Below are 52400 nucleotides of genomic sequence, written 5' to 3'. Positions count from 1 at the left end.
TGTCTATTAAATAAGTTGTGCCCCACTAGTGAGATGTGAAATTAATTTGGTGAGTCTCAACTAGAACTTTGTAAGAAACAAAACAGAATTTTAATTTAATCGTAGAGTGTAGTGTCTCCCCAGGCCCTAATCCAGCATCTTCACTTATTAGCTATGTTCAATAAACTAATTTGCTTTTGACATGAAATGAGATGAGCCTAGATCCGTGGTGGGCAAACTGGGGCTCTCGAGCCACATGCAGCTCTTTGGCCCCTTGAGTGTGGCTCTTCCTAAGCCTTAGGAGCACCTAATTAAGTTAATAACAATGTACCTACCTATATAGTTTAAGTTTAAAAATTTGGCTCTCAAAAGAAATTTCAATCGTTGTACTGTTGATATTTGGCTCTGTTGACTAATGAGTTTGCCGACCACTGGCCTAGATCATCCAGGTGGGCTCCAGATGCAAGCACAAGGCTCTCTAAGACAGAGGCAGAGAGAACTGGACCCAGAAGACTGTTGACCCCTGAAGGAGAACACAAATTGAAGACGCTGTGCTGCCAGCTTTGGAAACCAAGAAGGAGCCCTGAGCCAAGGATGCAGCTCTAGACACTAGGAAAGGCAAGAACACCTCATCCCAGGGCCTTCGAACTTACAAAGGGAGCGAAACCCTGCAGACACCTGTTTTCAACCAAGTGACACTCACTTCAGGCACCTGGCCTCCGGTACTGAAAGAGAACATATTCCAGTCGTTTTAAGCCTCTATGTCAGGGGTCCTCAAACTTTTTAAACAGGGGGCCAGTTCACTGTCCCTCAGACCGTTGGAGGGCCGGACTATAGTTTAAAAAAAAACTATGAAGAAATTCCTATGCACACTGCACATATCTTATTTTGAAGTAAAAAAACAAAACGGGAACAAATACAATATTTGTATTTGCATGTGGCCCGCGGGCCGTAGTTAGAGGACCCCTGGTCTATGTGTTTGGTCATTTGTTAGAGGAGCAACAGGAAGAGACCATATTTCATTTGTGTACAAGCAAATCCTTACCTATACATATAAACTCTTGCTCCCCACGCCCCTTTTTAAAAAAAAAAAAAAAACACAATATAGGACCCTGCCCACCTCCAGCTCGCACCCGGCCCACCTCCAGCTCGCAGGCTCGCTCACTCAGCTCGCAGGCTCACTCTAGCCTAGCATGCTATGATTAAATACTTGTGGGTTGATTGATTACCCGTGGGGTGTGATTAAGTAATTAAGCTGAGGAGCCACTCGGAGCCGCCAGGTGTCCACCCTTGAGGTTTTCGCAGAACCAGCTGGGCCAGAGCCTCCGCTCCTGCCCAGGGATGAAGCTGGCACCCTGGGCTCCTCGCAGGCCCCCCACGGCCAGCCCCCACCCCTTCCACCAGGCCTCTGTGGCTTCCATGACAGGGGCACAGCGCCCGCCCTGCCTCGCCTGAGCTCAATCCCTTATGGCCGTGACGCCGTTGCCCCATTTTGCTTCCATTAAAAATGTCTGTGTATTTCCAACCCTCAGCCACCGGCTTCCGCTGGCGGAGGCAGCCTGCGCCCTGGGCGAGGTCACCCCAAGGAGACCAGGGGCCTGCGGCTGCGACCAAGGTGGTGGTGAGCACAGGGGCGGAGGTTGGGGCCGCACGAAGGCTCCAGGGTCTTCACGGCCTGGCAGGCCGCCCACGGACCCCGCTCAGAGGGGAGGGACGCCGGCCTGGCCGGGGAGGGGCCCGGGTGCCGAGACGGCGCCCCCTGGGATCGCCCTGGCTCAGCCTGACTCGCTCCCGCTGGCATCGGCCAAGCCCCTGGGCCACCGCTCAGCCACCAAACGGGAGCAGGAAGACGGCCTCAGCGGGTCTCCCCGTGCTGTGCGCCTCCTCCTCATCCAGAGGGAACCCCCGAGGCGGAGGGGAGGGGAGGGTGGTGCGCGATGCGGTCTCACTAGGCGCCTCCCAAAGCCGGTGCTGGGTGTTGGACGAGAGGTTCTGCTCGTTCTTCCAAGAACACACAGTCCAGTGGCTCTTCGTTCCCAACAACAGGAATGCAACTGAGACTAACAGACTCCATTTCTCCCCCCACAGATGAGCACACCGTCCGCAGGCCAGCGGCACTGGGCTGGGCCTGGGAGCAGGTGCTGCACCCTGAGGTGGGTGTGGAAGCAGCAGCATCGGGGAGGGATCTGTCTATCCCCACAGGTAGGGAGACACAGGGACCTGGGCCGCAGCCCCAGCTCGGCAACTGGGTCACACCGGCCACCTGCACAGCGACCTACATATATAGGGTGTCCCAAAATTCACGCAAGATTTGCAATTCTTGCGTGAATTTTGGGACACCCTATACCAGTGATGGCGAACCTATGACATGCGTGTCAGAGGTGACATGCGAACTCATTTTTTTGGTTGATTTTTCTTAGTTAAATGGCATTTAAATATATAAGATAAATATCAAAAATATAAGTCTTTGTTTTACTATGGTTGCAAATATCAAAAAATTTCTATATGTGACATGGCACCAGAGTTAAGTTAGGGTTTTTCAAAATGCTGACACGCCGAGCTCAAAAGGTTCGCCCTCACTGCCCTATACCATGGCTCCTGGGTCAGAGCCCGCAGGGCAGAGGGTGGGAGGGCCTGGGTTATTGCGCCCGGGCTGCTGGGACACCAGGCAGCTCTGAGCGAGAGCAAGAGCGAGAGGGAGCTGCGTGCTGCTGTGAAGGTCTTCAGAGCATGAGGCCAAGTGAGAAGCAAAATACAGACCTGCAGGGGTGGGGGGAGGAAGGTGTCAGCATGTGCTTTTATTTACATAAACAAACAAAAAATGATACAGCTGATGAGGGAACTGGGTGTGGCAGACATCTCTAAGATCATGCTGAGCTTTGAACTTCAGGCTATCACCCGGCCGGCTGGTGTGGCTCAGTGGATTGAGCATAGATCTGTGAACCAAGAGGTCCCCGGTTTGATTCCCAGTCAGAGCACATACCTGGGTTGTGGGCTCGATCCCCAGTAGGGGGCGTGTAGGAGGCAGCCGATCAATGAGTCTCTCTCATCATTGCTCTTTCTATCTCTCTCTCCTTCTCCCTTCCTCTCTGAAATCAATAATATATATATATATAATATATATGTGTGTAATATAATATATATATGTATATAATAAATAAAAATCAAACACAATGTGAAATTGTTACCACATTTAAGGGGTTTGCTTGGGGGGTTCTATTCAAAAAGGAGACACAGTTGTCAATAGGTAGTTTTATTTTCTTGTAGGAAGTAAAGGAGACGGAGGATTCACACCCAAAGCTGTGTCTCCCTGAAGGAGGCTTAGCCATTGCTTCTGTACACTATTTGTTCGCTTCCACAAACCTATCGTTAGCATCTTCTCTTATGTTGAACAGTGTATCTCGGAGAGCCTTCCACAAAGAGCTTCCTCACATTGCATTATGTGGATGTCATTTACTTAGCCAATCTCCTCCTGTGGACACAGGGCGCCTCCAACGTTTGCTCTTATCAATAATGCTACGAGGAGTGACTGGTGCATAAGTCATTTTGCACATATGTATGTGTGGGGACCCTGTCTAGAGTGCAAAGGATGTTCAAGGCCACTTCGAGGGTGGGAATCCTAATCAGGAGTGTTCGAGGCTAAGACGCTATCGTCAGGTGCAAGAAGCAAGGACACGCTATCTTACTGCATGCACACTGCGCCCGCACGCCCTGCTATAACCCACAAGACAGAGGTCACTATTCGGCAAGAAGCCTCTTTTGTCTAAGTTAGTATTAAAGCACTAGAGGCGAGATGCACGAAATGGGTGCAAGGGGCTTGGCCCCCCCCGCCTTCACGGCCACTGCCTCTGCCTCGGCCCCTGCCCCTGCGGCTTTGTCCAGAAGGTCGTCCAGAAGGATGTCCGGTCTAATTAGCATATTACACTTTTATTATTATAGACTAGAGGCCCATTGCACAAATTTGTGCATGGATGGGGTCCCTCGGCCTGGCTGGCGATTGAGGTCCATCTGGGGGGCCTGCCAGCCAAGGGGAGGGACCCCGGGAGGTTGACCAGCCAGCCCCCCAATCAGGGCCTATGAGGGGGGGGCTGGCTGGCAGGGGGGAGGGACCGTGGAATGTTGGCTGGCCAGTCAGGGGCCGGCCGGCAGGGGGGAAGGGCCACGGGAGATTAGCCGGCTGGGTGGAGGGGCCACGGGAGTTTGGCTGTGGGAAAGCACTGACCACCAGGAGGCAGCTTCTGAGTTAGATAGATGATAGATAGATAGATGATAGATAAATAGATAGATAGATAGATAGATAGATAGATAGATGATAGATAGATAGATAGATAGATAGATAGATAGATAGATGATAGATAGATAGATAGATGATAGATAGATAGATAGATGTTACTGACCAGCAGTCAGCTTGCTCAGAGGTGGCTGCTTAGTGAGGCTGTATCAGCCGTGGGCAAACTACGGCCCGAGGGCCGGATCCGGCCCGTTTGAAATGAATAAAACTAAAAAAAAAAAGACCATACCCTTTTATGTAATGATGTTTACTTTGAATTTATATTAGTTCACACAAACACTCCATCCATGCTTTTGTTCTGGCCCTCCGGTCCAGTTTAAGAACCCATTGTGGCCCTCGAGTCAAAAAGTTTGCCCACCCCTGCATGTAGCTCCTATGATGGCCCCGTAGGGCTCCCATGTTGGCGGCTAACTGCTACTTTGCAGGAAAGATGTATTGTTACCCAGACGGTACCGCTACTGGATGGGGCTTTCCTTTGAAGAACTGCTTTGTCTAATAGCTCCTATAGCAGCAACGGCTACATGGCCATTGGCTCCTACAATAAAGACTCTCTTATATACGCACAGCTTCTCAGGGCTTCTCCGTGGAATACCTGGCGTCCCAGGAGATCCAGGCCCCGGCACAGGGGCTCAGACCCGACAGTATGTATATCAGATTAACTCCTGGAAGTAGAATTGTTGGGTCAAAAGATATATCCATTCATAGTTCTGATAGTAATTGCCAAATTTCTTCCACATAGCTGGCACCAATTTATATTCCCTGTAGCAATGCAGGAGGGATCCTGTTTTCTCCTATGACTGATATATGCTGAAATAGTCAGTGGATAATAGCTCAGAGCAATTTTATTTTTTTTAATTTTTTTAAAATATATTTTTATTGCCGAAAACGGTTTGGCTCAGTGGATAGAGCGTCGGCCTGCGGACTGAAAGGTCCCAGGTTCGATTCCGGTCAAGGACATGTACCTAGGTTGCGGGCACATCCCCCGTGGGAGATGTGCAGGAGGCAGCTGATCGATGTTTCTCTCTCATCGATGTTTCTAACTCTCTATCTCTCTCCCTTCCCTGCCCTGACCGGAATCGAACCGGTGACATTTGATGCACAGGATGACGCTCAACCAACTAAGCCACTGAATTGCAAAGAGTAGCTGGGAGAAGGCACTGTCTTACATCAGAGCATGTCATTCCGATGGCACAGAATTCTGTCCGGTCTCCCAGGTCCTTGTTTAAAACTCCATCAACTGGAAAAAGAAAAAAAAGAATAAATGGAAAAAAAAAAACACAACTCCATCAACTATTTCCACAAACCTGGTCAATTCTCCTCCCTATTCAACTGGGCGGAACATGCAGGTCCTGGGAGACAGGGCCTGTCCTCCGCCACAACACGCCCCACACGCCCCCCCTCGTGCTGTGGCCCTCAGCAAGGTGACTGTGCGGGAAGTCAGGAGGGCGGGTCGTCTCCGAAACTGTCCTCCGGGCATTACCCACGGCTGACCTCTCGGGTTTCCTGTCTGACTTCCTCGCACAGGGGCTGAGAACAGGGCTCCGGAGTGAGATGACAGGTTTCAATTCCTGGCTCTGCTGGCTCGGTCCGCACCTCCAGAGGGTGGGGTCGGAAAGAAACCCAGGCACGTGACGCAGCAGCGCAGAGTGGGAACCCTGAGAGCACCCAGGGACCGGCACCCTTCCCACCACACCCGGCTGCACCCCTGCGCCACCTGCAGCTGTTAGAACAGCAGTGTCATCGGCTGGGGCCACCCGTGGCGATGCCCGTCCTGACACACCGCTGGCCCTCAGGGCAGCAGCCTTTGGGTTGCTGGGTGGCCATTGGCACCCACCCCCTGGGAGGAGCCGAGTGGAGCTGTCATCTCCAAGGCGGGCACAGAGGGCCCTGGGGTGGGGGGGGGGGGAAGGAGGAAGAGGATATCAGAGCTGCGAATTTCGTTTTCCTCATAGCTTCCTCCATTTCCTCTTACGACATACACAATACAGTTTGTCTTCAGGTAAAAATACCGATTTCCTCTTTTATCACATATACCCTGTATGTTGGGACTCAGGTAAGTTATTGTAACAGGCAGGCTTATGGATACTGGGGGTGGGCACAGGCTTCATTTTTACTGATGGGTGCATGACCAAAACCGTTGGTATAGCCCTGGCCAGTGTGCTCAGGGGTCAGAGCATCGCCCGAGGGTTCGGTTCCCGGTCGGGGGCCTGTACCTGGGTTGCAGATTCAATCCCTGACCCCGGTATGGGCATGTTCAGGAGACAACCAATCAATGTGTCTCTCTCACATCTCTCTCTTTCTCTCTTCCCCCTTTCACTCTCTCTAAAAAAATCAATGGAAAAATATCCTAAGATTAGGATTAACTACAACAACGAAAACAAAACAGGTTTATATCGATCACAGGGGTGGCAGAGATGGTGGTTGCTACAACTTGAAGAGGTAGTTTCCATTGATATTCCCACTTTACAGATGAGAGAACTGAGACACAAAGTATGTTCCCAGACTAGTATGTGGGGAAGCTGAGTGTCAAACCCAGGCCAGCTGACGTCGGAGCCTATATCCCCAACTACTGTAATACACACTGAGAAAGAGGAGGTTGAATATACACTGCATTTGTAAGACTTTTTCTTTCATTAAATATATATTTTTATTGATTTCAGAGAGGAAAGGAGAGGGGGAAAGAGATACAGACATCACAGATGAGAGAGGATCATTGATCAGCTGCCTCCTGCACACCCCCTACTGGGGATTGAGCCTGCAACCCCGGCATGTGCCCTTGCCCAGAATCCAACCAGGGACCCTTCAGTCCGCAGGCTGACACTCTATCCACTGAGCCAAACCGGCCAGGGCTGTAAGACTTTTTTTTAAAAAAATATGTTTTATTGATTTTTTACAGAGAGGAAGGGAGAGGGATAGAAAGTTAGAAACATCGATCAGCTGCCTCCTGCACATCCCCTACTGGGGATGTGCCCACAACCAAGGTACATGCCCTTGACTGGAATCAAACCTGGGACCCTTCAGTCCGAAGGCTGACGCTCTATCCACTGAGCAAAACCGGTTAGGGCTGTGAGACTTCTTTAGTGTTCTATGAGAAACAGGGGTGTGTTTTGAATCCCTGCCCTGTAAGATTTCTCTGAATAGCCCAGCTGGTGTGGCTCAGTGGTTGACCATTGACCTATGAATCATGAGGTCACGGTTCAATTCTTGGTCAGGGCACACGCCCAGGTTGTGGGCTTGATCTCCAGTGTGTGGTGTGTGGGAGGTAGCTGATCAATGATATTCTCTCATCACTGATGTTTCTCTCTTCCTCTCTGAAATCAATAAAAATATATAAATAAAAGTTGTTGAGCAAAAAAAAATGTAAAAAACAAAATGATTTCTCTTAAATGAATAAGGATTAAATTACATATGGTATTATCAGAGACCATTAAGTTGTTTTAGATACTGGAGAGAAAAAAAAAAAAGAAAAAAAAATTTGTAAATCTAAATACAGATATAAGCACTGCCTTTCGTGGCATAATAGCTACTGATGCTATAAATAAGCAATTATGTTTTTTTAAATTTATTGTTGGAAGTATTACATGTCCCCTTTTTTCCCTCACTGACCCCCTCCAACCTGCCCCTACTCCCTAGGAGAAACAGGGGTGTGTGGACACAGACAATAGGGTGCTGAAGGCCTGGGGGGTGGTTGCAACAACTTGAAGAGGTAGTTTCCATTGATATTCCCTCCACCCCCCAGGCCTTCAGCACCCTATTGTCTGCGTCCATGGGTTATGCACATATACATCCAAGGTCTTTGGTTGATTACCTCCCCCCCTCCCCCCTGCCTTCCCTCTGAGATTCCTCACCCAGTTCCATGCTTCCACGCCTCCGGATCATCAGTTTATTTTGTTACTTAGATTCCACATATGAATGCGATCATGTGATACTTGTCTTTCTCCCACTGATTTTTTTCACTTAGCACGATACTCTCCAGATCCCTCCATGCTGTTTCAAAGGGTAAGAGAGTCTTTTTTTTTTACTGCTGCATAGTATTCCATGGTATGAATGTACCACAGCTTTTTTATCCACTCATAAGCGATTAGTTTTGCTGTAAATTTTGATGGATGGAACACTTATACCTACCTAAATGTTAACTATTAACAAGCACATGGTTATCTCCTCAAAACCTGGATTGTAGGTAACGCATAGTATGTTACATAGGATTTATAATTCTATACTTTAATACCTTAAAAAATTTTAGTGGCCAAACTTGCAAATGTTTTCAAAGATATCCCCTGACACCCAAAAACAATTCCCATGTGATTTTTTAAAAATATATTTTATTGATTTTTTACATAGAGGAAGGGAGAGGGATAGAGAGTTAGAAACATCAATGAGAAACATCGATCAGCTGCCTCCTGCACACCCCCCACTGGGGATATGCCCACAACCAAGGCACATGCCCTTGACCGGAATCGAACCTGGGACCCTTCAGTCTGCAGGCCGACGCTCTATCCACTGAGCCAAACCTGTTAGGGCCGCATGTGATTTTTAACACCTGTTTGTATAACTATCACTAGAGACACGGTGCACGAATTCATGCATGGGTGGGCTGCCTTGGGGTGGCCTGTGGGGATCGGACCCCAGCTCGCGCCCCCAGGCTCACAGCCCCAGTCTCGAAGCTCTGGAGCCCTGCCTGGCACCCCACCTTGGCCTGGCGCGGCCTGCTTTCCTGCTCCACCATCCCGCCGCGGTCCCACTCTCGTCAGGGCCCATCGGGGCTGGCAGCGGCTCCACTGCCATCTGCTGCCAGCGCCGCGTTGCCAAGGCCCACCATGTTCCACGCCACCCCCTGGTGGTCAGTGCGCGTCATAGCGAGCGGTCGAACTCCGTCTCCCAAACTCCTGGTAGAAAGACTGCCCGAGGGGACAATTTGCATATTAGGCTTTTATTATATAGGATGATATCTAGCGGCACCTTTGGGTGCTTATTTCTAGCTCTTATTTGGGGAATCACGTGGCTCTGTGCTCCCCAGATCCTCTGTTGGGACTAATGACACAAAGTGCTGCCCTGCACACAAACCAGAAGTAGCGGGATGTTAGGAAAAACTGACCCATCGTTCGTCAGGCCCCAACCCGTCTGCGAGCACTGTCAGGACAGGACAGCAGGCGTCACCGGGCCAGGGAAGGGACTGCACGCTGCGGCCGAGGCGGGCGCGACACAGGCAGGTCTGGGAGGCCAGCCGCAGCAGAGGGGCGCCCAGCCAGGACTCCACGGGGGTGGTTGGCAGGAGACCAACTAAGGGTTAGACAGGCTTGGAGACAATGGGTGACATGCTGCCAGGCTGGGGGCCGTGCCTGGGGAGGGATCACTTTAATGAGCAGCGAGGTGTGCACAGGGGCAGAGGTCCCGGAAGGAGCGAGGGGGAGGGAAGAGTCCGAGAGGGAATTTCCCTAGAGCTGTTTGGGGCACCAGAGGCTCCGAGAGCACGCTGATTGGCCTACGCTAACTGGAACGTGCTGGCAAGGTCACGGTGGAACATATTTACGGTGACAGCTGTGAAAGCTGAAAACGAGGCATTTCTTACGCAGCTGAACAGTGCAAACACATGATTTTAATGGGCAGGAGTTAAATACACTCAGATGGCCTCTTCCAGCACCCACTGCTGAATGGGCAATTACTGTTTTCAGAAAATACATTTTAGTTCTAAAATGTGGTACTAAAATAGACACTTTAAAGGAATGTGTGTGAAAGGTTAAAAATAATATTCAACCAGTTAGTTTTTAGAGAAACAGACTAGGCAGACCCATGTGTCTACGTCGACAAAGAGAATGACTCTTCATACTTCAACTTTTGTGCAATCGTTAGATGATATATTAACTTTATTTTCTTTACATAAATTGAGGAAGAAACATATAATTCAATCCACATATATTACAAGGCCTTTGGGGAAGTGTGACTGGTTGCTCAGCAGGAAATGACCTGAAGTCCATGTCCCAGCGGAACTAGCGTGTCTGCAAAGCCTGCCTGGCCGCTCCCTGTGCAGAATCCGCTTCCGCTGAAGACGCAGTAAAGGGACGAAACCAGCTGTCTCGGAGGCTAACATTCCAGATGCTCCAGAAAATCGCACTCCACACACCCCTCCAGCTGTTTCAAGACCCTCGGGCTGTCCATGACAGGGCCCTCCCGGAGCGGAGGACCTCGGGTGTCCGCGGGCGGCTTGCTTTGGGCTTTAAAAGTACAGTTTAGCGTCCTGAAGAACGGCATCAGCTGCCTCAGGCTGGACACCGAGTGCTGGCGCAGAAGAGGGAATCCTCTCTGCATGGTGATCTCATCAGAGCTGCTGATTTCCTGGCAAAAACAAGCACAAAACAAAAAGACCATACAAACGACATGTCTCAGCGAAGGGCTAGAGAGCCAAGTGAAGTGCATGCGGGCGGCCAGGCCCAAGAGACGGTTCTTCATGCGCCTCATGTCAGCTCTAAGGACAGCGGCAGAACCGCAAAGGCTAGGTCTTCAAGCGACCTTTCCCACCAGATTTCACCCAAAGCCCACCCCACGGGAGGCCCCTGCCCTCCTCTGAGTAATAAACTGCGTCGACATGACTGTGTTAGCCAGGGAGCCTTGCCTCTTAGCAGCTGGGATGGGAGAGTGACATATAAATGAAAAACTAAAGATGGGATTTGTAACCATCTCCAAGTTTTAATACTCAGGTAAATTTTGAAAATGATTCCAAGTGACTGAAATCAGGTGGCGTACTGACATACTTCCCTTAGCCTTCTCCCGTCTTCCGTGAGTAGACATTTTGGAAAGGAAAACACCTACCCCATATTTTAACTTTAGAAGTTCTAGAATCCTCACGGTGTGGGGCGTGCATTCCTGCTGACCCTCCTCCAGCTCTGCTGGGAGGGCGGGGCCCTCTGTGTCCACTTCGGGAACAAACGCCCACCTGTACCTGCAGGGAGAATGCGAGGTCAGCACGCTGCTCAGAGCCTCTTCAGTGTTACTGCGCTAAAATCCTCGTACCGCACAGCTCACCTGGGCAAAGTGTGCAGCCCAATGGCTTCTAGTATATTGCAGAATTGTACATCCATCCCCATAAGCAATCTTAGACCATTTTCATTACCCGAAAAGAATTCCTGCTCAGCCCCCTCTCAGTCCCCTACACCCCTTCCATCTAGGCAACCACTCATCTAGTTTCTATCCCGCAGTTTCTTATTCTGGGCATTTCCTACCAATGGAATTACAGAACACGGGTCCGTGTGCCTGGCTTCTTTCCCTCACACGTGTTGTCGAGGCCCCTGCATGGTGGCGGGTGCCAGTGCTCCCTTCATATTTACCACGGAATGACCCCGCTGCGCGACAGACATCATGTGACTTCCCACTCAGCATCTGATGGGCAGCGGGGTCGTCTCCTTTCTTTGCCTGTTAGGAATAATGCTGCTCTGCATATTCATGTACATCAGCACCCACTTTTTAAAAAGTCTTTCTTTTTAAGAACAGTTTTAGGTTCACAGCAAAGCTGAACAGAAAGGACAGAGTTGCCAAGCACCCCCTGCCCCCCAGGCATGGCCTCCCCACTATCACATCCCGCACGCATCATCACTACCCTGGGTCATGGTTCACCACGGGCTCCCTCTCGCTGCTGCTAGGCATCCCGTGGGTCTAGAGCAGCGGTTCTCAACCTGTGGGTCGCGACCCCTTTGGGGGTCGAATGACCCTTTCACAGGGGTCGCCTAAGACCACCGGAAAACACATATTTTCCATGGTCTTAGGAACCGAGACGCCGCTCCTCTCTCCGTCTCCAGGCGGGCCCGCCCACATGCAGATACGCCCACATACAAGTACCCGGCGGATTAAAGGGTCGCGGCATTAGGAAGGTCGAGAACCACTGGTAGACTAATACACAGTGACACGTGCCGTTGTTATAGTGAAAGCAGTTTTAGGGGTAAAGTAGGCAGGTTTAGGGAGCTTCAGGAATGAAAAAGGTCCATGGGAAGGAATGAGACTTGAAGGCGCCAGGGTGTTATCTTATTGTACAGAGGACAGAGGAATGCCACAGGCAAACAGAAATACTTCTGGCCTAAGCAACGAAGACACCATAACCCCAGGACAGACAGGGTAACTGGCCTGAGCATTGAAGTGACCATAAGTCTGGCCAAAAGCAGCCCTGACTGAGGAGCGGGGAGGCTATAAGATTCGGCTTCTCTGCCAGCACAGCTGGGAGAGCTACAAGATCAACCAACAGTGACCCCAACCGACCAGGTAACCACACGAGGAAGTGCAGGTGTTCGCGTCGTGGAAGCTGAGCACAGGGCTAAGGTCCCACGATAGAAAAGGGCGTCTCCAGCCTGTTTAATGCCTCAAGACAGAGCGGCGGTCATCCTTCTCAGGGGCCCCTCTGTCCGTCCAGAGGAACAGAGTCTGAGGCTTAGAATTTACTTATTTATTTATAAATATATTTTTATTGATTTCAGAGAGGAAAGGAGAGGGAGAGAGAGATAGAAACATCAACGATGAGAGAGCATCATGGATCGTCTTCTGCCTCCTGCACACCCCCCACTGGAAATGGAGCCCACAACTGGGCATGTGCCCTTGACCAGAATCGAACCTGGGACCCTTCAATCCGCAGGCTGATGCTCTATCCACTGAGCCAAACCAGCTAGAGCTAGGCTTAGAATTCAGAATTAAGGTTTTGAGGAAGTATCTGCTTGCAATACAGTTTCTGTACTTTTCACCTATCACCTTTGGTCTGTGGCTTCATTCTTCTAAAGCAATCACTCTGCTCAATAAAACCACCCACTCAATAGCACGCTCAGCAGTTTCACTGCCTGAAGAAGCCCATGCTCTGCCTCCCTCCCTGACCCCGGGCACCTCTGATCTTTCTACTCTCTTCCTGGTTTTGCCTTTTAAGGGATGTTATGCAGTTGGGATCACACAGCATGTAACCTTTCCACATCCGCTTCTTTCATGTGGTAACAAGCATTTAAGGACACACGTTTAACCACAAACGTTCCCACATGATTACCCTCCTTAATGGAATGGAACGAGAGGAGTGGTGTCTGGCACAAAACTAAATGATGAGCAGCTGTGTGAAGCCCACAGGAAATGTGAGCCAAGAGGGGCAGTGTGAACTGGAGATGGTATGTCCCAATCTATATATACAAATCTCTATATATAAAAGGCTAATATGCTAAGTGTCCCTCCACCTGCCTGACCAGTCACTATGATGCGCACTGAACACCAGGGGGCAGATGCTCAACGCAGCAGCTGTCGTGACAGGCACAGAGAAATAGCACCACTGACCTGGCGCCCACAAAGCAACACTCGGCTTCCCCCAAGTGGGACACAGGCCCCGCCACCACCCCAGAGCGACAGCCCACCAAATCGCAGCCAACACTGCTGAGACCCCATGGTGCAAAATGTGGTCCACAGCCCAGCCCAGCACGAAATGGTTGCTGTGGGCGCCAGGTAATGACGTCATGTAGCAACACCTGGCTTCCTCTCCCTAGCAACTAGCCTCCTTGGAGTTTCTTCAGCCCAGGAACATGACTTGCTTTATAGTCAGGTGCAAACATTTTACACTTTAACCAAATGTCTGTGAAGCATTTTCCCGTGCCTCATCTCATTTGATCCTCACAGAAGTCCTGGAGTAGGTAAATAGGAGACTCAGTGGAATCCTATTTTCTTTTCATTAGCCGGAAAATAGAGATTTAGAAAGCTTAGAAACTTGACCCGACTGAAAAGAAGAAAGAAATGGTGGACCTTGAAAATGACTTCAGGTTTTTTCACTGCACAGAATATAGTCAAACACTGCTCTAGTTAAATATTTTACCCTTTGTTCTCCTTGTGTGATCTACAATAATAATCTGCTTCGTGTTGATATTTACTGCTGTGTTGCTGACAATTACCTGAAAGAGAAGTTGGGGTGATTCACTGGGCTGGGAAAAGTTTAGCTAAATCAGAAAGCAGGCCTAATTAAGCAAGTTTATTCTATGTCTATAAAAGGCTAAGTTGACTTGCGCATGTACAATACACATAAAGCTCTCGCTGGCGCCAATCGCACGCGTGTTTCCATCTGTCATTGTCGATCGTGAATTTGGTTGACACTTCTATTATAGAGAAAGGGCGAATAACGATATTAAAATATTTCTTCTAATTAATTTCCTTTCAATGTGCACGAATCCGTGCACCGGGCCACTAGTTATTTAATGAAAAACAAAGACAACAAACAAATCTACACAAATGCAGTGAGGACCACCAGTGCGTAACTCTTGTTTTATAAGCATTTAGTAGCAAAAAGCACTTAAACACACACACACACACACACACACACACACACACCCATAACACACTACTGTGAGCCAAATTCACAAAACCACTGTGTCAGTAATCTGAACCTCAGTGTGCCGAGTGGGCTCACTGGCCACCAGTAAGTGTACTGTGGCTTCTCACATGCTGTACAGGAAAGGCCCTCCTACTTCTAAGAGGACACGAGGTCTTACAGGACTTACGTCTGAAATAAGGGCATCTGGTCAGGTGGAAAAGAAAGTGCCGTGTCCAGGAATTTGCAAGCTGATAAATAGAAGATGAGTTCGCTCTGGGGCATTTCCCCCATTGAGGGTCCATTTCCGTCAGGAACTGAAACTTTTGTTTTGTTGATTTTATTGCTGTTTCTATAAATGTGCAGAAAAAGAAACTCGTTAGAAGCTCATTGGAATCTGCTGCAGTCCCTTTGCAGATGCAGCTATAACAGTGAAGTGCTGGGCCTCTCTGACTTTATCTATTCAAGCAGCTTTGTTCGCATGGCCTTCAGGCAAATAGCTTTTTGCATACAGACACGCGAATCATTAGAGGAATTCTGCTTGTGGCTTGAGTTTTACAAAAATGGCCCTTACCAGAAACTGCCTCTCCCAGGAGATAAGGGAAGTATGTATTGTTTATCAAAGATCTGCAGGAACTTCTGGTCTATAGACTAAGCACAACCTCTCCCCACCTATGCCTGCAGTTGTCAATCACTTCTGCCCCTCCCACCTGTCCACCCCTTGACATAAAAGAAGCCTGAACTCTGCACTTTCTTTCTTTTTTTTTAAAATATATTTTATTGATTTTTTACAGAGAGGAAGGGAGAGAGACAGAGAGCTAGAAACATCGACGAGAGAGAAACATCCATCAGCCACCTCCTGCACATCTCCTATTGGGGATGTGCCCGCACCCAGGTACATGCCCTCGACCGGAATCGAACCTGGGACCCCTCAGTCCGCAGGCCAACGCTCTATCCACTGAGCCAAACCGGTTTCGGCTCTGCACTTTCTTAAGATGAATTTGAAGTACAGTGGGGCCTTGATTTACGAGTTTAATTCGTTCCGTGACGGAGCTCGTAACTCAAATTACTCGCATGTCAAATTACTCTGACATTTGCTGCGCCAACTAGCGGTGGGGTATCTGAAGCTGGCTCATAACCCGAATTTTAGCTCGCAACTCAAAGCAAAAAATCGGCCACGAGACGGCTCGTATCTCGAAAAATCCGTTAGTCGGGACACTCATAAGTCAAGGCCCCACTGTACCATTAAGTCCCATCTTCTAGGTTGGTGCCTTCTTGATCAATAATCTTTCCTTACTCCAAACTCTGACGTTTTGACCTTTGGCCTTACGAACTTAGGACTGGTATCATAATGCCCATAAAAAGGGTTTTTCCTTTTAAGAAATGATCAAAATAGCTGGTCCCTTCATAAGAACTTCAAGAAAATGGTACTTAGCGTGATGTCAGGTAACCCTACATCACAGAGTGACGTCCACTAACCTTCACGCATGTGCACAGACCCTTCCTTACCTCAATGATTCCTCATCCTCTTTCAGATCGTCCTCGAGCTGTATGAATGCCTGAATCTTGAAAATAAAATGTGAATTCAAGTTACTATTCGAGAGAGATTAAACCTAGCTTAATGTCTAAAATTCATATGTCCATAAAAAGTAGCAAATAGAGCAACAAAACAAAACACAACAAAAACAATCAACAAAATGAAAAGATACCGCAGCTGTTAAAGAGAAAACCATAGGACCAAAATGGCATCACTTGTGCTGAAGCCTGTGACACCGAACTTAGATTTAATACCAGGAGTAGCTGGGGTTGCAACCTCTTCCAAAAACACAATCCTAATCAGCCAGTCTGGAATTTTCTGGTCAACACCAATGAGGTCATCTGTCACAAGGGCCCTCACATTTCCCAAAAGAGCAAGCAATCTGCTTGATAAAGCCCCTCCCACCCTGTGTCCTGGAATCCTTTCTCTTTCCTAAGAGCCTCCTTGCCCCGCCCTGCCGGTATCTTCTGCACTAAGTTTCTAAAGATCAGGTGGTCCAGCTCTTCCGGCTGCAGGAGGAAGGCACCCTTACAGAGATTCCCCTGCGGAGGGGAGCTTCTACTCGGTTTTCAGAGCTTCTCCCATGTCTGCTGTGTCTTAGTTAACAAGCCTAAAATAATACTGATGCCAAAAAGGTACATGTTGGGGTAACAAATTCTGTTCCCCTATAACAACATAATGCCTCCCATTAACACTGCTGTATGGTTTATATGAAAGCTGTTGAGAGAGGAAATTCTAAGAGTTCTCATCACAAGGAAAAACTTTCTCTCCTTCATGTATCTATATGAGGTAACAAAAGCAACTGAACTTGGGTGGCAATCATTTCTCAACACATATAAATCAGATTACTATGCTGCACACCTTCAACTTATGTACTGCTGTATGCCCCTTATGGCTCAATAAAACTGGAAAACCCAGCATGCTCTCCCTCCCGAGCATGCCCACACCTTTCTTCCCTCTCAGGATCCATGTCCCAGGTTCTAAGGGACCCCGTGAGACTGGCAACCAGGGGAGCAATGGGCAGTGGCAGCTCATCCTGGGCTCAACCCCAAACCTGTCTTCCAGGCCCCCTTTTCTCTGACTTTCCAGTGAGCCAGAGCAGCCCCGCCTCGGCCCTCCTGTTGCTTCTTCTATCCTAGGCCGCTCCTTGTTTTACTGTCCCAGCTTTAATAAACACACCCTCAAAAAAACCAAACAAACCCCAAAACTCTTATGCTGTTTGTACAGTAACGTGCTGCACAGGCTTGTGGCCTAGGAGCAGACCACACCGGACGGCCAGGTGTGCAGCAGGTGTGCCATCTAGGTGTGGAAGAGCCTCTATGTCCACACAACCACGAACTCGCCTAGCGACTCACTTCGCAGAACGATCCCCACTGTCAAGTAGCGCATGACTGTATATGAGAAAGCATTTGTGAAAGCTCCAACTTCGCTTGCAAGGGTAAGAATTTGTACTTACTAATTCAGAGACCATTATTGGCCACAGGGAAGTCAAATGCTGGGGAGATATTCTTAGCAGCAAAACTCTGAAAAAAAGAAACATCTGAGCAGCAACTAGGGGTGTCTGTCCAACTCTGAGATTGTCTGTCAGGCGTTCTAGGGAAAGAAGATTTTCAAGATGTCACACAAATATGCAGTTTGGAGTTTCTCAGCAGACAAAAAAGAGAAATGGAATTGTCAATGCTTCAACATTTCCCAACCACCCAGGTAAGAAGCGGGTGCTGGGGAGATGTCTGTGCCCTGGTCTACCCGGCCTCCTCATCCTTGGCCGTTGCTGAAGGAAGGGGTCCCGTGGCTCTCATTCCCCTGGCACAGTGGAGGAGAAAGGCATGAACTTTTGGCTCAAGCCAGAAAGCCACTGGCTGACCAATGACCACCTAAATTTTCTCCTAAGAGTATGAAATATGAGGCACAGAAACCAGAGACGGCCTTGGTGAGGGTAGGACCACAGACCATACAGGCTGGTTGGGAGGTGACACTGTATTTTGGTGGTGAGAAGTAGGAAGTGGAATGAGTGAATAAAATAGTATTCAATAAAGTGTATATTTGACACGCAGGGGAAAAAGTGTTGTGAGTTCAACTAGCCCCTAACAGTCCTTCCCACTTGTCTACTGAAATAATTGTTGTACAACGTGATTTTCCCGTAATTTAAGGTTTCTTAGGAACATAAACTGCCACAGCAAACAACTGAGCAGCAAACAGCTGAGCAGCAAACAGCTGAGCTACGGTCCTGCTGGTGCGATTCCTGCAGCACCGCAGTGACACCCTTCTCTGTATCTGATCTTGCTTGCTGGTGTTTTTTTGTCGCCTTTGCAAGCACAAAGGATCATGCACAGCTCAGACACCTGCCAAGCACGCTGGCATTTAAACGAGCGTTTCTGCTTCTGGTTCTGGACAAGATGGAATAAGTATATTACGTTCTATTTCTCTCTCTAACGGAAATTTTAAAAAACTACCCTTGAACAAAATACATAAACCAACCAGCGGAAAACTGAAAGGTGAGGGATAGGGGGCAGGACTGGCTAGGAACCTGGGGACTCAAGGAATGACCTGGAGGTGAGGTCCGTGGGGTTAAACTTTATTTTTTTAAGTTTCATTCCGGCCTGGGCAGATGCCAGTCTCTGAACACGGGCACCCTGATGTGGGCGCAGAGCTGATCCGTGCAGGACCCTGAGGAAGGGATGGGAAGTGTGCCGTGCACCTGGGGAGCCAACTCACACAGATTAAAGGGAACAGTGTCGCCTCCAGATCTTCCCGGTCCCCAACCAGGGCCTCTGTGGGGGTGGCTTCTTACCTTGTATCAGGGGAAGGTACAGGTGGTACTGGTCGAGTTCGCCACTGAAGACAGCAAAAGCCTGGCGCTTTAGCAGCATGGCTTTCTGCTCAAAACTTGGGAACAGTTTTAAGGAACTGCTCTGCATGCCTAGAATAAACACAGGACGTAAGTCCCATTTATGAGAAATGATAGGATATTCATACTAGTGCAATTCTTAGCTTCCCTGGTGAAAAACCATGATCTTGATTAAGTAAAGGCATGTGGTAATCACTTGCATATTTATTTGTAAAAATACTTATTTCTTTAGGAAAAACTGGTTTTTATTGATTTCAGAGAGAGGAAGGGAGCGGGAGATAGAAACATCGATGAGAAACAACACATGCCTGGGTTGATGGCATGTGCCCTGACTGGGAATTGAACCAGTGACCTCCTGGCACATGGGCATATGCTCAACCAATTGAGCCACCCTGGCTGGGCCAAATACTTAAGTCTTTAACGAGACTAGTGATAAGGGATTAGAACAGTGGTTCTCAACCTTCTGGCCCTTTAAATACAGTTCCTCATGTTGTGACGCCCAACCATAAAATTATTTTCGTTGCTACTTCATAACTGTAATGTTGCTACTTTTATAAATCGTAATGTAAATATCTGATATGAAGGATGGTCTTAGGCGACCCCTGTGAAAGGGTCGTTCAACCGCCAAAGGGGTCGCGACCCACAGAACCGCTGGATTAGAAGAAGATACTCTTCTAATAAATTACAGTAAACTTATAATGACTCTGTAATGTATTTCTCCACAATAAAGTTGCAAAAGAGCTTTGCTAAGGAATGTTGCCAACACCGGGAGCTGGGAAGGCTCCCTCGTCTAGTCCTGACGTACTGCACTCATCACACCGCAGTTGGCGGCTCAGGTGGTGCCATGAAGGTGCAAGTGGGGCTCTGAACTACGTGGGCAGAGCTGATGACAGTGGCGTTGGTCCCTCAAAGTGTGACTTACGTGCAAGTAACAGAGAACTCACTCATTAAATCTTTAAACATTGTTTTCTCATGAGTCAGAAGATGGTCAACAATGGACTTCCAACTGGATATTTAAAAAAAGCAAGATTAGTTAAATATGCAAAAGATGACAGTCTGATTAAAAGCATCAAGAAAAGACCATGCCCCTTTAAGATCTATTAAAAACCACATTCTGAAAAGTTAGTGAAAGGAGTAGTTTTTATATGAGGGAGAGCTAAGCAAGAGCTTTTCATTTATAAGCGTGACAGGGAATAGCTAACGGGATGAGTAACACAGGAGTGGCGAGTAACTCCCAGTTCCCACAACAGAAAACATACACTGTCAGGTACTCTGGCTTTTCCCAGGTTGCCCTTAAATACGTTCACACTTGTGTTGATGGGAAGAACGGGAAGCAGTGAAGACAAATACGTGTCTTCCAGGGGGCCCCCCAAAGGGCAACAGGGTTATAGGGTGCAAGCCACTGCTCTGGTGGTGGCAGGGCAAACTCCCAGGCCACACAAAGAAAGCTGACCAATCTCCGCCCTCCTCCTCCGTTAATAAAGACACGCTCAGCCACGCCAGGCGGACACCACTGAGTGGTTTTGTGACCTCCGAGAAAAAGGCGCGGGAAGTTCACCTCGCAGCTGGATCTCCACGGACCTCAGCTGTCCGCGCAGGGCCGGGCACTGCAAGGTCAGTGAGGACTCGTCAGTGTGAGTGGGGAAGGGCAAGGACGGGCAGTGCCCAATAGTCCGTGATTACAAGACAAAGCAGCCCGGGACCAAGAACCGCTGGGACCCCATAGTAAGCCTTCAGAGTAGTACTGTCTCTTCACTGAAATTCTTTTAATAAAAAAAGCACCTTCGTATTTTTAAAAAACTTAATTCCTGCCCCAGGAATACCCAGTGAGACGGGTTTGTGACAGATGTCCCAGTATTGGGGCTGATGCTAACTCTGCTGCTGTCTCAGGTGTGGAATGATTTATGAGACGACTTCCCAGGGGGGGACTGAGGACATGGGATAGGACAGCTTCCTTACTGCGCACAAGACGTGTCCATCTGGAAGAACGCGGGGTCCAGGAACAAGTCCAGCACTTCCTTCTTCCAGGCCCGCTTCGTGTAGGCGTAGCCGCTCAGAGAGCTCAGCAGCTGGGCGCCCGCCCGGAAGCTGGGCATGTTGTAGGCACTAAATGGGGGCGGCAGGGGAGGGGTCAAGGTCAGAGGCTGCCCAGGAAAGCCACCGGCTGCATTTCCCATAACCTGCTGTCCTGCACAGATGGAGGGTACAGCGCAGGCACGTCACCTGTGGTTGCGCAGGTACGGGAACACGTAGTAGAGCAGGCGGGAGACCAGCGGCACGGCTTTCTCCTTCTCGTCGCTGCGGTAGACCATGTCCAGGAGAGACGCCAGAACCTGGAGCGGGGGTGCGAGACCAGAGAAATCTTCTGAACCAAGGGAGGGAAAGAAGGTAGTCCTCAAGGTGTGAACAGCCTAACACAGTGATGGCGAACCTATGACATGCGTGTCAGAGGTGACACGTGAACTCATTTTTTTGGTTGATTTTTCTTTGTTAAATGGCATTTAAATATATAAAATAAATATCAAAACTATAAGTCTTTGTTTTACTATGGTTGCAAATATCAAAAAATTTCTATATGTGACACGGCACCAGAGTTAAGTTAGGGTTTTTCAAAATGCTGACATGCTGAGCTCAAAAGGTTTGCCATCACTGGCCTAACAGGAACCTCCCGGTGCAGCTGGAGGCCGAGACCAACGAGCCCACACACCCTGGCACCTGAGAAGACATCTTCCCAAAGGTCAGGACGCAATCACTTCCGTAGGGATGACGGTCAGGCGTGTGCTTACCTCCGCCAGCAGAGAGAGGGCCTGCACGCTGTACACCGAGGGGGCGGACGCGGACACCATGGCCGAAGCAGCGGCAGCAGCATCTGCTAACAAAGGAGCATCTGTGTGTAACCATGATGGACGGGCCGCCACTGAGCCCTCATGAATGGGAGTCATGAGCCCCCAGCTTTCACACTGATTATGTACAGGGATGTAACGTAGGTATTCTTCTCTGTCAACACGCTCCATTTCAGCACCGAACCATCTGTATATTTGATCAAATACATTCGCACCGACTGTCTTCCTCCCCATGTCCAGTCTTGGCATCATTCTTGGAACTTCAACCTTCCTTTGGATGATCTACTGAACACCCTGGCCTCTGAGCCCTTGACATTTTCTCTTCCAAAATCTTTTACTCTGCTCAGCCAGCCACTGTCACTTTTACTCTGCTCAGCCAGCCATCATACCCTTGGCCTCACAATTTCCAAAAACTCCATTTCCAGCATCTTGATAGGACCATTTTGTTTGTTTGTTTGTTTTTGTTAATCCTCACCTGAGGATATTTTTCCCATTGATTTTTTTTAGAGTGGGAGAGAGAGAAACATCGATGTGAGACACATAGACTGACTGCCTCTTGTACGTGCCCTGACTGGGCCAGGGATCGAACCTACAACCCAGGTACATGCCCTTGATTGGAAATCGAACCCACAGCCCTTTGGTGGGAGAGCCGACGCACTCACCACTAAGCCACAAAGGCCAGATCGAACCATGTCTTTTTATCTTTCCTGCTCACATACTCCTGGAACCCTGCTCTGGCAAATCCTGAATCCGTGTACAGGCCTCCAACCCCTGAGTCTACCACCCTAACTGCACAGCAGCTCCTCCAGGTCTTCACTGCTCTACCTCCCCCACTACGCCCCATGGTCTAGCGTCGACCTCGCAAACATCCTTAACTCTCTTGCTTCTCTCCCTCCTAAGTTCCCACCTGGAGAAACGCAATGCTGGCCAGGTAGCCTAGGTAGTTCTGTGTAGCTAAATGCTCTGAAACGATCCTGCTTTATTTCATGGGCATGAAACTCAAGAGACCCGATGCTACCAGGTAATCCCGCCACATACTCTGCGGCACATGCTGCTTTCCACTCTGTGACACAATTCTTCCACATGCTCCCCCCACAGCCCTCACCACCCTCCCTCCTCAGCTGACAACCTCCCTTCATACATCAGTGAAAAAAAAACACCTATGTTGAGTCAATCTTTGATTATCATCTTCCGCGCCCCCACACGAGTGCAGGCCCCACCCACTTTGTTTGCTGTGGTGCCAGTGTCCAGGACACAGCACGTGGCACATACCAGACACATGCCTACACATGAGGACCTGCACGCCCACGGCACGCACAAAATCTTCCAGAGGAGAAAATCACGCCACTTCGAAGCCCCAGTCTGTTTCCTGAGTTACAGGGCTGATGTGTAAACTGGGTTTGCATCCAAGCACTCCGATTTCTGGTACTCTATACTTTGCAAATTAAGTCTTACTGAGAAGCTCAAGGTTCACCTCGAGCTTTAGAAAACTGATTTCTAAAATACATAAATAAAAAAAATCTGGCAATTACTACAGCACTGTCTTGAGGTTAAAGTTCATTATTGCACCAAAGCCAGGCCCAATCCCGCCACTGGACACAGCTGAGTGGTGGAGACGCAGATCCATCTCTAACCTTACACGCGGCAGAAACCTGAGGACAAATCAGCCAGGGGATGCACGGGCTCTTTTCCTAGAGAAGAGCCACCAGCACCGCCGCGAAGGCATGATTGCTGGTTTACATCAGCCAGTGATGGGATCCTAGGTACAGTATCTCGTGCAAACCACTAAATAGCTGTCAGACGAATATAGGCGGTGGCATCACTGTGTCCAGCACACGCCCTCCCTCCTCCTGGGAGCAGAACCTGCTTTCGGGCGGGAGCCCAGTTCTCGAGGCGCCGTGCACCAACCCCCGCCCCCCGACCCCGCTCTGTCAACCTCACAGGACTTGACTAACCTCATCTGGGCACCGTGCCCGCCGTGCCTAAAACAGGTATCAAACCCGGCTTTTCACTTGAGGCAAACAGTTTTGTGTTGTTTTTGGATTTCTGATAAGTGTACTTGTCTAGTGACCTTTAGGGCCTTGGCAATTGACAAGCTGCACTACTGCATTTAATTCAGACTCTTCTAGAATGTCTGGCTGACCGGTGGGCCTGCAGCAGACGATGAGTCTCCCGACCATTTTCCTAGGCGGCTTTAAGTAGTAATAGGCTGGGTGTGCCTAGTCTATGTGACCTCCCTTTTCAAGTCTTCACATGCAGGCAATGATGAAACATGAGGGCCCTGAGAGGCAAGGGTGTGTAAGCCAGAAATGAAATACACAATGTCAACTGCCTGACAACAGTTTGCTGGTTTACTGTTTCCACAGTCCCTCCCCGCCACCCACCCCCCAACCCCCACAAAGATTTCTATCACTGAGTCTTGGGAAGACCCTTCCTGGACCCCACGCAGGCGCAGTGGGGGGTTGACAGTCATCGGGACACTGTTAGCGCATCTGCTGTTCGTTACACATCCGACTTGTGCTGTGAGGAGTGAAAGCAGAGTTTACTTTTAAGGAAAAACTAGACCCGCCAGCGGGCAGCGGGCACCACTTTCTGACCTTCACCTACCGCACACATCCTCCTCGGCGTCCGAGTCTTCCAGGGAGACCTGAGGCTGCGCCTTCACCTCCAGGTTTCTGCTCAGCCAGCTGGTTTGTTCTAGGGAAGAGCCAGCAATGTTCGCCACGGAGTCGAGGATTTTTTGAGTGACTTCCTGGGAGGAATCGGGAGACAGAGGAAAGGAAGTTCGTTATGAAAAAGAATCTAAGAGCCCGAAAGAGCATTATCCAATAGAAATACAATGCAGCCACCACTGTGAGCACGGGGGTAAGATTACATTTTCAGGGGTCAAAAGGCAGTTGAAAGAAACAAGTTGGTAATGCTGAACCCAACATGTCCAAAACCTTACCAACATGTAATCAGTACAGAAATTATTGATGACAGTTTGCATTCTTTTTGGGACTGTCTTTGACAGCGTTGTGATTTTACACTGACAGCACATTCAACTCAGAGGGACCACCTCTCAAGGGCTCAAAAGCCACACGTGGCAGTGACTACTGCACTGGCCGACGGAGCTAAAACAGTGTAAACAGGATGGCGTAGCTGCACAGAGCATCCAGCGGATCGCTTTTCTTTAGAACCATGGGTTCTTGCTAGAGGTGCACCTTTCAACAATAACACAAGGAACAAGATTAAAGAAGTGGACTCGACGGGGGTGGGAGGAGGAGGCATCCATCCAGGTCAGGAGTACGGTCAGCGAAGCACCTGCTCAGGTAGCTGGGCTAACGGGACAGGACCCTGGCAGGTTTCTCGGGCCAGCGTCACCGAGCATCGCCAGTGAAGCGCAGCTGTGGGTCCTTGATACCTGAGGACTGCACAGCCCTGACGCCACTGTGAGCCCGGCAGTTGTGTTTGCATGAAGGGAGAGCACGCCTGCCTGCCTGCCTGCCAGGGGGCGAGGAGGGTGCACGAGGCCAAAGCTCTGAAGGGGGAGGGGCTGGCTCCAGGTCAGGGGCCTGCACACTCATGATGATGCTTCTCCACAGGTGGAAGCCAAAGGAGCCACCTGGGCCTCCTACCGATGCTTTACTGCACCTTAGACGGCAGCGGTTCAGAACTCGGGCCTGGAGAAACCTTTCACACATGCCTGGGATCCGCACCATCAGCAAGAACAGCACCAAAGCCGGAAACATACATCCCAGCTGCCCTGGCCGGGGAGCTCAGTTGGTTAGAATGTCCTCAGGGATGCCAAGGTTGTGGGGTGCATCCCCAGTCAGGGCACGTACAAGAATCAACCAATGAATGCATCAATAACTGGAACAAGAAACTAGTGCTTCTGTTTCTCTTTCTTTTTCTCTCTCAAATCAATAGATAAAAATTAAAAAACTAAAAAACCAAACAAAACCCACATATACCCTAGCTTATATCAAAGCCTTTGACTAAAAAAGCCTTTTAAAAGTATACTGGCCCTGGCTGGGTTGACTCAGTGGCTAGAGTGTCGGCCTACAAACTGAAGGGTCCCGGGTTCGATTCTGGTCAAGGGCACGTACCTCAGTTGCAGGCTCCCGGCCCTAGTTGGGGGCATGTGGGAGGCAACCAATCGATGTCTCTCACATTTGTGTTTCTCTGTCTCTCACTCTCCCATCCACTCTCTCTAAAAATCAATGGAAAAAATATCCTCGAGTGAGGATTAAAAGTCCCTATACTGGCTGAAAAATAGCGATTTTCTAACTCCATCATTATGTCTGTTTATAGTTGCATTGCACTCTAAAGAGAAGATTTTCCTTCTCCTCTGGGTGAGTTTTACCTTTAATTTTCAGCATTTTGAAATTCCCTGTGATTATGTATTGCTTTAATTGGGTTTAGGGGGTTGGAGGAGAGAAAGTGTTTAAGGGAAAAAATCCATGCATAGAGATAGACTTTTTATTGCAATCATGCTTCAGGCGAGTTCCACTTGCACCTGCGCAGTGGGAGAGGGCAGTTCGCACCTTCCCCGGCAGGTGCTCAAGCTGAACCTGGAACCTCCACAGGGAGGTCAAGCCCTCTGAAGGCAAAAGGAGGAAGTGAGGCCTGAGCAGAGGTGCAGATCCAGGTCCGATTCTGCCCAGTGCTGATTATCTATAACGCAACCCTCAGAAGAGGCACAGCCCTTGGGGAAGGTAGCAACCCGCCACTTTCCACACAGACCTGCAGGTCCCTCTGATCCTTCTTGCTCTCCAGGCTGGGCGTGCGCGTCACAAAGTCGTTGAGCATGCTGTGGGGAGACAGTCAGCGTCAGGCGGGAATGTGCAGGCATCACCCTCCCAGCAGAACCCGCGGGGATGTGAAGGCTGGACACGCACCTGAGGAGCAGGAAGTACCCCGGGGGGGCCAGGTTCAGCTGCGCGGACTCCCTCAGCACGCCCAGCAGCGAGGGGAAGTTCTCCTGCAAGGCTGTCGCTGGGAGCCTATGTCCAAACAGGAAAGAAACCAGCCATGAGCAAGTCAAAACCAAACACTCTCACAGCAGACTTTCGGTCCAGACAGTCGGAAATCGGGGGAAGGAAGCATAGCTGACTGATCTGTTCATTCTTTTTTCGGTTACAACAGACTCGTGCGCCAGGCCTCACCTAAGGCTTTGCTGGCAGCGTGTTCAGAACACTGCACACGGGTTTTATAATGTCAGCTGAGATCTTGCAGGAGGAAGAGGAGGGCCCAGGGCACTCCCATGCCTTGGGAAGGAGTCAGGACCCCACCGAGGCATTTCCTGCGCTAAGTAAGGCTCCGGTCGTGAAGCCGAGAGGCGCAGGTGTTATCTGCAAGCTCTGCAGGAGGAGAAGGGGGCTGGGGGGCTGCACTACCTTTGGATGAAAACATAGCAGAACTGCAGCACAGGGACGTCCACGAGCGGCGACTTCTGAAAAGTAAAGCGAAACCCGTCACCCAAGTTGGTGGGAAGGGAATTCAAACAGAAGTGGACTATGCATCCTAAGGAAGCAGGGGTGAGCCAGAGTCTTTAAATAGAGTAACAGCCGTGAAAGCATCCCCCACGTGCAACACAAAGAAAGGCATCCCACGAGGTCCTAACCACCAGTGCCGCTAGCACGCTTGCAGGGAGTCCCTCTCTGTGACAAGCTTTCTGTTCAGCTCTTACCAAGCGCGGGGGAAAGTGGACATTACCACTGACCCTCCCCAAACAGAGAGCTGGGGGCCAGGGCCGACCCTTCTGAAAACCTGGGGCTAGCGACCAACAAGGGAAATGAAAACTTCTCATTCTCAGCTCCAGGAACCCCCTCAGAGTCAGCCCAGGCAATTTTCCCAAATCTCCAGTGGCTGGAGTCACTCAGGCAGTGGTTTCCTCCAGGCTTGGGAACAGCTCTGTGTAGAAATTATAGAGTTGAGCTAATTAACCGACTAACCACAAAACGTTAAGTTTGTCATTTGAGCAGCCAAAAACCAGCCAGGCAGTTACAATCTAGTGCTGTTGTTTTTTTAGCCTGGAGGCAGAAGTTGCAAAAACTTGCAGAAATTCAAGTAACACGAGGGAAACACACCTACGCACGCCTACTCCGTCTGTACAAAGGCGGTCACGGAGCCCGCCAGGGCAGCCCACCTGTGACGCCGTCCACAGGACAGCCCGCCAGCGCGGAAGGTCTACTCCAGACGCCGAGACCCGCTCAGTCACCATGCAGATCCAGCAGGAACCCACGGCCCTCCACCCGCTGCGCTCCTCCAGGGCCAAGTTACTCCACATTTATGAGCCACAGTGAAAGGGAACAAGACGCCAGACACTCATGGGAGCCCGCCGACCTCCGACAGACAAGCGCCGTGGAGTCCCCACGGCCAGCGCTTGCTCACCATCCCGAGTGATGACCTTAATATCTAAAGGCAATATTCCTTGCTCTAACCGGTTTGGCTCAGTGGATAGAGCATCGGCCTGTGGACTCAAGGGTCCCAGGTTCGATTCTGGTCAGGGGCATGTACCTTGGTTGCGGGCACATCCCCAGTGGGGAGTGTGCACGAGACAGCTGATGGATGTTTCTCTCTCATCGATGTTTCTAACTCTCTATCCCTCTCCCTTCCTCTCTGTAAAAAAATCAATAAAATATATTAAAAAAGGAAAAACCAAAATGGCGGCATAGGTAAACACCGGAGATTGCTGCCTCGCACAACCACTTCAAGAATACAACTAAAAGACAGAACGGACATCATCCAAAACCACAGGAAGGCTGGCTGAGTGGAAATTCTACAACTAGAAGGAAAGAGAAAAGTATACTGAGACTCAGAGGAGGTGTGGTGCGGAAGTACAGAGGTATGGAGGCAAATGCGGAGAGGGCTGGCGGCTGAGGACACGGCTGTCTTTTTCAATCGGGAGGGAGTCTCAAGCTCTGAGCTCCAGTTCCGGGAGAGTCTCTGGGGACCCAGACTCATACGGGAGAAACTGGACTGTCTGGCATCGGTGGGAACTCGAGGGCGGCTTTCTCTCAGAGGTGCTTGCAGCGATTGCCGGGACACTGAGAAGCGGGGCCTCTGAGGGCAGCCATAGCTGCTTGCTCCGCCCTGTTGATCCCCTGGGACCCCGACTCGCCCAAGCCGCAAGTCACACATGGAGGCTTTTGCATATGAAAGGTCTGGCCCTTTGCAATCTGAAAATTACCTAACAAATTGCAGCTGGCCCAAGGCCCCTTGCATTGCTTCAGACCTGGCTCCTGCTGGATAGCCTCAGGCAGAGGCTAGATTAGCACCTCCTTAGAGATCCAGGAGCCAGTGTGCCCGGTGGTCAGAGTGGGACCATCCAGATTGCAGCTCCTCAGATCCATAAAGGACACACTCAGGGGGCAGACTCAGTGAGCACCAAAGCCCCACTGAAGCAAGTCTTGCCCCGGAGGGCTGTCTCCAGCACAGAAGTTCTCCCACTACAGACACAGCCAATTGGCCTGGAGGTCAATTCCTCCCAGTGATAACTACAACAATCAAGGCTTAACTACAACAAGACTGTGCACAAAGCCCACAAGGGGGTGCACCAAGAGTGTCCACCTCAGGTAATTGGGGAGGCTGAGCCACTGGGCCCTATAGGACACCTAGCACAGAAAGCCACTCTATCAACACAGGGAAGCAGCCAAAATGCAGAGACAAAGAAACAGGACACAAATGACAGAAATGGAGGAAAGCAAACTATTGGATATAGAGTTCAAAACCACACTTTTAAGGTTTTTCAAGAACTTTCTAGAAACCGCCGATAAATTTAGTAAGACCCTCAAAAAGACGGGTGAGACCCCCGATAAATGTAGTGAGATCCTCAAGAAATCTAGTGAGACCATCGAGGTTATGAAAAAGGACCAACTAGAAATTAAGCATACACTGACTGAAATAAAGGATATTATGCAGAGTTCCAACAGCAGACTAGAGGATCGCAAGAATCAAGCCAAAGATTTGAAATACGAAGAAGCAAAAAACACCCAACCGGAAAAGCAAAACGAAAAAAGAATCCAAAAATATGAAGATAGTGTAAGGAGCCTCTGGGACAGCTTTAAGCATCCCAACATCCGAATTATAAGGGTGCCAGAAGAAGAAAGAGAGAGCAAGATATTGAAAACCTATTTGAAGAAATAATGACAGAAAACTTCTCCTACCTGGTGAAAGAAATAGACTTACAAGTCCAGGAAGCGCAGAGAACCCCAAACAAAAGGAATCCAAAGAGGACCACACCAAGACACAGCATAATTAAAATGCCAAGAGCAAAAGACAAAGAGAGAATCTTAAAAGCAGCAAGAGAAAGACAGTCAGTTACCTACAAGGGAGTACCCATACGACTGTCAGCTGATTTCTCAACAGAAACTTTGCAGGCCAGAAGGGAGTGGCAAGAAATATTCAAAGTAATGAATGCCAAGAACCTACAACCTTTATCCAGCAAAGTATCATTCAGAATTGAAGGTCAGATAAAGAGCTTCACAGATAAGAAAAAGCTAAAGGAGTTCATCACCACCAAACCAGTATTATATGAAATGCTGAAAGGTATCCTTTAAGAAGAGGAAGAAGAAGAAAAAGGTAAAGATACAAACTATGAACAACAAATACACATCTATCAACAAGTAAATCTAAAAATCAAGTGAATAAATAATCTGATGAACAGAATAAACTGGTGATTATAATATAATCAGGGGCATAGAAAGGGAGTAGACTGACTATTCTTGGAGGGGGGGGAAAGGGGATGTGTAGGGGATGTGGGAAGAGACTGAACAAAAATCGTGCACCTATGGATGAGGACAGTGGGGGAGGTCGGTGAGGGCAGAGGGCGGGGTGGGAACCGGGTGGAGGGGAGCTATGGGGGAAAAAAAGAGAAACAACTGTAATAATCTGAACAATGAAGATTTAATTATTTTAAAAAAAGAAAAAAATATATTAAAAAAATAAAGGCAATATTCCTTTTTTTCTTATAAAAATGTCTATTGTGGTAAATACACATAAAATTTACCATCTTTGCCATATTTTTTGTTTGTTTTTTAAATATATTTTGATTTTTTACAGAGAGGAAGGGAGAGGGATAGAGAGTTAGAAACATCGATCAGCTGCCTCCTGCACACCCCCCTACTGGGGATGTGCCCACAACCAAGTTACATGCCCTTGACTGGAATCGAACCTGGGACCCTTCAGTCCTCAGGTCGACACTCTATCCACTGAGCCAAACCGTTAGGGCTATCTTTGCCATATTTTAAGTGTACACACAGTTCAGTGGTTTCAGTATGTACACATTTTGGGGCAACCATCACCACCATCCACCCGGAACTATTTCATCTTCCCGAAATGGAACAACAACCAGGTTACCTTTGCACAAATCAGACTGAGCTCAGCTCTCTCACCTATCACTGTGGTTACTGAATAAAATCGGTCTTTACCACCTTTAACTAGTGTCTGGCTTTATCTGTGATGCGCTTCAGGCTGCAAATTCCTTGAAGCAGGTGCACTGCCTCTTAGGAAAGGTGTCCTTTTGTACGCAGTGCCTGACTGGAACCAGTCCTGGGCAGGCGCCTGCAGCAGGGAGCAAGAGCGGGAGATGGTCCCTGGCAGTGTTCCGTCTCCCACCTTCACACAGCACACCGAAGCCTACGGGGCACAGCTCACCCATCTCCCCAAAGCACGTCCATTTACACCCCCAATTCCTAGTTGCTCTTGCGACCTGTTTTCCTCCCAAATACATTTATAAGACACGGCATTAGGAGAATGGCCCGAGTTCATGGGGAGGCCCCCCAGGCTCCTGACCTGGTCCCCCCGGATCTGCGGCCTCCTCACCACCTCCTTCACCAGGTGCAGCACCGTGTCTGTCTGCAGGGTGCTGAGTGCACACATCAGGTCGACGAGGGTGAGCTGGAACGCGCTTGCCACAGGGACTATCTGGCAAGAAAAAAACAGAGAAGACAAAAGTAAGAGTGATGCGCTAAGTATTCTATAGGAGTTGCCCTGGAGAAAGAGATTTCTTTTAATCTTTTAAGTATTTAAAGGAAAACTGGGTAAGGACTATTGGTGGGAATAAAGAGAGAGTTAAGCATTTAATCACAACGTAACCAGTATCTGATACAAATTAGGACCAAAAGGTGAATTTGATGACAGGTGAGTGAGACTGGTATGTTCAAGCTTAGAAAGCATTTTAGAACAGAAACACATAATGTGAAGGCAACAGGCTAGCATAACGACCCAGACAGCCCGGCCGGTGTGGTTCAGTGGTTGAGTCGATCCAGGCAGCAAGAGGTCACCCGATTGATTCCCAGTCAAGGCACATGCCTGGGTTGCAGGCTCCATCCCCAGCAGGGGGCGTGAAGGAGTTGGCCAATAGATGTTGATGTTTCTCTCTCATCGATGTTTCTATCTCTCTCCCTCTCCTTCCTTTCTCTCTAAAAATCAATTTAAAAAAACATATATTTTTTTAAAAAAGACATGGCCCTCTAGATCCAAAGGCAGGAAGAAAACCCGATAAATCAGGTTCCACTGTCGGCCTTGGCAGGAAGCCCTGATGTGGGAAGTGCACGATGATGCTAGAAGTCTGCACTCCATGGTCATGTGCACTTGGAAGTGTCAGGTTAATCACCAGGGAAGGACCACACAGGTGCAAAGTCGTGTGCCTGTGCTGGGCCGCCAGCCACTCTCGCCTCCCCAGGGAGCAGGAGCCCACACTGGGCACTGAGAGAGTGTCCGGGATGGGAAGACCCTCTGAGGGAGGGACAAGGTAGGACCCTGGATGGTCAAGAGCCGGAGAGAAGGAAGAGGGCTGCTGGTTTCGCAGAGACAGTTAAACCGAGCCCTGGAGGATCTCCGATGGACCAGTCAGCAGGTAAAGAATGGATGACATGCAAACTCCAGTTTGGGCCCAGGAATGTGCTGATGTAGATCTTGCTTACCACCACGGACAAGTATTATTTCCATAAACTAAAAAGCCTGACATTAAGTACGGACTCGGGCAGGAAGGACGTGTCACAGGGGAATGCTGTCAGGGGGGAGGCCGCCTATGGGAGGGGAGTATACGGGAACTCTCTGTACCTTCCTCTCATTTTGTTGTGAATCTAAAACTGCCCTGAAATAAAATCTTTTTTTTTTTTGAAATAAAATCTTTAAATAATGATTTAGTCCTGGCTGAATAGTTCAGTTGGTCAGAGTGTTGTCCCAATAAGTCACGATTGCAGGTTTGATCCCTGGTCAAGGTACATACAAGAATCAACCAATGAATGCATGAATAAGTAGAAAAACAAATTGATGTTTCTTTCTCTCAAAATCAATCAATTAAAAAAATTTTTTTTAGTGATTTGAAAAAAAAGCTGTAAGATGCTATCACAACCAGGCAAGGGCGGCAGGGGTCTTCACAGGTAGGACACTGGCCCTTCCTTAGCCAGGTGGTGGGCTCATGGCAGGTGCTTATTCTCTGAAATGTACGTTACGGACACTGCTGCATGCATGCTGTTAGGTACTGAGTTGAAACGGTGAAACAGCAGTCCTCCACACTCACTACAGAGAGCAGGGCGAGCTGGGAGGGCCCCGCCCCAGCCGCCCAGCTCACAGCTGTACTGAGACTCCGCTGCACTGTCTCTTGCATTTAAAAGGGTGAAAATGCTTCAGGATTTTCCCGTGTCGGCCTCTGACGTCATCGTGGATGACACACAACTTGGTATTTGTCAGGGGAGTTCAGCGACGGCTTTGACTTGTTAGCTCACCTTCACCTTACTGTGCCGCTTCACTCTCTTCCTGCTCCACACCGCCGCCACGGCGGCCGTCAGCTGCACCCCGAGGTGGGCCGTCAAGGGGTTCAAGAAGTCTAAAATTTTTTGGCGTATGATCTGAAAAATGGGAAAATAAAAAACCCGTCATGGCAGAGTGGTGTCAGGGCCCTGTTGTTCCTGATACTTGACCAGCACGGCTGTAAACCCTGGAGCAGGGCCGTGCCGGTGGGGTCAGCGCCCGCAGCACCGTGGGGACAGGAATCCGAGCTCCTGGGGGGCCTGGATGTGCAGTGGCTGCAGATGTGGGTGGGCAGACAGAGGCCTGGCTGAGTGGAGCAGGGAGAGACTAGGAGGCGAGGACCGCCACCCACAGCCATGAGCAGGGCGGGGGCTGGAAGGAAGCCACCCCGTGCTTTGCAGAGTGACAAAGGGGAGACCAGGCAGTGGAGGGAGCCCTGTCCCCATTCGAACCCCCAGCCTCTGCCCATCTTACATCCATGAGGAAAGATATTTTCATTTTCTAGAAATAGGTACCCCTGAAATAATTTTATTACTTAATCAACTTAAAATAAGCTCGCGACAGGGCCCTGGACATCACTCACCCCTCTCCTTTCATGACATGGATTTTTGGGGGTGTGTGGGAGGCAACCAATTGATGTGTCTCTCTCTCATATCGATATTTCTCTCTCTCTCTCTCTCTCTCTCTCTCTCTCTCTCTCTCTCTCTCTCTCAAAATCAATGGAAAAATACCCTCGGGTGAGGATTAACAAAACAAAAAGAAAAATTACTCAAAACAAACAAACTGGAGATTTCTACTCCCAACTTCCTTTTAACGTGGGTTTCACGAAGCACGTATGTTTGATTATTTGTGTATGTATCCCATGAGTCTTTATTTTTGTTGGGACAACAAAGACGAAGCAAATAACAAAACGGCGGAGGAAGCTCTCACCTTGGTGGTTCTGAAGTAAACGGAAGAGGACCCCTTCATGGCTCCCAGAAGGTCCACGGGCCTCTTCTGCGCCTCCTCCCTCCTGAGCACGTCCCAGAGCAGGGCCAAGGTGTTCACGACGCAAGGCAGCTCCTCCAGAATGGCGTTCTTGGCGTTTTTCAGGCTGGTGGGGTCACTCACAGCCGCGGCCTGACAGTGGAAATGAGCGCGGGAGGGTTGGCTGCACTGGAGCAGCGCTCCCTCTCTGCGGGGCCGGGGGGCCCCAGGGCAGCAGCCGCTTCCCAGCAGGTCCCCGGTGCACTGGTCTGGAAGGATGCTCCCCGGTGCCTCTGACCCAGGGCCTCCTTTGGAAGAGGCATGCGTCTGAGAGGCCACGTTACAGACGCTCTCCATCATTCAACCCCAGCCCTGGCTGCATTCTCAAATTCAATGCCCGACGGGGCAGAGTAGTAACAGCTCAGCTGTGTCCCAACACAGATTTCATGAACACCACAGGGCGAGTAAAAGGCTCGTGGAAAAAAGTGAATATAAGCCTAAAACGGAGCAGGTGGCTTTACATTTTATCTCGACTGACTTTCCGGATGAAACAATGGGCCAGGATGGAAGGAGTGGCCAGGAGAACAAAACCACAAACATACACGTGCATACACGCTTGCATTATTGACATAGATTTGCATACACATTTGCATTACTTGCATACAAACATTTCTTTTTTTATTATTTTTTTATTTTCTAAATGAAAACAGAAAAAATCTTTAGAATCATAGACTCTTAAATTTAAAAGTTTCACATTTCAGCATACTAGATGTTTCCTGCATGGTTTGTCTCCTCAGTCATCGTCCACAGGACTCTGAGAAGCTGTAGGAATATGCAGGCGCAGACTCAAGGCCCGGCTTTCTCTCCAACGTTGTGGAAAGGGACTGTACATCACGGGGCAGAGCCCTATGCTCCCCTGCGCCACCTGGACAGAGCCCGGGGAGAGTGACCTCCCGGGGTATCCACGTTGGGACAAACGTTTCTTATTGGAAACAGTCATAACCCAGACAAAACAATATTATGAAAATTGCCTCCAACTCAGAAAAAACAACAACTTACCTTTTTATTTTGGTTGGGTTGTTCCAAAAGACAAAAATGACTGATGGTTGTCAGACCTTCCAGAAGAGTGAGTGGGTAATCCGGAGCGATGTTTTCCCTCTTGGCGGTGATGCTTTGGTGGAGAAACGAGAAGGTGGTTTTGAGGATTTTTAAGAATGAGGCTCTAAAGATGTTTAGTCCTACACACAAACATAGGAACCAGAGAGCTATCACTCTCTTAAACAAACTTGGACTCGCGTAATGAAATATTGTTACAATATTGGTAGCATCTTTTGTGCTATTTTAGACTCATGCAGTCACTTTGAAAAATGTTTTTAGATGTTTTAGAATTTCTTTGAAGGTGATTCCATTTTTATTTGTTTTGCAAAACTAACAGTGTGACTGACTTGTCCTGCAACACCGAGCCCGCCTGGGTAGCCGGGTGGAATTAAAAACAGAGGATCTGGCCCGGACAGTGTTGCTCAGTGGTTGAGCATTGACCTACGCACCAGGAGGTCACCAGTTTGATACGTGGTCAGGGCACATGCCTAGGTTGTAGGCTCGAACCCCAGTGCGGGGGTGTGCAGGAGGCAGCCTATCAATGCTGATGCATCGATGTTTCTCTCTCTCTCCCTCTTCCTTCCTCTCTCTAAAAAAATCAACAAAAAGATGTTTTAAAAAAATAGCTGAACTGGACATTTAGTTCCTTGTCACCCTCCTGACAATGCTAAACAGGCTTCTGATTCAAAGCACCCTCCAGCTGGCTTCTCCGGCAAATCAGCCACTCATTGCAAACCTGTCACTAATGCGGTTACAATCCATCCAGGGGTCGCCATACCTGACAGAGAGCTTCACTGATTCGCTTTCATACTGTTTGACCAGCTCGTCCAAGTTTTTGCAAATCTGGACAATGAAGGGTGTCACTGTCCAGCCCAAGGACTTTCCGAAGTACGGCAAGGACTGAGTGACCAAGCTCACCCAGGCCGGGTGCATGCCGTAGCCGTAGGCCGGCTGCAGGCCCCTCACCACGGCAGACACCAGCAGCCCCTGGGAGGTGAGGGGGTGCGGCTGCACGTACTGCATGGCGCTGATGGCCTGCTGGAAGTCCAGGGCCCGCCGCCACTCCCGCGACAGGTCTGGCTGGTGCTCAGCCTCCTCGTGGACCTGGCCCAGGTGATGCTCCAAGACGATCAGCACCTGCAGGAGCTTCAGCAGCTCGATCTGCAGGGGGTGCTCACTCCAGATCTGGTCCTGGCCCAAGTTGATGAGCTGCTCCTCGAAGAGGCAGTCTTCCCGCGGGGCCCGGCCTCGCTCCGCGGTGGCCAGGCTGTAGCGCTTCTGGCTCGTGTACATGGAGGCCGACAGGGACAGCAGGACGAACTCCTGCACCTTGCACCTCTGCAGCAGGCTGCGGATGAACTCCACGCTCTTCCCTTCCGTGCACTTGGCCACAGCGACCAGCTGCGTCATGATCCTAATCAAAACCTCCACGCTTTTGACCTGGACGTCCCGGTTGCCAAGCAGGTCTCGGTGGGAGATCTTTAGGTAACAAGGGTAGTAGCTGCGCAGGAAACTCAGGCACAGGTAGGTGAGGAGCTCGATCAGCAGGGAGTGGGGGCACACGTTGGGGGACTGGGTCTGGAGTTTGCCATAGAAGCTTTGGCCCACGAGGGCCTCCTGGTGGCGTGCCAGGAGGTTGGAGATGAGGTTGAGGTGCGCGGTGGAGCTGGTGTCCATGCTGGTCCTGGACACGGCCTCGATGAACTCCTTGGGGTTGGTTTTGAGCACGGCCTCCAACACGGAGAAGGCGTAGAGGACTCGCCGGGAGTCGTAGGGCTGCAGGTAGAGCAGGATGTGCTTGAACAAGGCCTCGATCATCTCCTGCCGCTCCCGCTGCTGCTTCAGCAGCCGGGACGCGGTGAGGGCCTGGAGCTCCGCGTCGGCCTCCTCGTCACTGGAGAAGGACTCCGAGGCCTGGGTCCTGTCCGAGTCCACACGCGCCAAGCTTAACCTGGCACTGGACTTGATACTCTCCGCCAGGAAGGCTGCGTGCCGGGGGTAAGCCCTGCCGCCCGTGGGGATGGGCGCACAGCAGCCCTCTTCGTTGCTCAGCTCCTGCGGGTCGTGGGAGGGGGAGGACAAGGAGGACGTGTTCTCGCTGTCCGTGTGGGCGGAGCTCGTGTCTGCGGACTCAGTGTGCTCGCTGCTGTCGGGAGCCTCTCGGGCCGTTCTGTCCAGAAGGTCCGTGTAGTAGGGAAGGTCTTCCTCGCTCAGCTGGCTTCCCGGTGAGCACTTCTCTGGCTCCTTCTCCACCTCGGCCCAGATGGCCTCGCGGTCCACGGTGGTGAACTGGTTCAGAGGCACGCCTTCCTCCGAGCTGCCCTCGGGCACGCCACATGCCTCTTTGGAAGAGGTTTTCTTCCTGTTAAACCAACGATGCAAGTCTTCTGAAAATCACAAGATGACAAGCAACTTCAGAACAGAAGGGTGAGCTATGATACGTTCATTCTAGAGCTGTGGTTCTCAACCTTCCTAATGCCTCGACCCTTTAACACAGTTCCTCATGTTGTGGTGACCCCCAATTTCATTGTTACAAATTGAACATAATGAAAGCATAGTGATGAATCACAAAAACAATATGTAATTATATATGTGTTTTCCGATGGTCTTAGGCGACCCCTGTGAAAGGGTCATTCGACCCCCAAAGGGGTCGCGACCCACAGGTTGAGAACCACTGTTCTAGAGTGATCTTTGTCTTAAAGACAGACAGGTTACTATTAATAAAATTCCCCCCCAAAATAAATTAAATAAAAAATAGCCGAAACCGGTTTGGCTCAGTGGATAGAGCGTCGGCCTGCGGACTGAAAGGTCCCGGGTTCGATTCCGGTCAAGGGCATGTACCTGGGTTGCGGGCACATCCCCAGTGGGAGATGTGCAGGAGGCAGCTGGTCGATGTTTCTCTCTCATTGAGAACCGCTGTTCTAGAGTGATCTTTGTCTTAAAGACAGACAGGTTACTATTAATAAAATTGCCCCCCCAAAATAAATAAAATAAAATAAAACTCCCCCATGAAACTACAGCACCAGAGTCTAGATTACATGGTGGACCAAAGGCAGACAAGTAAAGTGAGCAGGTCTTTTAAACTGTTCGAGCAATCAGCCTGGCTGGTGTGGCTCAGTAGTTGAGCATCAACCTATGAACCAGGAGGATCCATTCCCGGTCAGGGCACATGCCTGGGTTGCAGGTTCGATCCCCACATGTTTACAAAGTACCTTCACACCGTCTGAATCTGACAAAATCACAAAGTGGGTCTAAGTGCCTTAACTGTCACGGCGGGCAGCAGGATCTACCGCCCTTCCCACCCTCCCTGGCCCGGGCACCCTGGGGACACAGAGCTGGCCCGGCTGCCTGGCATGGGGAGCTCACCCGCCGAGTTCTCCTGCTTGAGGCAGTGAATGGAAGTCCGCTGGGTTTTGGGCTGGAGCAGCAGCAGGAGCAAGGGCTCGAGGATGCGTGCCACGTCCCCGAGAGATAGTGCCCGCACCAGCCAGCCCTGGGCCGCCGCACCGATGGCACCGTCCGTGCAGGTCAGGCTGTCCAGCACCACGAACAGGGACCTGCGGGTGGAAGTGCATCATGAGGTCGGCCTGCAGCACCATGGGCGGGACACCCCCAGGGAGCTCACCCACACTGGGCTGTGGGCCCCAGCAAACGAGGACCTGGGATTTAAACCCTGGATTCATGCTAGAATCAGCATGGGAGCTTTTAAAGTCCAGATCCCCAGGCCTGGCCGGTGTGGCTCAGTGGTTAAGCATTGACCTAGGAACCAGGAGGTCACAGTTCAACTCCCAGTCAGGGCACATGCCCAGGTTTCGGGCTTGATCCCCAGTAGGGGAGTGCAGGGGGCAGCCAATCAATGACTCTCTCTCATCACTGATATTTCTATCTTTCTCTCCCTCTCCCTTTCTCTCAGAAATCAATAAAAATATATTAAAAATAAACAAACAAATAAACGAAGTCCTGATCTCCAGGCCTTGGCCCAATCGGTTAAATCAGACCAGGGGATGGGCCCAGGCAGTGCAATGAGCTGCCAGTAAGGCTGTATCTGACCCCACACCTAGAGTGTTGGAAACAAGGGAGGGGTTTTTAGAAAACAATGTGGATTATAATGTACCTGCAATCAATTCACATCTTAAGCCAGTTGATGACTTTACAAGTATATACACCCAGTGTGGCCACCACTCCAATCGAGAACTAGACCTTCTCCATTTCCCTACTCCCCCCACCAGCCTCCCCATGGGACACGCTCTGACAGCCCCCCCAGTGACTCGAGGCACCGGAGTCTCCTTCCTCCTCAACCACAGCTGGGAAATCCCCACCACGTATCTATTCACGTGTGTCCAGCCTGAAGCCACTTAGGGGATCCCGAGAGCGGCTGCTGTGCATCAGGAATGTGAGGTCAGGTGGTCTGAGTCACGCCTCTCCCTTCCCCAGCCCAGCACGCTGACCGGGAACCCTGCAAAGTGCCTTCTGCCTGCGGTCAATGATAAGGAAGACAGCCTCACCTGTCGAAGGATCGGTTGTGCGACGTCACTCGGCTGCCCTGGATCTCCCGCGTCAGGTGCCAGAGGACGGAAAATCTGAACAGAGCCTCCAATCTGGTTCCCTTGATTAGGAAATAAACGGGCATGAGGAGCCTGGTTTCCCAGGACACTGTTCTTAGTCGCATGAAACCCAACTGAGAAGCAAAGGACAGCTCAGGAGCAGGCGGCAGTGCCGCAGGGCAGGAAGTCCCTGCCTGGTGCCCGCCCTGCCCCTCTCCTCGCTCCCTGTAACATGACGCGCTGTCAGTAAAGCACACAGTCCAGCGCGGCACTCGCCTCTGCCCAGGGCCACAGGGAGGCTGTGGTGGCAGGGAAACAGGAAAGTGGGGCTCATGCCCTTCCCTGGGAAGTGACAGGCCCATGGCTCAGAGCACAGGACACCACTGCACTGCGAGGACAGCCAGGGCTGCGGGGCCGACGCCTCCTCTCGACGGCCTCCTGTGCCAGCACTTCCAGCAGCGCAGGCACCTACAGGCCCACAGGCACCTACATGTCCGCAAACACCAAGGCAGTCTGGGCAGATTTCCCTGGGGAGCCCTGAGGTGGACACAACCATGTTTTGGGGACTCCAAAGGCGAGAGCTCGTGCGGCGGGAGGCCTTCTAGTCCCGACATCCCTAAAACTTCTGCTCACTAACCAGTAGGTCCACCGGCCCCAGAATGACCCCCGCTGGATCCATGCAGTCTGCCCTGGGCCCGTGAGTGACAGGCTGCCCAGCAGTGGGACCCTCGCAGGATGGAGGCTGGGGCTACAGACTCGCCTTGTCGGGGTCCAGGAGGGCGTGGCAGATGATGTCCTCGCAGATGCTGGCCGTCGGAGCCAGGCAGTGCAGCCCGTAGAACAGCTCCACGCAGGTGACGTGGTGCTCCCGGGTCTCCTGGTTCAGCTGGTCCCACAGCACACGAGCCACCTCTGGGACAAAGGGGACATGGGGTGAAACAGGTGTGAACAAGTCCAGTCCTGGTACCAAGGTCCTGGCTTCTACCTACATTTGCTACGTGAGAATCCTTAACAGCAAAGAAAACATCGTCAATGAACAAAACAAATCCAACCAGGAAGCCCAGCAGAAGTCATCCTGCACAGGCCACGATGCAGGCCACACGTGGAGCTTGCCACCAGCTGAGACCCTCAGCTTCAGAGAGGGGTCAGCCGGAGGCACGCACCTACAGGTCAATGAGCACAAACCAAGCCTGCCCGGCGCCGGCGCTGGGGCTCCAGAGACATGCCCTCGGCCACCGCTGTGAGGGCCACCCAGCACCTCCCCACCCAGGGTGCGCTCTGATCGCCTTTCGGCTTCACTGCCACAAACCTGCCTGTCCCCACTGCTGTGGACAGAGCCACGGCCGATGCCTGGCTCACTGCCAGGACCCAAATTACATCCCACGTGAGTCCTCCGTCTCCCAGCCCTGACCTCAGCTCCGTACACAAGCGGGGCCAGGGGCCAGCTGCAGCTCCTCCCCGAGTCCAGGGAGCACCCGCCCCAATGGGGTGCGGCTCCCAAGCAGGTGGGTCCCCACCTCCGGGAGGAGGCTATCTGAAGGCATTCTTCCAGGTCATGGAGAGGACATCTCCTAGATTATGGTGTTTTAGGGACAACTCAGATAAAAGAACGTTTTTGGTCCATCTGTTTCCAAGTGACAAAGCCGTCTTCTCTGCACAGAGCACACTGGCCACCGCCCGGCTCAGTGCCCTGCCCAGGACTTATTTCTGACCTACGGAGTGTAGTTTCCCATGATCAAGTTACAGCTAAACTGCTGGTACTGGAAACTCACTCCAGGGCCAGACCCTGTGCCAGGAGCCCACGGCGGGCACAGTCCTAATCTGGTGTCACCAGAGTGGCCACAGCCCTGGGGACAGCTTTCTGCACATGGTCCGAGAGGAGGACCCAGGACCGCCCACCGCTCTCTGGTGGGAAATACCTGATAGAAGTCCGTTTTCTCGGCGATGACCTTCAGGATTCCTGGCGCGATGGGAGGCACCGTCACCATCTGCAGCTTGCCGAAAAACGGGCTGTACCCAGAGCTTTTATAGCGCCTCATCTTGTCCTCGATGACAAGAGCGAGGGACTGGGAGTGGTTTATCACTTCCAGCAGCGTGGAGATGGCCACGTTCTGGAGGTAGCAGTCGGTCCCACAGCAGCAAATGGTCATGAGGGATCTCAGCCACGCGGGAAAACTGGACTCGCCAGCCCCTGGAAGGAAGCCAACCACAGGGTGGGAACAAGCAAAAGCACCCGAGAACGGTGCTCGGACGCACAGCCTCTAACACCCTGCGATCGGTGGTGACCTGGCTGCAAGCAGCACTCAGGCCAGAGGGTGAGAGACCGTGTCTGCTTTCATACGCTTGTCAAATTGTTTGCCCTCGACCTCAGGGCTTTGAGATGATTCAAAATGTCTGTTTTCTTTTAAAGACTTAGATACAGTGAAATTCTTGCTTAATTTACATGAAGTAAAATTCACACGTTTAGGTTCAAATTGTTTTCCCAGGGCTCTCCTGGTGGCAGGGCACATGGCATTGCCTTGAAAAGGGCAGAAACAGATGGAGGGACCAATTCTCCATCCAGGTCTGTGCCGCTGGCGCCAGGAGACCAAGGGTGCGGAAGTTAAGGTAATGACTTAGACAGAGAGCCCTGCCCTATATTCATTCCCACCACCTAATCACTCTTTGTTCCCCATCTTCCCCTCTATCCCTCTCCCCCACCCTCTTTGTTTAAAGTACTCTCTGCCCGCTGTGGACGGAGTGAGACCTGTCCAGACTCATGTGGAGGCCCAGCCCCTGGTGGGATGGTCTGGAGGTGGAGCCTTGGGAGGTCCCTGGGTTTGGATGAGGGCCTGAGTTCAGGGCCTTCAGATGGGACATCAGAGCCCCCCCAGGATGTGAGCCCGAGTGAGATGGTGGCTGTCACCAGGGGGCGACATCACCAGGAAACGACTATGCTGACACCCTCATTTCGGACTTCCAGCCCCAGAACTGTGAGAAGATCAAGTTCCAGTGTTTAAGCTGCTCAGTCCATGGTATTTCGTTAGGGCGCCTGAGCCCAGACACTGCCTGCTATGGGTTGAACTGTGCCCCCCAAATAGTCGATACTGAAGTCCTAACCCATTATGTAATTATTACAGTGGGATCACAGCAGCCTGGCCCCAACCCAATGAAACAGGTGTCCTTAAAAGGGAGACCTGAACACAGGCGGGCACACGGGGAGAACGATATGAAGACTGGAGCTACAACGCTGCCCGGCAGAAGCGAGGGGAGACGGGAGCACGGCCTTCCCCAGAGCGCCAGCGCCAGGGCAGCAGGCCCGCCCACACCCGGAGCTCAGACTCTGGCCTCAGGACTGGAGAGAACACGTTTCTGTTGCTTAAGCCGCTTGTTTGTGGCACTTTTTCGTGGCGGCCCTTGCAGACGAATGCATAAATCTTTAACACCAGCTCTCATGAAATAGTCTACTGGCCATCAAACACCTTTTATGTTCCAGCCCTGCACAGACAACTAATTAGAAACTCCGGGAGGAAGCGAGTGTGGCCTAGTTCCTCCCTGGACATGACCCCTGCTCCTCTGAGACATCAACCGCCTAAGTACCACAATCCCCAAGAGGGGCCACCTCGGGCCACCCGCTCACCGGGGGGCTGGAAGAGCGTCTCCCAGAGCCGCTCCGTCTCCTCCTCGGACAGGTAGATGGGGAAGGTGGCGCAGTCCAGCAGCAGGTGGCAGGCGGCGGCAAAGGCCTCCCTGCAGGCCTCGCTGGAGCCGCCCAGGTCAGGGACCACCTGGTCCACGGCCCAGTCTCCCTTTGTCTGGCCAGGGCTGCTGGGCAAAGGTGATGGCGGCTCCACATTTTTGGTCTTAAAGGGAGACCCTCGAACTGTGAACCAGTCTGAGAGCATCTGCTTAAACTGGGGCACGCTGATGGGCCTGGCGTCCCACGAGTTCTTCCTGCCGCGGGGGCTGGGCTCTGGGCCCCGCGGCTCGCCCCCGTCCCGCTGGCCTGTGGGCTCCACGGCCCTGCTTTCCTCTCTGGACGCCGTCAGCTGGACCCCAAAGATGTTCTTGTGCGCAAAGTTGTCAATCAGCTCTTGGAGGCAAAAGAATGTCCTCTGCATACTCCCGCCCGTCTTCCAGACGTCGTCTCTTTCCGGGGAGACTCTGGGGACCCGCAGGTGCTCCGAGAGCTCTGGCGACGACGCACTGAGCCCGATCCCGCTGTCCTCAGACTTCAGTGCAGGAAACGAAGCATCTTCATCACCTGCGATTACAGCCTTTGTGTCTAAAATTAGGTCACTGTTTTCACCTTTTACTGGACTCTGCAAAAAATGGAAGTTTATAATGTGCATCTTGTAAGACCAGGGGGTTCGACTATCAGCCAAATTAGGCAAACCGTAAATGTACTCTTCCTGGTTTTAAAATCAGAATTCTCTACACCAAGAGGACCCCTGTGCACCGTGTATAACACAGTGAAGACGGCACACAGGCCGGGCAGAGGCGCCGGCCCCAGGAGGGGCAGACAGACCGCCATGCTCTCCGGGTTATTTATTTAGATTCTTCAGCATTTAAAAAAACGTAGTTAATGCCCCAACCGGTTTGGCTCAGTGGATAGAGCATCGGCTTGCGGACTCAAGGGTCCCAGGTTCGATTCCAGTCAAGGGCATGTACCCTGGTTGCGGGCACATCCCCAGTAAGAGGTGTGCAGGAGGCAGCCGATCAATGTTTCTCTCTCATCGATGTTTCTAACTCTCTATCCCTCTCCCTTCCTCTCTGTAAAAAATCAATAAAATATATTTTTTTAAAACGTAGTTAAAAAGAGTTTGACAGATTTAAAAATATGAATGATGAAATTGGGCTGAGGGTAAAATAAAGACATGAAGAAATAAGAGGAGAAAGCTAGAATAAAGTTTTCATACACACATACACATAACACATATAAACACATCCACACATACGTATGTGTATAGTAAGTCCTCACTTAATGTCAATAGATTTTGCAACTTTAAACAAAATGACGTAAAAGGAAAGCGATTTATCAGAGACTAACTGATATAAACAGGAGTCAAGTTCCCATGGCATCTCATTGTTATAACAAAATGATGCCATTCAAAGACCTGCTGTGTTTGTGTGGCTTTTCCAGAGGAATGAAACATCAACCTTCAATGAACCAACCTCTTTTCTTATACTGTTACTTAGGTAATACTACATTAAGTTTAAAATTCCTCAGCATATAACCTATGGTGCTTTCTAGGGAAGACTGAAATTGGTAGACTGCACATACTTAAATTTATATCTTAAGTCATTTTTAGAACATTTTTCTCCAACAGCTAGAGCAGAGGCTCTGCCCCAGTTTAAGCAGATGATCTGCAATAACTTTTGGGGAAAATAAGGACTAACTTTGCAACCGAGGCAGCAGTCGGTAACTGGTCTGTGGGCTGAGACTCCAGTCCCTCACACATCCTGAGGGCAAGGGGAGGGGGTTACCATCCATGCTAAGAACTTTCACAGAGTGAGGATTTGAGAAGCGTATTGTAGATGTTACTTATAGATCGTCCAGTCCTCACACCTATGCTAACCGACCCTGAATTACTTTCTGCTCCCAGGAAGGCGCAAGCTCCTTCCAGCTCAGAGGACCACTTTGGCCGCTCCTGGCACGTACCGAGTTTCCGCTCATGGCCTCCGCATCCAGGTAGGAAGGCGGCATCTGGACCTTGCTGAGCACCTTGAAACACGTCTTCAGGGCGAGCGTGAGCTCGGGCAAGCTCAAAGCCTCCACGTTCTCTGCCAGAGGCTGCACCAGGCAGGCGAGCACCTGCGGGAGGTACTGGGTCTGCACCTCAGAGTACAGTTCCTGGGAAGCAGACACGGGTAATGAACGTGGTTCGGCTTAAATCAAGGAAAAAAATGCACCTCATGACGCTTCTTAGTTCCGTTTTTTTTAGAGCATAAGGAAGCTTCATGTTAACTCCCAAATCAGGAAACAAAACAAAGTTTCTCTCTGATCTGGACAAATCATGGACTTCTGTCTCCTCCTTTCAAGTGGCTTTCCCCTTTCTAGTAGGAAACCACTGCCACATTTATTTCGACATCGAGGCAACTAGCTTCCTTTGGGGAAACTGGCCAACTACAGACGTTTAAGTAGGAAATCATTCACTCCCACTCCTAAATACAGCATGACGCCCAGCTCACCATCGCTTACATGACGTCAGCTCAGCCCCCTTAAAGCTGGCTCCAACGTTACAACCCCTTTAAAATAAGACATAAAATGTAGCAGGTTTGTTAAACAGGCCAATAAGACTAATGAAAATGTCACAGAACTCTGGCCGGTGCGGCTCAGTGGTTGGAGCATCGTCCCCTACAACAAAGGGTGGCGGGTTCTACTCCCAGTCAGGGCATATACCCAGGTGGCAGGTTTGATCCCTGATCGGGGTGTGTGCAGGAGGCAACTGATTGATGTTTCTCTTTCTCTCCCTTCCTCTCTCCAAAAATCAATGTAAGAAATAAAAATAAAAATGTAACAGCAAGCGCTGAGCCATCCAGCGCTGAGCCATCCCTCCCCAGCAAAGCCCTTACCAGAGGAATGACGTCCAGCAGGAACACGAGGAGGGTGCAGAGCTCCGAGACCGTGGGGGCAGGGCTGACGCTCTTCTCCACGGTGGGCCTCGGCTTCGCTGGTCTACGGAGTCCCAGGAGAGAAAAACAGATCAAGTCTTTCTCCTACAATTTCAAACATTTTTTAAATTTTCAATAAAACTACTTATTCTATTTCAAACATAATGAAATGTAGTTTCTATAGTGCCAATCCTTAATCTTTGGTGCCTAAAACTTCCTAACACAGAGAAGTATCGAGTAGAGTCTTGAGCCCTAGCTGGTTTGGGTCAGTGGATAGAGCATCAGCCCTTGAACTGAAGGGTCCTGGGGTTGATTCTGGTCAAGGTCATATACCTCGGGTGCAGGCTCGATCCTCGACCCTGATCAGGGCACACGCAGGAGGCAACCAATTGATGTGTCTTCTCTCTCACATCGATGTCTCTCCCCCTCCCTTCCACTCTCTCCAAAAATCAATAAAAAAATATCCTTGGGTGAGGATTAACAATAAAAAATAAAAATAAATAAGTGTCTTGAATCTGCTTGTCTCCAAAACGGGTTCATGTTGATGTGAGTGTCATCAGTTCGGATAAGGGTGGTTCCTACCCACATGGGATCCACACCCAGAGATCTGGAACACTGTCAACAGCAACCATTCCAGGCTCCCAGCCCAGCCCAGAGGCCTGCTCCAGGGGAGGAGCCTGGCTAGAGCCCGGCGCAGACTGGACACCTGTCCACTCGCTACTCCCCGGAGGTCACCACCACCCGAGATTCTGAGCTGGTGTAATTCACCAGATTCAGAGTGACATGAAGCTGACTACAGTAGCTGAAAAATGAATGCTTTTCTCTGACCAGTTAGACACTGACTTCAGTAGGGACTTAAGGAGACTGATGTTCAAACACTGAGTCCAGTCACAGAGCCACAAAGTCAAGCTTCCTTCACAGATCAAGCCTCCAGAGGGCTGTGTGAGGAAAGCGGATTTATCAGAGCAACTAGGAAATGCCTGGGGGCGGGAGGGGGGATTGAGGGGGGTTTCTATACTTCGACTTTAATAAATGAAGAGGCTCCAGAATTGTGTGGCAAAGATGAAGGGAACCTTCTTCTTCTTTGTTTTTTTTTTTTAATATATTTTATTGATTTTTTATAGAGAGGAAGGGAGAGGGATAGAGAGTTAGAAACATCGATGAGAGAGAAACATCAATCAGCTGCCTCCTGCACACTCCCCACTGGGGATGTGCCTGCAACCAAGGTACATGCCCTTGACCGGAATCGAACCTGGGACCTTTGAGTCCGAAGGCTGACGCTCTATTCACTGAGCCAAACTGGTCAGGGCGCAGGGAACCTTCTTAATGGCAATGCCTTTTATTCTATTATAACCTTAAGTGAATTCTTTCCAATCGTGTACTCAGCAGAAACCACCCAACTTTAGCCCATTACATGTAATATGAGCACAATCAGCAGTTATGAAACCATGAAACCCTCTGCTCCTTCCGGAATGCTCATTGTCCTGAACTGGACACTCACCTAAAGCAATCCTCAAAACACCTCGTCATGTAGTCCCAGAGAAAGTCTGTGCTGAGGGAAGTGATCAGCAAATTCACCGTTTTAACAATCTCAGAGGCATTTCTGTTTTCTTTTATTGTGCTGTAAAGGGAGAGGGATACTTGTAAATATATCTATGACAACACCATGTCTGGAAAACAAATTCACTTTAGCATTCACAACTTATTTCTAGAGACTGACAAACATGGTTTAAGATAAATGCTACTCACTGTCCTTCTATAGGAAAGAGCATGTACAACGCCACCCTAAACACTCACTATGTCGGCACATTCTCTTAGAGATAAGCTTAAGAGCTTTCGTAAAAAAAAAAGGGGGATGTAGAAAACCAGTTTTAGTCCCACTGTAGGCAATTAGATACTCTACTGTTGAAATAACATGGCACAATCACACAGGGGGGACATCTGGCTGACACTTAAATGTGCATCTTCTGACTCAGAAAGTGACTCTAGGGATTTACCCCACACAAAGATTTGCACACGGGATACACGGCAAGGTCATTAAAAATACTGAAAAGCGCCTCAGTGGTTGATCATTGGCCTAGGAACCAGGAGATCACGGTTTGATATCTTTGAGTACTGTTATATTCTACAATGGGCATGTACTGTTTTCATATTCAGAAAAACAATAAACTACTCGGGGAAAAATAAAGCAAATGCTAAGAATTCTTGGTACACTGACAATTAAAAAACCAGAAAAATCTTCCAATTGATTTAAATTTTCAATATACCCAGTGCCAATTCAGGCAGAAGGAAATTATATCAAGAGTAAAGTAACCAGAGGTTGAATTATCTTAAAAAGAACAAAAACAGAAGAAAAAAAAGAAGAAAAACAGAACACAGGGCTGATAGATAACTAGACACTTCAAGTCAACATGTCTGCTGTCTCCCAAATCCTCCCCTCCCCCCGCCCTCAGGGTCCTGGAGCACGTGGCCTGGGAAGCCCGTACCTTGACCCCCAAAACTCCTCATCTCCTGAAGACTCACGTCCCCGGCTCCCCTTCATGGCCTCCCCTTATCAGCCTCCCCCCTGTAAGTCACTGCTGGGTCACCTAGATCCGCCTGCCTCCATTGACCGCTCTTCATACTTGACCAATAAATACGGTCTGTGCTTCCCAGGCTCGGGCAGGGACAAGATGAAACCCCCTTTAGACTCCTCCCGAATTCAGGTCAGTCACTTCACGTGGACCGACTCATCGTTACGATGACCTAGGCTGCGTCTCCTGTCCCAGATGTGCACAATGTATGGTAAACACAGAAGTGAAATCATGGCATGTGGGAGGGAGGAGGAGGGTGAAGTGGGCCCAGCCCAGACCTGGTCAGCAGACTCCCGCTCTGCGTGTAGCTAAGCTGGAGCTCAGAGCCCAGCGCGTCTCTGCAGTAGGAATAAAAGGCCCGGATGACTTCGAGAAACAAATCCCCAACCACCTGAGGCCCTGCAATGAAAAGGAAAATGGCCAGAGAAAGGTTAACAACCCATTTGTAAGTCAGTAAATGACACACATGAAACGTATAGAGCAAGCATGTCAAACTCGTGGCATGCGGCTCCGGCCGTGAGTCTGACATGCTTGGTATAGAGTAATTCTACATACAGATGATTTATACCGTCTAAAATGCTCAGAAACTTACTTAAAGTGTAGCAATGACAGCGTTAGCTGGGGATGAGCACCCCTGAAAATGGCCAATATTTTTGTAGAGCTTACTGCCTGCTGGACACTGCTCTAAGCCTTTTACGTCTATTAACTTATTGAATCCTCACAGCAGCCGCATGACCAGGTGCTAAGTTGATGTCCTGATTACAGGTAAGAGGATGGAGGCGGAGTTCAGGTAACATCAAGCCAGATTCTGCTGGGTGGAGCAGGGCGCATGCATAATGTTTTGTTTTGTTTTCCTTGCCCTGAGCTCTCTTGTATTTTTAAAAATTTTTACTGAATTTATTTGGTGACATTGGTTAAGTATGCGCAATGTTTTATTTTTTTTATTGATTTCAGAGAGGGAGAGGAAGAGAGAGAAATATCAATTGAGAGAATCATTGATGGGCTGCCTCCTGCATGTGCCCTACTGGGGATCAAGCCCGCAACCCAGTCATGTGCCCTGACCGAAATAGAACCCTGACCTCCTGGTTCATAGGTCGCTGCTCAACCACTGAGCCCTGCTGGCCAGCCCCTTTCTTGAAAATAAAACCGAAGCTCATCTGAAGTCTGACGTTTGATGAAGACGTGTTCTTACAAAGTCGGCGCTGTGAGTGCTCGGCAGGCACCCACACGGCCACGCAAACAGGAGCTCAAAGGCTCTTCCTAACACAAATGTTCAAACCTCCGTGTGAAGCTTGTAAGTGGTGCCCAGACAGGATACCGGAACCCCGTAACACGAGTAACGTACTTCAAGATTCTGAAATTCCAAAGGTTAACTTCTATCTGAAGGGAGTGCTGACTTCCTCTCGCCGTGTTTAATTCCCGTTTCTAACAGTACCTATTTCCGGCTTGTCCAGCAGGCTGGTGAGGATGCGGAAGGGCCTCAGGTACGCGGCGTGGCGTTCCTCTGCATCCGCGTCTGAGAACTCCTGGTGCAGCAGCTCAGCCAGACCCTGTGTTTTTTAAAGCCACATGTGAGGATACTGTATACCGTGGCGCAGGACATGACTGGCGGTTCTCTGGGACAGAAAGGAAACCGGGTGTGCAGCACCGAGGACACAAATGCTCCCGACCGGGTGCCAGCAACATGCCCGACGCCTACTCTGAGGTCCCGCAGAGAAATATTCTGAAGCGCATGATCAGAAATGGGGGTCGACTTCCCAGAAATGCTCCTTTACCTCAACTAGAAGGTCCTTGGAATATTTTTCAAAAAAATACGAGGACTGGTCTTGGTAAGAACTTGAGGTTTCAGATTCTGGCATGACGGTATTTCCTTTGATGTCTGAACCTGTGAAGAAACAAGTGTCATGAGCTGTGAAGAGATCTGCACACAAAGAGCATCAGCCTGTGCAAAGGTCTCATGCTACGATATTTCTAAAAATAAAATTCCTCCGACAGAACACAAACCAGATCCCCAAGACAAGGCACACGACCGTCCTCCCGACGGTGGAGAGCTAAGGGTCGGACAGACAGAATTACATCTCAATGGGCATCAATTCGGTTTGTCCCACGAATTCAGCCCGATTGTGTTTGCCAGGAGTGGAATCGAACCCGGGACCCTTGAGTCCGCAGGCCGACGCTCTATCCACTGAGCCAAACCGGTTAGGGCAATGCTACGGTATTTCTAAAGATAAAATTCCTCCGACAGAACACAAACCAGATCCCCAAGACAAGGCACACGACCGCCCTCCCGACGGTGGAGAGCTAATGGTCGGACAGACAGAACTACATCTCAATGGGCATCATTCGGTTTGTCCCACCGAATTCAGCCCGATTGTGTTTGCCAGGAGTGATTACCAGGGTCTAATGGAGTAAGTATCATTTTTAAAACCCAGTGTTTATTTGGACACCATCACGTGACATCAAGGCATTCTCATCTGTGTGTCCTTCTGAACCCTGGGCAGGTCTGGGAGGTCCGCAGAGCGAGGAGCAGCGTCCTCGTGGGACAATCAAAGAACCTGAGGCTCCTTGGGGCTGCGGCAGGACACAGCGGGACCAGCCTCACTAGAGGGAGGGATGCACTGAACAAAACCATCCTTTTGATAAAAATGCTTAAAGATTCACAGTGAAATCCTTCACAAGCTTCCACGCAATGACTTCTGAGACTTTCACAACCAGGGGGGAGGGAAGGAAGGGTCAGGGGGCTTTCTGACTGTGGTGTGGTAAGGTCTGTGTGTTGGGGGTTAATGACTACCCTGTATGATACCATGTTGGTGGATACATGTCATCAGATATTTGTCCAAACCCACCGCATGTACTACACCAAAAACGAGCCCTAATGGGTGCTACGGACTCTGGGAGATGACACATGCCACCATAGGCTCATCAACGGTGACAGATGTACCTCCCTGGGGGCACGCTGACGATGGGGAGGTGGTGCCTGGGTGGGAACAGGGGGTGTATGGGAAGCCTCTGTCCCTTCCTCCTAATTTTGCTGGGAGCCTAAAACTGCTCAAGAAAAATGAAGTCTTTAAAATCATGA

At 50.2% G+C, this 52400-nt stretch overlaps 1 protein-coding gene and 1 non-coding gene across 2 annotated transcripts; both read right to left on the bottom strand.

The window, feature by feature from the left end:
• Positions 1-10097: 10097 nt before the first annotated feature.
• Positions 10098-51206, bottom strand: DOPEY2 (dopey family member 2; the record flags this gene model as incomplete). Its single annotated transcript, XM_014467259.2, has 30 exons — positions 10098-10603; positions 11078-11207; positions 14767-14928; positions 16086-16141; positions 17570-17706; positions 18905-19033; positions 19906-19967; positions 20921-21067; positions 21185-21294; positions 21748-21833; positions 24412-24556; positions 26530-26596; positions 26685-26789; positions 27183-27238; positions 31582-31713; positions 33522-33644; positions 34477-34665; positions 35572-35683; positions 36389-37997; positions 38977-39167; positions 40116-40216; positions 40915-41064; positions 42074-42345; positions 43774-44455; positions 45796-45987; positions 46710-46812; positions 48250-48369; positions 49600-49720; positions 50757-50871; positions 51097-51206. Coding segments are annotated over 30 exons (5966 nt in total), but the record flags the coding sequence as incomplete, so codon positions are not given.
• On the bottom strand, positions 35280-35483 carry LOC111823072. The gene has a single exon (XR_002826055.1). It is a non-coding gene; the product is annotated as a small nucleolar RNA SNORA73 family (small nucleolar RNA).
• Positions 51207-52400: the final 1194 nt, after the last annotated feature.

Source organism: Myotis lucifugus, unplaced genomic scaffold (assembly GCF_000147115.1).
Source record: "Myotis lucifugus unplaced genomic scaffold, Myoluc2.0 scaffold_384, whole genome shotgun sequence".
Taxonomy (NCBI): Eukaryota; Metazoa; Chordata; class Mammalia; order Chiroptera; family Vespertilionidae; genus Myotis; species Myotis lucifugus.
Note: the sequence above shows the minus strand (reverse complement) of the source record. Positions and strands in the feature narration are given on the sequence as shown.